General features: G+C 39.2%; 2 protein-coding genes and 1 pseudogene across 8 annotated transcripts; 1 reads left to right on the top strand and 2 right to left on the bottom strand.

The window, feature by feature from the left end:
* LOC100618137 (voltage-dependent anion-selective channel protein 3-like) overlaps positions 1 to 373 on the bottom strand; it is a 1,231-nt pseudogene extending 858 nt beyond the window's left edge.
* A 31,240-nt stretch (positions 374 to 31,613) lies between these two features.
* SPTY2D1 (SPT2 chromatin protein domain containing 1) lies at positions 31,614 to 62,488 on the top strand. 2 transcript variants are annotated; one of them, XM_007497000.3, is made up of 6 exons: positions 31,614 to 32,222; positions 44,589 to 44,703; positions 46,488 to 48,191; positions 48,668 to 48,833; positions 49,144 to 49,221; positions 58,925 to 62,488. In XM_007497000.3, exons 1-6 carry the CDS (start codon positions 32,163 to 32,165, stop codon positions 59,016 to 59,018), a joined length of 2,217 nt encoding a protein of 738 aa, XP_007497062.1. In that variant the 5' UTR covers positions 31,614 to 32,162; the 3' UTR covers positions 59,019 to 62,488. The 2 variants fall into 2 exon arrangements, with proteins under 2 accessions (XP_007497062.1, XP_007497063.1); XM_007497001.3 differs by lacking the exon at positions 31,614 to 32,222 and adding an exon at positions 32,407 to 33,066.
* Positions 48,224 to 68,139, bottom strand: MISFA (mitochondrial sheath formation associated). 6 transcript variants are annotated; one of them, XM_056802218.1, is made up of 5 exons: positions 65,927 to 65,992; positions 65,520 to 65,582; positions 65,282 to 65,319; positions 64,666 to 64,769; positions 48,224 to 48,404 (listed from the first exon to the last, which is right to left on the bottom strand). In XM_056802218.1, the coding sequence occupies exons 1-4, from the start codon at positions 65,981 to 65,983 to the stop codon at positions 64,673 to 64,675; spliced, it is 255 nt and encodes an 84-aa protein (XP_056658196.1). In that variant the 5' UTR covers positions 65,984 to 65,992; the 3' UTR covers positions 48,224 to 48,404; positions 64,666 to 64,672. The 6 variants fall into 6 exon arrangements, 5 of the variants coding, with proteins under 5 accessions (XP_056658196.1, XP_056658194.1, XP_056658193.1 ...); XM_056802216.1 differs by lacking the exons at positions 48,224 to 48,404; positions 65,927 to 65,992 and adding exons at positions 67,372 to 67,469; positions 67,898 to 68,139 and having other exon boundaries at positions 64,658 to 64,769; positions 65,520 to 65,561; XM_056802215.1 differs by lacking the exons at positions 48,224 to 48,404; positions 65,927 to 65,992 and adding exons at positions 67,372 to 67,469; positions 67,898 to 68,138 and having other exon boundaries at positions 64,658 to 64,769.
* Between the last annotated feature and the right edge of the window lie 3,699 nt (positions 68,140 to 71,838).

Here is a 71,838-nt window from a genome sequence, read left to right as displayed (position 1 = left end):
CAGCTCAGCCATAGATGGTCAGTCCAGAGAAATCAATGTCAATATTTCCACCAAGATTGAAACAGTATCATCTATAGGATGATACCACTCTTCTTGCCTGTGTTTGGTACAAATATAGTGTCAAGAGTCGGCTTCAAACCACCAGCCAATTTATTCTCCATGCTGATTTCTGTCCCCAGGGTATCGTCTGTGTTCCATTTTTGAATGAAGGTAAGCCCATAATCACAGATCTTGTACTTTGTTTCCAAGTTACCTGAAGCTTTCCCTGTATCAGTATGTGAATGACCAGATGTGGAAAATTATACTCCAATGGAAGATTTGGTTCTAAGATCTATTTTAACCATGCCAAATCCATATCCTTTGTTGAAGACATCCTTGGCCGCCTTTCCAAAGTCACAGTAAGTTGTTGTGGTACACACTTCTTCTAGTTAAAAGTAGTCCTTACTCCTTATCCTTCGTGGTATTCCACCCCAATCCTCAGCCCTGTTCCGCTATCCTCAGGCCGGCCTGCACTGCGCGGCCTCCTCACCTCTATGGCTCTGTCCCTTATTCAAACACTTTAAAACATTAAAAAAAAAAAAACCTCTTGCTTTATCTCATCTAGGAATTCTGGTTGAGTTTGTACCCAAACTGTTTTTTCTCTGAGACAATGCTTATATATATGGGATAGATAGCTTAAAATCAGTGACATAGACTTCCAGGTAAACATGACGGCAGTCTAGACGCAAGACTCATCCTCTCCTCAGCACCCAATATAGACTACCTCAAAGACCAAAAAAACCAAATTCATAAGAACGAAGGGACTCTACAGTAGGGCACAGCATTGAAGGTACGTGGGATTTGGGCACACTATAAGGGGATGAAAAAGCTCCCACCAAAACATGAGCTGATCTACCGTCCCCCACCCCACCTATGGAGCCAGAGTCAGAGCCAGCTAGCGCCAGAATCAGCGAGTGAGCAAGGGGCACCTCTAGGTCCTTGGGAGCTGACTGAGACCACCAAAGACATACCCCTGAGAGCAGATACACCTGAAACCCCAGAAGACTGGGGAGCTCAGACCTTGGGCGCTCTTGGGAAGGAGGTGCAGATAAGGGCAGTAAATAGCAGAAACTACACCTGAACCCCAATGGACTGGGGAGTGCAGACCATGGGAGCTCTCAGGAAGGTGGCACAGAGAAGGGCAGTGAACAGCAGAAGCTGTGAAGATTCAAGAGATTACCTCAGGCAAAATCCTTGATTCCTTAACTCCATACACAGAAAACCTGTGCATCTCACTTAAATTTCTGACTAAAAAGGGAAGGAAAAAAACTCCACAGTGATAGCAAATTGTTCCCAGGAGCTACAACCTCCCTCCAACAAAAAAATCAAAAAGAAGAAAGTGACCCTCGATATTTTTTATGGAGGAAAAACCCAGACTACAGAGGAAATACAGGAGGAAATTCAAACAAAACCAAAACCTTCCCAAAAAATGGAAATTGCCCACAACCTCTTGAAGAATTTAAATTTGAGCTTATCAAAAAGATGGAAGCCTTCTGGCAAGAAAAGTGGGAAATAGTTCAAAGAGAAAATAACAATCTAAAGGATAAGAACTCTCAATTGGAGAAACAGCTGGAAGCCACGAAAAGCAGGATAGACCAAACCAAAAAGGAAATTCAAAAGACTATATCTGAAAACCAAAAGATTATAACAGAAAACCAGGCCCTAAGGACTAGAATTGGGCAACTGGAAACCAATGATCTTGCAAAACGGTAAGAATTAATAAAGCAAAATCAAAATACTGATAAAATAGAAGAAAACATAAAATATCTCACTGAAAAGATCAGGAAAACAGATCATGATGAGACAATATGAGAATCAATGGTCTACCTGAAAAGCCAGAAATGAACAGAAATATTGACATCATACTATAAGAAATCATCCAAGAAAACTGCCCTGATGTTCTTGAACAGGGGGGCAAAATAGACATTGAAAGAGTTCATAGAACATCCTCTACACTAAGTCCTCAAAAGACAACTCCCAGGAATGTAATTGTCAAATTCCAGAGCTTTCAAGCTAAAGAGAAAATTCTACAAGAAGCCAAAAAGAGACAATTTAGATACCATGGAACACCGATCAGGATCACACAAGACCTGGAAGCTTCCACACTAAAGGACCGCAAGGCCTGGAACATGATATTCAGAAAGGCAAGAGAATTGGGTCTTCAACCAAGAATCACATATCCATCAAAACTGACTATATACTTCCAGGGGAAAGGATGGGCATTCAACAAAAAAGAAGATTCCCAAGTATTTGTAAAGAAATGACCAGAACTAAGTAGAAAGTTTGATATCCAAACACAAAGATCAAGAGAAACATGAAAGTGTAAATAAGAAAGACAGGGAAAAGGGGAAAATGTTTTTCTATTCAAACTTTTTTCTCTAAGGGCTACAATTCGATCAAATTATATATGTATTAATATATGGGGAAAATGTTATTTGTAACTCACAAAAATTATATTCACTATTAAAGTAATTAGAAGAATCATTCACAGGAAGAGATTGGGGTAATAAGTGCTATAAGATAATATGCAAAAAAAGGGAGGGGGGAATTGAAGATACTTGACCAAGTATCTGGTGACCAAGGCACCAAGAGATACTTGAAGAAATAAAATAAATAGGATAATCTTTATCACACAAAGATACACATGGGAAAGGGAGGAGGGAAATATTCTTATAAGAAGTAGAGGAAGAGGGTGCTAATAGGTAATACTTAAACCTTACTGTCAGTGAAATCAATTCTGAAAGGGAAGGGCATCTAGATTCATTGAGGTCTTGAATTCTATCTTATCCTTAAGGGAAAGTGAGAAGGGAAAACTAAGGGGGATTCGGGGAGGGAGTACAAAACGGGAGGGAAAGAGAGGGGAGAGGGAACTTAACAGACCCTAAAAAAAACAAGAAGGGAACAAAAAGGGAGGGGCCAGAAAGGGGAGCATATCAAGGGAGGGGATTAGTAGTATTGATTAAAAGTAAACCACTGGTTTAAAAGGATATAGGAAAAGAAGAACAGAGAGAATTAGGAGAGGATATCAAAATGCTAGGGAATATACAAGTGACAATCATAACTTTGAACGTGAATGGGATGAATTCACCCATAAAAGGAAAACAAATAGCAGACTGGATTAGAATCCAAAATCCTACCATATGTTGTCTACAAGAAACATACCTGAGGTGGGTAGATACTCACAAGGTTAGAATTAAAGGTTGGGGCAAAACCTATTGGGCCTCAACTGACAGAAAGAAGGCAGGAGTTGCAATCATGATATCTGACAAAGCCAAAATAAAAAGAAATGTGATTAAAATGGATAGGGAAGGTAAATACATCCTAGTAAAAGGGAGTATAGACAATGAGGAAATATCAGTAATCAACATGTATGCACCAAATGGTATAGCATCCAAATTTCTAAAGGAGAAACTAGTGGAATTGAAGGAGGACATAGATAGTAAAACTATACTAGTAAGAGACCTGAACCTATCACTATCAAATTTATATAAATCAAATAAAAAAGAAATAAGAAAGATGTAACAGATGTGAATGAAATGATATAAAAATTAGCATTAATAGATATTTGGAGAAAAATAAATAGAGACAAAAAGGAATACACCTTCTATTCAGAAGTACATGGTACATTCACAAAGACTGACCATGTACTAGGTCATAAAAACATGGCAAACAAATGCAGAAAAGCAGAAATAATAAATGCAAACTTTTCAGATCATAACACAATAAAAATAATGATCAGTAAGGGTACATGGAGAGCCAAATCAAAAATTAATTTGAAATTAAATAATATGATTTTCCAAAATCAGTTAGTTAGAGAACAAATCATAGAAACAATAATTTCATTGACGAAAACGACAATGATGAAACATCCTTTCAAAATCTATGGGATGGAGCCAAAGCAGTACTCGGGGAAATTTATATCCTTGAGTTCATATATTAACAAATTAGGGAGGGCAGAGGTCAATAAATTGGACATTCAAATCAAAAAACTTGAAAGTGAACAAATTAAAAATCCCCAGAAGAAAACTAAATTAGAGATCCTAAAAATTAAGGGAGAAATTAATAAAATCAAGAGTGAAAGAACTATTGAACTAATAAACAAGACTAGAAGCTGGTATTTTGAAAAAACAAACAAAATAGGCAAAGTACTGGTCATTCTAATAAAAAAAAAGGAGAGAAGAAAACCAAATTAACAGTATCATAGATGAAAAAGGTGACCTCACCTCCAATGAAGAGGAAATTAAGGGAATCATTAAAAACTATTATGCCCGGGGGCAGCTGAGTGGCTCAGTGGATTGAGAGTCAGGCCTAAAGATAGGAGGCCCTAGATTCAAATCTGACCTCGGGCACTTCCCAGCTGTGTGACCCTGGGCAAGTCACTTAACCTCGGCAAGTCAATACACAGTATTGACTCCAAGACAGAAGGTAAGGGTTTAAAAAAAAACAATTATGCCCAATTATATGGTAATAAATATGCCAATCTAGGTGATATGGATGAATATTAACAAAAATATAAATTGCCTAGATTAACAGAAAAAGAAAAAGAATCCTTAAATAATCCCATATCAGAAAAAGAAATTAAACAAGCCATCAAAGAACTCCCTAAGAAAAAATCCCTAGGGGCTGATAGATTCATAAGTGAATTCTATCAAACATTCAAAGAACAACTAATCCCAATAGTATACAAACTATTTGACATAATAAGCAAAGAGGGAGTTCTACCAAATTCCTTTTATGACACAAATATGGAACTGATTCCAAAGCCAGGCAGGTCAAAAATGGAGAAGGAAAACTACAGATCTATCTCCTTAATGAACATAGATGCAAAAATCTTAAATAGAATACTAGCAAAAAGAAATCAGCAAGTCATCACCAAGGTTATTCACTATGATCAGGTGGGATTTATACCAGGAATGCAAGGATGGTTCAATATTAAGAAAACCATCCACATAATTGACCATATCAACAAGCAAACCAACAAAAATCACATGATTATCTCAATAGATGCAGAAAAAGCCTTTGATAAAATACAATGCCCATTCCTATTAAAAACACTAGAAAGAATAGGAATAGAAGGGTCTTTCCGAAAAATAATAAACAATATTTATCTAAAACCATCAGCCAACAACAGCTGCAATGGGGATAAACTAGATGCATTCCCAATAAGATCAGGAGTGAAACAAGGATGCCTGTTATCACCACTTTTATTTAACATTGTACTAGAAACACTAGCAGTAGCAATTAGAGTAGAAAAAGAAATTGAAGGCATTAAAATAGGCAAGGAGGAGACCAAGTTATTGCTCTTTGCAGATGATATGATGGTCTACTTAAAGAATCCTAGAGAGTCAACCAAAAACCTAGTGGAAATAATCAACAACTTTAGCAAAGTTGCAGGATACAAAATAAACGCACATAAGTCATCAGCATTTCTATATATCTCCAACACATCTCAGCAGCAAGAATTAGTAAGAGAAATTCCATTTAAAATCACCCTAGATAATATAAAATACTTTGGAATCTATCTGCCGAGACAAACACAGGAACTATATGAACACAACTACAAAACACTCTCCACACAATTAAAACTAGACCTAAACAATTGGGTAGGATGAACTAACATGATAAAAATGACAATCCTACCGGAACTTATTTACTTATTTAGTGCCATATCCATCAAACTACCAAAAAACTTTCTTACTGAATTAAAAAAAAATCATAACAAAGTTCATTTGGAAGAACAAGATCAAGGATATCAAGGGAAATAATGGGGGGAAAATGCAAAGGAAGGTGGCCTTGAAGTACCAGATCTCAAACTATACTATAAAGCAGTGGTAATCAAAACAATATGGTACTGGCTAAGAGACAGAAAGGAGGATCAGTGGAATAGACTTGGGGTAAGTGACCTAACAAGACAGTCTATGACAAACCAAAATATCCCAGCTTTTGGGACAAAAATCCACTATAATAAAAACTGCTGGGAAAATTGGAAGACAGTGTGAGAGAGAGTAGGTTTTGTAAAAATTGTGACAAATATCCATCAGTTAATAGGGTTTTTTTGTCATATAGCAACTTATATGAAATATGATAGTGGGTTTGCTTGCTATTGTAATTAACTTGGCTACAGTGAATTTGGGGGATTTTGATACTTTTTGAATGTGCATTACCTGTTGTACTACTATTCTTTATAAAAAACTGTTACTTTGTGAAAATTAATTTGCCTTGAACTCACAGTGGATCATGGCCTGGTATGAAGAGTAAATAGATCTCATTTTTGGTGAGAAACCTTGTATTCTACATTTCCTTAGCTGACACAGTGTTTCAATGATCATAAGCTATGTTTTTTATTTTTAAAACTCTTTTATTATTATATTTTGCTTGCATGTGCAAGTATACCATTTCAGTTTTTTCATTTTTTCTCTCCCTTTTATATTTGAAGCACATGTCACCAATATTAAAATTTTATTTATCTTTTTTTGACTTTCTAGTAATATAAGTTTAAAATATATATGCTATAATGTCAATGAATACCCAAAAAGCTTTAAACTATAAAAAATGATGCCATTAATTGTTGAAAAACAAATTATGGGACTATGCTTAATGATTCTGTCTGATTCCAGGACAAGAGAAAACAAAAAGAGCCATTGCACAGTGGCAAAGAAGCACAAAGCTAAACTGTGTAGTGCCAGTCAAGCACAAGGTCAAAGAGACCAACCAATCCCAATGGGGTTGATGAAAATTTTGAGCCATGACAAGAGGACTTAAACATGTTTGGGGTTCAAGGTTGCAGCTGTTTAACATGTGTTAAAGGCAGGTCTTCCTTGTTCCACATTCTACCAAGTATCTCAAATTTGGCTCCTACCTGGCTCCTATAATCTAGTCCCTTTTCTGTCTTTCATAATGTGGCAACTTTCTGTAGTCCTGGCTACTGATTGGGTAAATGCTTATATCATTTTAATTAGGCCCTGTTTCAAGGACCTGTTATAGATTTATTTTTCCTTTACTTAGAATTTTTACAAATAAGACTTTGATAGTCTATATTTCATCCAAAAATTATCTTTTTTATTTTGGATTTTTTGGATGTTTTCAATTTCTCTTGCCAATTGATTCATATACCTCATAACTCAGCCATGCATCCCTAAGTGATCCTTGTGTTTTTCAATCACACTTTTCAGGGGTGTATAATTATTATCATTTTAATTTTACAAGGTTTAAATTCCTTTCGAGAGTAATTTTAGGATAAGAAACATGCTACCTCTCCGAATCCAGAAAGTGAACTGTTTGGAGAAGACACCATGAAGATGCCTCCACAGAACACAAACTACACCAGAAGATCCAGAGTGAATTTTCGGATGTGATGATTTGAACTGTGTGGGGTTTGAATGCATTTGTTTTGTATGTATGTTCTTATGCCAAAGGGGACTGCCCCCTAACTGGTTTTTTGTCAATGCAACTGGCAAATATGGTTTTGTTCTCTTTTTTCCTCTTATCCTTATATTATTGTAATTTCCTAGTAGGTATATTTACAAGACCCATTGGAGAGACTAGTCTTCCTCAGGCCAAAGGGGGAAATATACAAACGGAGATTTTGAACCCTAGATTTCAATCCCCAGAAGTCCTTGGTATTTCCCAGAATTCCCTATAATCTCACCTGAGTCCCCACACTGGCAAGATAACAATCTGTATTTAACTGGCAGTAACACCTCCCACTCTTCTCTTCCTTCCTTTGCAATGATGTAGCAAGTACAGTGGTAAGCTCAGTGCAGGGATTTTGAATGGGTTAATCAGCCATGGGCACATGGTTTTTATTTTGTATCTTCTTTATTCCTTGACTTTTAAAGATCCTTAATAAACCTCATAAAATATAATATTTTTATTATTAGTGATATAATTTAATTTTTACAATAGGAAACTAAATGGTATACGCCTTCTATTATTTCATAAAAGCAGGTGGACACTATTAATTAGTATCTCTCAGTTCTGAGAAAAGAAAGACCCCAAAACCTACTCATTCCCCTCCCAACTTGACTGAAACTCATTCACCCCTCCCACCCAACCTGGAAAGTCCCTAATCTTTCCTCCAATTAGAAATCAGGAATGGATTGTGAACTTTAAGATTACTCCACCCTACTTAGTCTAACAAAATCAGGAATGTCTACACACATACTTAAGTACTAAGTATTTAGGAGGATGCCCTTTAATAGACATGTGCTAGGAATGATGAATCAGAAACAGCTGACAGACCTCTGGGCTGTTCTAAGTCAAGCTTAAGCTACCATTGGTACAGGTGAGAGGCAGGAAAGCAATGTAAAACCTTCTATATATTTCACATCACTTCCTCTCTTCGGCCTCTTTCCCCAGAGAGGTGGCTCTTGTAAAGATTAAAATTTAGGGGAGACTGAGGCAGGTAGAAATTAGTTTCTCTCTGCAAGGAGTATTATATTTTTTAGAGGTTTATTAAGGATTAAGGATTAAAGAAAACGTGCCTAGGCCAGAGGCCTAGACAAGACCTCACCTACATTATGGAAAGAGTCACGTCTGCTCCAAAACGGAAGTCCAAAAGAGACCTCAAAAGCCTTTGTAATCAGCTTAAATACCTTCTAGATCTTGCCCACCTCAGAATTCCATGGGATTACAAAGCATTTTGGGGAAGTGGAGCAAGGACTTGTGGGGATTGAAGTCCAGAGTTCAAATCTCAATTTTACATTCCTCCGTTTTATCCTCTGGGAAGAAGTCCTTCCTCAAAGGATCATAAAAACATAATCAATTTAAAGATTACAATAATTTGAGGATAAGAAAAAAAAACAATAATTGCTGAACACATTGATAAAAAGCCAGTTAGGGGGCAGTCCCCTTTGGCATGAAAGTATACATACAAATAAATGTTCAATCAACCACACCCAAAGTTCAATTTTGTGCAACTTGTGGTCTGGAGGCATCTTCATTGTGGCTTCTCAACAGTTCAGTTCTGGATTCAGAGAGGTGTCGTGTTTCTTTACCTAAAATTCTTCTGAAAAGGAATTTAAACTTTGCAATTTAAATAATGATATTTTTACATTCCCCCTCTTAAGAGGGTGATTGACAAATACAGAATCACTTAGGGATGCATGGCTGAGGTATGAGTTATATGAATCAATTGGCAAGAGATATTAAAAAGACATCAGAAAATCGAAATAAAAAAGAGAAAACTCTGGATGAAAATATAGACTATCAAAGTCTTATGTGAAAAAATTCTAAGTAAAAAGAAAAATAAATCTACAACAGGTCCTTCAATCAGGGCCAAATTAAATGATCTAAGCAATGATGCATTTAATGATGCAGTCAGTAGCCAGGACTACAGAAAGGTACCACACTATGAGACGCAGAAAAGGGAACCAGATTATAGGAGCCAAGATTTGAGGATACTCGTCTGTATCTTCAGAGTGAGTGTGGACACAAGGAAAGCCTATGTCTAGCAATGATAAACACAGTAACCTCGAGTCTTCACACTAGTTTCAAGACCTTTGTATTGGCCTAGAAGTGCAAGTGTATCAATCCATCCTGGACTGGCTTTTCTTTGGTTTTGTGCGATGGCTCTTGTGTGTATATCTTGTCCTGGAATCATACAGAATCATTAAGCAAAGTCCCATTTTTTACATAATTAGTGGCATCATTTTTATAGTCACAAGGTTTTTAGGGCATGCATTAGCAAATGTATATTGAAAAGTCAAAAAGTTAAAGAAAATCTTAATGCTGGTGACATGTGCTTCAAATATAAAAAGGAGAGAAAAAATAAAGAATAAAAAAATACTGAAATAGTATATTGCACATGCAAGAAAAATATAATAATAAAAGAGCTTTTAAAATTCAAAAATATAGCTTATAATCATTGACACTCAGTGTCAGCTAATATAAAATGCAAGGATTTCTCACCAAAAATGAAATCCATTTCCTCTTAATATCTGGCCATGATCACTGTGAGTAGAAGGCAAATGAATTGAACAAGGTTAACAATTTTTTCATTTTTAAAAATACAGTAGTATAAATATGAAGTTATCAAAATCCCCAAAATTCTCAATAGCCCAATTAATTACAATAGCAAACACACTTTCATATTTCACATAAGTTGCTGTATGACATTTTTAAAACCTATGAATTGATGGATATTTGTCACAATTTTTACAAACATAGCAATCTTTCAACCTTGGTAATAAACATATTTTTAAAAACAAAGTAAAACTCATCTTGGGTTAAGAACATAATCAAGAAATCTATATATCATTCTGGTGGAAGTAGAGTAGTGAGCTGAAGAGTATAAATAAAGGATGTTCCTTTTTTGGAGGCTTTTTAGGGATACAAATGCCCTGAGATTAACTGCCCCAACTTCCATTCACATACTTAGAAATGTGGGAAGGTTGGGGGTTATAAAATGTATTTCACTTCAGCTATGGGCCTTACCTTGTGGTAGAGGCAGGCAAAATGACCAGAGATTGTTAAAAAAATTACAAAAATCATATTTAAACAACCCTTAAAATCATTTGAGGTATTTAGCATATTAAATTTTCCAAAGATTGTTATACAATTATAACCAGTTCTGAAGTCCATCCATCCTCTGTGACAATTTACAAAGTCAAAATAGAAAAAAGCTGGGTTTTTTTTTCTTTTATAGGCTTAATTACAATAATATTTGTTCAATAGTTATAGGGGGAAAACAACAGAATTTAATAGTAGTTAACTCAGTACATTTAAAATAAATTCAATCAACCTTCAGTGTAACAGAATAATATTCAATCTAGTAATATATGAACTTAAAATCACAAAGTTAAACCATAACAAAACAATCAGGAAAAATGCAATAGAATACAGAGATTATTTTTTATAAACCATTGGAGTCTGAAATGCCTTAAAATTTCCAGTCTTTAAGTTCCTTCAGTTCTTATCCATTTAGATGTCTATTGTCCGAAGGCAGAGTGGTAAGGGCTAGGCAATGGGGGTTAAGGGATCTGCTCAGGGACCCACAGCTGGGGAGTATCTGAGGCCAGATTTTAACCCAGGACCACATGTTTTTAGGCCTGGTTCTTAGTTCGCTGAGCCACCCATTTGCCTCCCCAAAGTTGAATCTTTGGGTTGAATCCTCTCCCTGACAGGCAGGTGAAGTCAATGCTATTACCAGAAGAGTCAAAAGGTACCCTTTTTAAAAGCCCATTGCTATTAAGTTTCTGTTTGAAAAGTCTGTTTCTTCTCTCTCCCCTGCTATGAACCCCCTGTGGTCAATACCCCCATCCATGTGGAGGCTTAGCCTAAGGGAAAATTACCCATTCTCCTTTCCCTCTCATCTCTCCCCTCCACCCATGTGGGCAATACTGTTACCAGCTGGTTGCAATGAGTCCTGAGCAATCTGCTCCAAGGATCTGGGTGATGAGCCAGCTGGGGTCGTGCTCGTGGGTCTGGGGCTGCAGAAACAGGCAGGCAGGGCCGGGAGAGTGGGCACCAGGTGATTGTAATCTTGGTTGAATCAGGTCTGGATTGGGGGCTGAACACCTGCAGGCAAAAGGGGCTGAGCCGGGGGCAGCCAGATGGCTCAGTGGATTGAGAGCCAGGCCTAGAGATGGGAGGTCCTGGGTTCAAATCTGGCCTCAGACACTTCCTAGCTGTGTGACCCTGGGCAAGTCACTTGACCCCCATTGCCTAGCCCTTATCGCTCTTCTGCCTTGGAGCCAATATACAGTATTGACTCCAAGATGGAAGGTAAGGGTTTAATAAAAAAAAAAGCGGCTGAGCCGGGTGGGGTGGGCAGCAAAAGCAACAGGTCTGGATCCAGCAGCAGCTTTGCGAGGGTAAAAAAAAAAAACTCGGCCAGAGTAATGTGGCTCAAAAAAATTTCTAGGTACTAGATATTAAAAGTTGAACTAAAGATCAGAAAAGAAATCAGAAGATTGAGAGTTTTTCTCCCGAAGTGGTTATGCCAACTGTAAAGATTAAAATTTAGGGGAGACTGAGGCAGGTAGAAGTTAGTTTCTCTCTGCAAGGAGTATTATATTTTTTAGAGGTTTATTAAGGATTAAGGATTAAAGAAAATACAGGATAAGGAAAGCGTGCCTAGGCCAGAGGCCTAGACAAGACCTCACCTACATTATGGAAAGAGCCACATCTGTTCCAAATGGAAGTCCAAAAAGAGAGAGAGCTCAAAAGCCTTCGCAATCAGCTTAAGTACCTTCTAGATCTCGCCCACCTCAGAATTCGGTGAGATTACAAAGCATTTTGGGGAAGTGGAGCAAGGACTTGTGGGGATTGAAGTCCAGAGTTCAAATCTCAATTTTACACTCTGCCTGCCAGTGTGCTGAGCATTTCCGGCATCTTAGCATGGCTGAAGCTATTGTCCGTTTTGGCGGTGAGTTTTCCCTTGATACTATACTAAGAGAAGCTGAGTAGCTAGTTCAGGTTGAGGCATCTGTGCTGAGCCCTCTTGGAGTTTTAGGCTGATTCCTTTCTCCTTTACCTTCCAAACACTATCCTCTTAAAAAGCCACTAATCTTTCCCCTGGCACAGGCCAGGTGGGAGAAATCCTACACCTTTCCCTTTCCCTTCTCCTTAATTTCTTTCCTCTAAATTAATTAAAATCATCATAAATTTCCAGCTGACTTGGGTATTTTATTTGGGATATCCCATGGTGACCAATAAACAATTTAGATTTAGGTAACAAACCCTAAAACTTTGAATCAACACCTCACACCCTACATCAAGATGAACTCAGAATGGGTGAATGACTTCAACATAAAGAAGGAAACTATAAGTAAATTATGTGAACACAGAATAGTATACATGTCAGAACTTTGGGAACAGAAAGATTTTAAAACCAAGCAAGACTTAGAAAAAGTCACAAAATGTAAAATAAATAATTTTGATTACTTCAAATTAAAAAGTTTTTGTACAAATAAAACCAATGTAACCAAACTTAGAAGGGAAGTAACAAACTGGGATACAATCTTCATAACAAAAACCTCTGACAAAATCTAATTACTAAAATTTACAAGTAGCTAAATCAATTGTATAAAAAATCAAACCATTCTCTAATTCATAAATGGAAAAGGGATGTGAATAGGCAATTTTCAGTTAAAGAAATCAAAACTATTAAAACGCACATGAAAAATTGTTCTAAATCTCTTATAATCCAGAGAGATGCAAATCAAAACAACTCTGAGATATCACCTCACACTTAGCAGATTGGCTAACATGACACAAAGGAAAGTAATCAATGCTGGAAGGGATGTGGCAAAGTTTGGACAGTAATTCATTGCTGGTGGAGTTGTGAATTAATCCAACCATTCTGGAGGTCACTTTGAAGCTATGCCCAAAGGGCACTAAAATACTGTCTGCCCTTTAATCTAGCCATAGCACTGCTGGGTTTATATCCCAAAGAGATAATAAGGAAAAATACACGTACAAGAATATTCATAGCTGCGCTCTTTGTGGTGGCCAAAAATTGGAAAATGAGGGGATGTCCTTCAATTGGGGAATGACTGAACAAATTGCGGTATATGTTGGTGATGGAATTCTATTGTGCTCAAAGGAATAATAAAGCGGTGTAACAGTTAAAATTTAGGGGAGACTGAGGCAGGTAGAAATTAGTTTCTCTCTGCAAGGAGTATTATATTTTTTAGAGGTTTATTGAAGATTAAAGATTAAAGAAAATACAGAATAAGAAAAAACATGTGCCTAGGCCAGAGGCCTAGGCAAGATAACCTCACATCATGGAAGAGATGCATCTGCTCCAAAACGGAAGTCCATAAGAGACCTCAAAAGCCTTTGTAATCAGCTTAAATACCTTCTAGATCTTGCCCACCTCAGAATTCCGTGGGATTACAAAGCATTTTGGGGAAGTAGAGCAAGGACTTGTGGGGATTGAAGTCCAGAGTTCAAATCTCAATTTTACATTCCCCTGTTTTATCCTCTGGGAAGAAGTCCTTCCCCAAAGGATCATAAAAACATAATCAATTTAAAGATTACAATAATTTGAGGATAAGAAAAAAAAACAATAATTGCTGAACACATTGACAAAAAGCCAGTTAGGGGGCAGTCCCCTTTGGCATGAAAGTATACATACAAATAAATGTTCAATCAACCACACCCAAAGTTTAATTTTGTGCAACTTGTGGTCTGGAGGCTTCTTCATGGTATCTTCAACAGTTCAATTTCTGGATTCAGAGAGGTAGCATCTTCTTTACCTAAAATTCTTCTGAAAAGGAATTTAAACTTTGCAATTTAAATAATGATATTTTTTACATTCCCCCTCTTAAGAGGGTGATTAAAAAAACAGGATCACTTAGGGATGCGTGGCTGACTTATGAGGTATATGAATCAATTGGCAAGAGATATTAAAAAGATATCAGAAAAATAAAAAAAAGAAAAAATTTCTGGATGAAAATATAGACTATGAAAGTCTTATGTGTAAAAATTCCAAGTAAAAGAAAAATAAATCTATAACAGGTCCTTCAATCAGGGCCCAATTAAAATGATCTAAGCAATGATGCATTTACCCAGTCAGTAGCCAGGACTACAGAAAGGTACCACACTATGAGACGCAGAAAGGGAAGGGACCAGATTATAGAAGCCAAGTAGGAGCCAAGTTTTGGGGATACTCCTCTGTGAGTATCTTCAGAGTGAGTGTAGACACAAGGAAAGCCTATGTCTAGCAATGATAAACACAATAACCTCGAGTCTTCACACTAGGTTCAAGACCTTTGTATTGGCCTAGAAGTGCATCAATCCATCCTGGACTGGCTTTTCTTTGGTTCTGTGCAATTGCTCTTGTGTGTATATCTTGTCCTGTGTGACAAGGAAACCACTTTAAAAGACTGATATATATTAATTTAAGGTCGCCAAGGAATTCAGCTATGTAATTCCTTAATGAAAACTCAAGTCAGCAGTCAACCTTTTATGGAGTTTAATTACAAACAGGAGGAAGAAAGGTATGAGAGAGAGAGAGAGAGAGAGAGAGAGAGAGAGAGAGAGAGAGAGAGAGAGAGAGAGAAGGGAATAGGGCTTAAATACACCCTCTGTTTAGGCTGGGCCAAAAGGCCCAAGCCCTTAGATAGCTGAGGCAAAGAAAAGAGATCAGTCCCTATCACTCACATGACCAAAATGGAGAAACAGTCTCAGGGGCCTCCACCTCCAGCTTCCTTCAGAGCAAGCTTCTCTGAGCACAACCTCTCAGAGCAAAACCTCTCCAACCTCCCTAGTCCTCAGACCCCGCTATCTTTAAGGAAACCATCCAAGTTCCCTCCCCTCAGTTCTCACATCTACCAATCACTGTCCATGTCTTCCCTGTGCCAATGGTGGCTCTAGCTTAACCCAGGACCGCCCAGAGGTCTGTGGCTTTGCACATGTCTGTTGAAGGTCATATTCTCAAATAATTAAATCTTGATCCTTTGATGCAGCCCTTCCTAAATCCTGTTACCCTGAGTAGGGTGGAGATTGTAATTTCCAAGGCCTGGTTCTGTCATTCCAAGTATCTCTATTGTATCAATTCTAAAATCAATCATGACTCAAAGAACTTCCTGTTCTATGCTTAAGCATAGGTCAAAGCCCTTTCCATTGTTCAGCAAAAGGTTTCTGTCCTAAAGTAATCTTAAGTAGGGAGGAGAAGGACCCTCCCATGCCAAGGGGGGGTTCACATTCCAATAGACTATCAGTAGGAAATTTTTCAAGTATGAAATTTCCCAATGGTGAAATTTCCAACATTTATAAGTCTAAGAAATTTTAAGGTTTACACCTGGAATCAGACAGAATCATTAAGCAAAGTCCCATAATTTATTTAAATAATTAGTGGCATCATTTTTATAGTCACAAGCTTTTTGGGCATTCTCTGACTAATGTATTTCAAACTTATAGTAATGAAAAGTCACAAAGTTAAAGAAAATCTTAATGCTGGTGACATGTGCTTGAAATATAAAAGGAGATAAAAATTTAAAAAAAAACCTGAAAAAGTGTATTGCACATGCAAGAAAAATATAATTTAAAAAAGAGCTTTTAAAATTCAAAAATATAACTTATAATCATTGACACACTATGTCAGCTAAGAAAATAAAGATTGCAAGACTTTCTCACCAAAAATGAGATCCATTCCTCTTAATATCTGGCCATGATTACTGTGAGTAGAAGGCAAGTGAATTAAACAAGGTAACAATTTTTCATTTTTAAAAATACAGTACAAATATGTAGTTATCAAAATCCCCAAAATTCTCAATAGCCCAATTAATTACAATAGCAAACACACTTTCACATTTCACATAAGTTGCTGTATGACATTTTTAAAACCTATGAATTGATGGATATTTGTCACAATTTTTACAAACATAGCAATCTTTCAACCTTGGTAATTAAACATATTTTAAAACAAAGTAAAACTCATCTTGGGTTAAGAACATAATCAAGAAATCTATATATCATTCTGGTGGAAGTAAAGTAGTGAGCTGAAGAGTATAAATAAAGGGATGCTCCTTTTTTTGGAGGCTTTTTTTAGGGATACAAATGCCCTGAGATTTACTGCCCAACTTCCATTCACATATTTAGAAATGTGGGAAGGTTGGGAATTATAAAATGTATTTCACTTCAGCTATGGGCCTTACCTTGTGGTAGGGGCAGGCAAAATGACCAGAGATTGTTAAAAAAATTACAAAAATCATATTTTAAAAACCCTTAAAATCAGTTGAGATATTTAGCACATTAAATTTCCAAAGGTTGTTATACAATTATAACCAGTTCTGAAGTCCATCTATGTGATAATTTACAAAGTCAAAATAGAAAGGCTGTTTTTTTTATATGGGCTTAATCAATAATATTTTTTCAGCACAGTTATAGGGGAAAAACAGAATTTCAAAACTCAGTACATTAAATGAACAGTGTAATATATGAACTTAAAATCACAAAGGTAAACCTTAAACAAAACAATCAGGAAAAATGCAATAGAATACAGAGATTTTTTATAAACCATTGGAGTCTGAAATGCCTTAGAATATAGCCTCTAGTCTCTTCTCTAAGTTCTTTGGAGTTGTTTTTGTTTTTGTTGTTGTTGTTGTTGTTGTTGTTGTTTGTTGTTTTTAATTATCCATTTAGATGTCTATTGTCCGAAGGCAGAGTGGTAAGGGCTAAGCAATGGGGTCTGAGTGATCTGCTCGGGGCCACACGGCCATGAAGTGTCTCAGGCCAGATTTTAACCCAGGACCACATGTCTTCAGGTCTGGCTCTCAGTTCGCTGAGCCATCCATTTGCCTCCCCAAAGTTGAATCTTTGGACTGAATCTTTCTTCTGGCACACAGGTGAAATCAATGAAATTACCAGAAGAGTCAAAAGGTATCCTTTTAAATAGCCCATTGCTTAAAAGTCTGTTTGAAAAGTCTGTTTTTTCTACTCTCCCTTTTTCTCTCTCCCCTGCTCTGATACCTCCTCCTGCCCCAGTCCACGTGGAGCCCAGGCCGCCCACGTGGAGCCAATACCCCCATCCACTCGGAGGCTTAACCTAAGGGGAAATTACCTGTACTCCTTTCCCTCTCATCTCTCCCCTCTGCCCACGTGGCCAATACCCTGAGTTTGTTTGTTACCAGCTGGTCGAAATGAGTCCTGAGTGGTGAGTGAATCTGCTCCGAGGATCTGGGTGATGAGCCGGCTGGGGTCGAGCTTGTGGGTCTGGGGTGCAGAAACAGGCAGGCAGAGCTGGGAGATCAGGTACCAGGTGATTGCAATCTTGGTTGAATCAGGTCTGGATCGGGGCTGAACTCCGCAGGCAAAAGTGGCTGAGCCAGGTGGGGTGGGCGGCAAACACAACAGGTATTATGGAAAAAGCAGCAGCTTTGCGAGGGTAAAAAAAATCACCTTGACCAGAGAGATGTGGCTCAAAAATAATTTTTCTAGGTACTAGATATTAAAAGCTGAACTAAAGATCAGAAAAGAAATCAGAAGATTGAGATTTTTTTTCCCATTAGGTCGCCAACTGTAACAGTTAAAATTTAGGGGAGACTGAGGCAGGTAGAAATTAGTTTCTCTCTGCAAGGAGTATTATATTTTTTAGAGGTTTGTTGAAGAGTAAAGATAAAGAAAATACAGAATAAGAAAAAACACGTGCCTAGGCAAGATAACCTCACATTGAGGAAGAGAAGAGTCTGCTCCAAAACAGAAGTCCAAAAGAGACCTCAAAAGCCTTTGTAATCAGCTTAAATAACTTCTAGATCTTGCCCACCTCAGAATTCCATGGGATTACAAAGCATTTTGGGGAAGTGGAGCAAGGACTTGTGGGGATTGAAGTCCAGAGTTCAAATCTCAATTTTACAGCGAAGGAATTCCATTAGAACTGGAACAACCTCCAGGAACTGATGCAGCGTGAAAGAAGCAGAATCAGGAGAACATTGTACACAGAGACTGATACACTGTGGTACAATCTAGTAATGGACATTTTCATTCGTGGTAATGCATTGATCATGAACAACCCAGAGGGATCTATGAGAAAGAACACTATCCACATTCAGAGGGAAACTGTGGGAGTAGAAACACCAAAGAAAAACAACTGCTTGATTACATGGGTCAAGGGGGATATGATTGGGGATATAAACCCTAAATGAACATCCTAGTGCAAACATCAACAGAATGGAAATAGGTTCTGATCAAGACACATGTAATAACCAGTGGAATTGAGCATCAGCTATGGGAAGGGTGGGCCCAGGGGAGGGAGGAATAGAATATGATTTTTGTAACCAAAGAATAATGTTTGAAAATGTTTGAAATTAACCAAATTTAAAAAATTAAAAATTAAAAAATAAAATAAAATAAAATCAGTGACACACTATGTCAGCCACGTGTGAGTATGATTTTCAGAGGGCAAATGGGGGGCTCAGTGGATAGAGAGCCAGGCCTAGAGGCAGAAGGTCCTAGGTTCAAATCTTGCCTTGGACACTTCCTAGCGGTGTGACCCTGGGCAAGTCATTTAACCCACACTGCCTAGCCCTTAACACTCTTCTGTCTTAGAGCCAATACACAGTATTGACTTCAAGATGGAAGGTAAGGGTTTATATTAAAAAAATTTTTTTAATTAAAAAAATTATTTTCAGAACAAAACAGTAACAGTAGATAACAAACATTCAAAGAAGTGCCAAAGTCCCCAGAATTCACAATAGCCCAGTTAATTACAATAGCAAACAAACCTACTATCATATTTCACATAAGTTGCTGTATGACAAAAACACCTACGAACTGATGGATATTTGTCACAATTTTTACAGATGTAGCAAATCTTTCAACCTTGGCAAACATATTTCTAAATAAAGTAAAACTGATTTGGGTCTAGAACATTATCAAGAAATCTAGATTGTTCTGCTGAAAGTAAATTAAAATGAAGGGTTGTGCAGGAGCTCCTTTTTCGGCTTCCTAATTCATAGAAACACCTTGGTAAGAATATTTCTTTATTTCTCTACCTTTAATACAACATTTTTTATTTTATATATATATATATATATATATATGTATATATGCATATATACATATATATATATATATAAATCATCCATTAAAAATCTTTTTAAAAAGATTTTTAAAAATAGTTACCAAAATTGTATCTGAAGACCCCTTAGAATTACCATTTAAATTCTTAGCTCATTAAATTCTCAAAAGGTTGCATACAATTTAACCAGTTTTGTTGAAATCCATCCATCATCATCTATGTGACAATTAACAAAGGCAACATGTGATCTTCAATGGATCTAGTGACAAAGGTTTTAGGCAAGATGTTCATGGGCTTAAATAGTGATATTTTGTTCTTCAGCAGAGGTAAAGGTACAAATTAAAGATCAATATAAGCAAAACATAGTCGCTTAAAATGATTCAGTATTACAGAAAGGTATTGACTAGGTTAATACAGATAAACTTTTAAAAAATTAAACCTTAAAGCAATCAGTAAATAAAATAATATAAACAATTGAGGTGTACAGTCAAAATCCTTTTTTAGCAATCCCAAAAGGCTTATTCTATATTACAGGAGGAGAATAAACTCAAAATTGTTAGCAATAAGCTTCCAGATGTCTTTTAAAGTCTCCTTCCCAAACTATAAGTAAATTAGGTGCACACAGAATAGTATACATGTCAGATCTTTGGGAAAGAAAAGATTTTAAGACCAAGCAAGAGTTAGAAAAAATCAGAAAATATAAAATTAACTATTTTGATTACATTAAATTAAAAAGTTGTTGTACAAATAAAACCAATGCAATCAAAATTAGAAGGAAAGTAATAAATTGGGAAAAAATCTTCATAACAAAAACCTCTATCAAAGTTATAATTACTCAAATTTACCATGAGCTAAACAAATTGTACAAAAAATCAAGCTATTCTCCCATTGATAAATGGGCAAGGGACATGAAGAGGCAATTTTCAATAAAAAAATCAAAACTATTAATAAGCACATGAAAAAATGTTCTAAATCTCTTATAATCAGAGAGATGCAAATCAAAGCAACTGTGAGATATCAACTCATACCTAGCAGATTGGCTAACATGACAGCAAAGGAAAGTAATGAATGCTGGAGGGGATGTGGCAAAGTCAGGACATTAATGCATTGCTGGTGGAGTTGTGAATTGATCCAAGTATTCTGGAGGGCAATTTGGAACTACGCTCAAAGGGCTCTAAAAGACTGTCTGCCTTTTGATCCAGCAAAAGCACTGCTGGGTTTATACCCCAAAGAGATAATAAAGAAAAAGACGTCTACAAGAATATTCATAACTGTGCTCCTTGTGGTGGCAAAAAAATGGAAAATGAGGGGATGCCCTTCAATTGGGGAATGGCTGAATAAATTGTGGTATGTGCTGGTGATGAAATACTGTTGTGCTCAATGAAACAATAAACTGGAGGAATTCCATTGAGAACTGGAACAACCTCCAGGAATTGATGCAGAGTGAAAGGAGCAGAACCAGGAGAACATTATACACAGAGACTGATACACTGTGATACAATCGAATGTCATAGACTTCTCCATTCGTGGCAATGCAGTGATCCTGAATAACTCGAAGGGATCTATGAGAAAGATCACTATCCACATTCAGAGGAAAAACTGTGGGAGTAGAAACACCAAAGAAAAACAACTGCTTGATTACATGGGTCGAGGGGGATATGACTCTAAATGATCATCCTAATGCAAACATCAACAACATGAAAATAGGTTCTGATCAAGGACACATGTAAAACCCAGTGGAATTGTGCATTGCTACAAGAAGGAGTGGGGGGGGGGGGGGGGGAGGGAGGGAAAGAATATAATTCTTGTAACCAAGGAATAATGTTCTAAATTGACTAAATAAAATTTTCAACAACAAAAAAAAAAAGAATATTGCATAAGGGAAAAAATAAAGTTTTCTTCCCTTCCTCCCATATTTATTATCCATTTAGATTTTGTTTGTCAGAGGTCTGAATTTCCTCATAGAAGCTTAGGGCAGAATCTCCACTCTGCATGTTGAGAGTATTTAAGACTTTTAGAACTTTTATTAAAATATTTCCGGTTGGTTTGTAGTTTAAGCAGGCTAGCTTGTGGCATATTCTTGAGGAGAGGGAAATGAAGTGGGAAATTTCCAATGAAAATAAAAATTCCAAGGAAAAGAATTAAGCAGATGTAAACTGCACTTTTTAGCTATACAAATTCAAACTGTTGTTTCAGTTTCAGCATGCTTTGCAATACCATTTTTCCTGAAAGATGCTGAATGGGGTTGTTTATAGAGTAAACAGAAAGAAGCAAAACTTCCAGGGAAAACAATAGCTTTTTTGCATATGAGAGAAAAAATACTTCTCCTTGTTGTTTTGGTTCAAGAGAAAGAAGGAAAAAGAAAAACAGGCTTATTCCCCAAAACTGACTTTAAATCTACTGATTTGGAACTACCTGCTCTCCTGTGAAAAACCTTTAGTAACAGCCTTCTAAATTAGGAGTCCAAGATCAGTTTAAGAAAAAAATCTGCTTGAATATTAGAAGGTGCGGGATTCTTTTTTCAATGCTGAAAAATGGCTATAGCAGACTAGAAAAATACATGTGAGGTGAGAAAAGTGATTGGGGGGAATGATTTTTATAAGTCACCCTCTGTGGAAAAAAACGGCTGGGATTGGCAGGCTCTTGTGGCAGGTCTGGTCTTGGCAAGAGGAGGCTCCAAGCTGTGTGGAGAGTGGTGAGGAATGCTGGCCAAGCAGATGGACAGGAGAAACAGCAGGCAGCAGCAGTGGCAGGATGGGGCAGGAGCACAGGTACACCCCACCACCAGACCCTCCTTGTAGGCAGTGACCAGCAAACTTACTGTCTTTACTGTAAGGCTATCTTTTTTTTTGAGAATTAGTAATTCCTTCATGGTAAGCCAAAATGTGAGTTTAAAAATTAATATTCAATAACTAATTATTGTATTTTAAAAGTTTTATTAATAATAACTAGGGTAAAAGAACTGCCTCAATTCAACCCGGTCACAGGTCCAAAAAGAGAGAGAAGAAGGAGTTACAGTCACTTAAATACAATCACACAAAACACAGGGACACAGGAAAATGGAATTTTGGAAAATACTAAGGGACTTCTCAGGGATGAAGTCCAAAGGCTCAACATCTCCATTTATACGGGTCTCTTGAAATAAGTAGAGTTTTACTTTCCCAGGGTCTGAGTCGCAGAGAAAAAGGAAAGGAGGCTTCAAATTATCACCAGACTGGGTGGTAACAAATAATCCCATCTTCTTCCCATCTAGAATCAATTATGTCCCTCATTCCATACCATTATCTCCTCCTGACTTCCTAAATCTATCCTAGATTGTCATATTTCTCTTTCCAGATTCCCCATTCTTTCTTCTTTCCCCTAATCTCCATATCTATACTACATACCCATGTTGTTCCTTTTAGATTTTTCTAAATGACCCTACCTAACCCCCTTCCAGAATATAGATACATATAGATATACACAATCCCCTACATAAACACTGTTGTTATTCAGTCATTTCAGTCATGTCCCAACTCTTGGAGACTCCATTTGTAGTTTTCTTGGCAAAAGAAAAACCTCTCCAGTTCATTTTACAGTTGAAGAAACTCAAAGCAAGCAGGGTTAATTGACTTTCCAAGGTCACACAACTAGGAAGTGGCAGAGGTCAGATTTAAAAGCAGGGAAATGAGTTCACTGTGTCACCTAGGTGACCTACGTAAACATATATTGTAATATTTATAGTGAAAATGGCAATATTCAAATAACAATAAATTTTAATAACAGGTTTGGATTGGGGAGATATCAGGGAAGAGGGAAGAGGGATTCCCTAGATGAGGTTTGAGTCTCTCTCAGCTTTTGAGATGAGGCTGGTGGAGGGTTTCTGTTATTCCTGTCTATGCTAATCTGTGCTAGTTTTCTTAAGTTCAAAGTCTTAGCAGTAGACAGCAAGAGGAAGAAAAGTTCTGATCTTCAGAGCTGGTTGGGCCTGTATCTTCAGGCTGATGCCCCTAAAGACCGGCCTTCCAGTCCAAACTGCTTCCTTTAAGTCCTTTAGTCTGATGAACATGATCACAGCGATCCAGGTAGAGCACACAGTTGGGTAATTCAGGCATAAAGACACTTCTATCCAGAGAAAGGGAGAGAGACCTCCTTCCAATTCTCGGGCCAGGAAGTGAGAACCACAAGACCAACTGCCACTCCCAGCTGCCCCTTCCCCCACCGTCAGTCGTCAATATCTTCTTTCAAACACTCCAAGAAGTATAAATACACACACCCATAATATCCTTTTGGACTCCTGTGTTCCCCTGGCACCAGCATCTCCCTTCTGATCCTTTATTTACTCCCTATTAGGCTGCCTCTTGTCACCCATATTCCTTTGCTCCTCCCCAAGGTCTCACATATTCAGGCAATTTGTATAGGGCCCTGATGGTGAAACTTTTAGAACTTTTTAGGGACCCTGTGCCACGCCCCACCCATCCCCAGACTGACTGCCCTTTGTGCCCATATCCTGCCTCCCCCACTGCATGCCCTGTGTTCCACACCCAACTGCACGCCCTGCCTTCTGACTGCATGCATGCCACCTATCCTGAGGTTGGGGCAGGGGCAGCGTTAGGATGCAGGCTGGCCAAGACAGAGCCAAGCTCTGTAGGGAGGCTCCAGTGCCCCCTTGCATTTGGGGGGCAGGGCTGGGATACCGATCCTGGGCTAGCTGTGGTCTGCTGATAGCATAGAGCAGCTCCCATCCCCCCCACACCTGAGTTCAGAGGTGGGGCTAGTCTTCAGGTGGGTCAAGCTAGGGCCAAACTCTGCCTGGAGAAAGGCTCAAGTGTCCTATCCTCTGTGCTTGGGGGTGGGGCCAGGCTCCTAGCCAGCCAAGCCAAGGGCCTGCAGGTGCCCACAGAGGTCTTTGCATGCCATCTTTGGCACACATGGCACAGTTTCATAATCATGGGTATAGGGTGAAAGGGGCAGGAAGCATCTGGCAAGGAGATTCCTTCCAGACACTTGGAAAAGGAACACTGAGACAGTAAAGCAGAGGGAAAGGGCAAAGGTCTCAGAACTTTACCCTACAACTATGCACACATCAAGTAGTCCTCATGTTTGCAAACATCTAAAATTTTTCTGTAATTTCAAAACTGTAACTAGACTTTCCTTCTCAATACAATCATTTCAACTCCACAAACATATACTGAGTGTTTATGTGTGGAGAGGAAGACAGATAATCAGGAGGAGAAAGGTGGTGGGTGTCAATTATAGAATCCAACAGAACTGGAACAAGAAAAGAATGGAACTAGACATTTTTCTTTCTCCATCTGACCATAATTGGTTACTCCTAGAAAAGCCCTGTACTAAAGGGCACGAGGGGAAGGCAGGGCAACTGTCACCCACTCAGAAATGGAATAAAATTCTAACTCTAAAGAGTAGGAAAATGGGCCCTCAATACCATCTGCCTCCATTCCCAATTTTATCTTTGCACTCCCTCTCCCCACTCTAGGTGCCACTCCATAGGTCTTTAAAGGACCTTCATAGGCAGATATGAGGGAATTTAGCCATTGGTTCCCAGTGAGGAAACAGGTTTATATCATTAAGGACAAAGGTTAGAGCACTCAAATATCATGTTCTACATGAACAAATGTCATGGTCTACGTGAAGGAAATGAGAGGTTGGCTGACTAGCAGTCATCTCTGTACCAAACCATGGACACTAAAAAGATTTCATTTGACTGAGATGATTTGGCCTTATCTGAAATTGATAGCACAGGAATTGATTCTTAGCTAAACCCCTCATCCTTCTTGTCTTATACTATTCTATAATAATAGACAAAGTAATAATTCACATTTATATAATGCTTTGGAGTTATGAGGCATTTTATAAATATCTCAGTTGATACAGCAACCCTGGGGAGTAGGAAGCATAAGTTATTGTGGAATTTATGGATTATGGAATTTAAGGAACCATGTTATTGTGGGTTCTTGGTTGAACGGAATTTTAGAGATTAGGAAATTGAAACTCACAAAAATGATTTGTCCAGAGTCTCCTAGCTGGTGAGGCTCTACATCCTTGTGTCATGGGCAGGGTCCAGCCTCACTCCCAACTCCAGGGGTTCCCGACAGGTGACGAACAATCAGTCAAGAAAATAACAAACAGAAGACAGCTTAATCATTACGGCCATGGGACTGCTTTGCATCTGATAGCTGCTCCACCATCCCCATGCCTGGTTTTTATTTTTATACCCATTTTCTTGGCACTCAAATACACATAATCAAAGAGAGATAAATGGAAAAGTGATACATTAACTTTTAACAAATACTTGATTAACATTCTATATTTTTATATTGTGATTACAGACAGTATACGAGATAAATGATTTCATCACAGGTGGCTTAATTTTCTCATTACCCTGTGAGAAGTTTTAAGCTTACAGACAATCAAGGAAAATTACTTATTGCTTTTAATAAAATGGAATAATTAATCAACAGTTCTTAAAAGATAATTCAACAATCATATCATCAAGGTTGAGGGATACTGGGAACACAATTCAAATTTAGTATTAGACTGGTCATTTCTCAGGGTTCACTAGTGTAAACCTTAAAATTTCACATACTTATGAATGTTAAAAATTTTACTCCACATTGAGGAATCCTCCAATTCCCTACTTGAAATAATTCCCTACCAGATAGTGAGAACTCTACTTGAATGTGAAACTCCTTGCTATGGGAGGATCTCTACCCCATCCCTACTTGGGACTGCTTTAGGGGAGAAAACTCCTTGCTATGGGAGGACCTCTATTCCACCCATACTTAAGAATGCTTTAGGGCAGAAAACTCCTTACTAAACAATGAAAGTACTTGAAAACCATACTCATAAAGGAGTTCTTTGAGCCATGCCTATTTTTGGAATTGATACAAATAGGATGCTAAATGCCTATAAAGGTGGGGCAACTTGTAAACTTCTTAGACCTAAAAGGTGAAAACTTACTCAGAGGTTTTCTCTTAATGAAATTAGTTGACACAGCAGCATTTTTTTCCGACTTACTAAAGAGATTAATCTACTCAGCTGTGAATTCAAAATGGGCTGTCTTTTGGAAAACATCTACAGTGATTGGTAGATGGAAGAACTTAGGGAGGTAACATAGGAGATTTTGCCCTTAAAAATAACAGCTCAGAGAAGAGCTGGAAGTCATTCTGAAACATTCAGATTGAGGAGGACTCATTCTGAAACATTCAGATTGAGGAAGGATTGATTCTGAAACATTCAGATGGAGGAGGGAGCTGGTGAAAGCAGCTAAAATGATGCTGGCCTAGTGTCACTAGAATCCTTGCTTAGGCAGACCTTGTGGTGAGTGTTAAAAGACTGACTGACTGATCTATCTCTCTTAAGACTCAGGTCTAGGCCATGTTGGCTTAAGGCCCTTCATACTTATTTCCTTTTTTCTCTCTTTCTCTCTTTTCTTTAATTCCACATTTGTATTAATTAAAATCTCTATAAACCCAGTTGACTTGGGTATTTGAATAATTGGGAATATTTCCCTGGCGACCACCTTATATTTGATTTAAAAACCAAGACACTGTAGTGAAACATATTTTCTGCGGTCAAAATTTACTCACCCTCTCTCATATCTATCATAATTTATATCTTCCACTATTTTAATCACTACAGTTTAAGACCTCAACCATTTTAAATCTTACACTAGGGAGTTTCTGAGTTACTGATTTGTGTAATCAAGTCACTGAGGCATATTGAAATTTGAGGTAGTTGTACTTATTGTATGGGCCTCTATGATTGATCTGTGTGCTGGCTTCATGAGAATAGGTTTCTGTAAGTGGGAAAGTTTTGGGCTTGGCTTACAGCTGCAGTTTTGCTGGGAATTATGTACCTAAGTAAAAGTTAACCCATGATAGTCTTTTGGGATAGGGTTTGAGGGTCTGATCTTTTGGTGATTTGGGGGGAAATTAGGGTACAGGTATTTTGCTCTTGCATTATTCCTTTTGAGACTAGGGGGAATAATAATCATGTCAATTCACTGGTAAGGGGCATTGATGAAAGAGGTCATGTAAAAAGGGGGCAATCACATTTTGCCAAGGACCACTCTGTGGTCTCCTCAGCTACCACGCATGACTCTGTCAAGGCATCGTGGCCTGATTGCTCTGTAAACCTTAAAATATCTTAGACTTATAAATGTTGGAAATTTCACCATTGGGAAATGTCATACTTGGAAAATTTCTTACTGATAGTCTATTGGAATGTGAACCCCATTGGCATGGGAGGTTCCTCCTCCTCCCTTCTTAAGATTACTTTAGGACAGAAACCTTTTGCTGAACAATGGAAAGGGCTTTGACCTATGCTTAAGCATAGAATAGGAAGTTCTTTGAGTCATGATTGATTTTAGAATTGATACAATAGAGATACTTGGAATGACAGAACCAGGTCTTGGAAATTACAATCTCCACCCTACTCAGTCCTAACAGGATTTAGGAAGGGCTGTAGCAATGGATCAAGATTTAATTATTTGAGAATATGACCTTCAACAGACATGTGCAAAGCCACAGACCTCTGGGCGGTCCTGGGTTAAGCTAGAGCCACCATTGGCACAGGGAAGACATGGACAGTGATTGGTAGATGTGAGAACTGAGGGGAGGGAACTTGGATGGTTTCCTTAAAGATAGAGGGGTCTGAGGACTGGGAAGGGGGGTTGGTTGGAGAGTTTTGGCTCTGAGTGGTTGGAGAGGTGCTCTGAGAAGCTTGCTCTGAAGGAAGCTGGAGGTGGAGGCCCCTGAGACTGTTTCTCCATTTTGGTCACGTGAGACTGATCTCCTTTCTTTGCCCCAGCTATCTAAGGGCTTGGGCCTTTTGGCCCAGCCTAAACAGAAGGGGTATTTAAGCCCTATTCCCTTCTCTCCCCTTTCTCTCTCTCTCTATCTCTAATACCTTTCTTCATCCTGTTTGTAATTAAACTTTATAAAAGGTTGACTGCTGATTTGAGTTTTCATTTAGGAATTACATAGCTGAATTCCTTGGCGACCTTAAATTAATATATATAAGTCTTTTAAAGTGATTTCCTTGTCACAGCTCCCAGCATCCTTGATCTTCTGATTAAAATCAAAGAATGTCAGAATTGGAAAAGCTATCTGAGGCCACCTACTCCACCCTGTTACCTCAACATAAGTGATTTATGATGACCCAGTAATGAAGAGGTTGTTCCCAAAAGGGGGAATGGGGTTCCTCTGCCCACCCTTCCTTTATCCCAATGGATTCACTGCTCCCTGCTTGTCCATTGGCTGTGCAGCAAAGTAAGTCTCAGCCTTGGTGCTTTGGATTAATAAGCTAAGGGAAGGGAACCCCAAGGGGGTTCCCACTGGGTCAGGGTAATCATGCCTAGTTTCTTTGTTATTGTTTAGGTGATTAATCATGTCCAACTTTTATCCTATTTGGGACTTTCAGCAGAGATACTGGAGTGGTTTGCCATTTTTTCATTTCATTCTGTAGCTCATTTGACAATTAAAGAAACTGAGGCAAACAAGGATTAAATGATTTGTCTAGTGTCACACAGCTAATAAATGTTGGAGGTCTAATTTTAACTCATGAAGAAGAATCTTCCTGACTCTAGGTCTAACACTCTGTCCACTGCACCACCTAGAGGAAGGATCTTGGGATATTCATCAGGAAAGACTACATTGGCAGCAGTTGGGGAATACTCCATCCATCAATCATACTTTAATAAGGAACAGAGAGTATGCAGGCAGGTAGTGCATGAATGGGGCAAGGAGTAGTGGAGAGGGTAGGCAACATGGAGAAAAACAGGGATAGCGGAAGAAGGGCACAGATACTTATGTAACTATGGATTGGAGTTAGGAGCACTCAAGTAGCATGAACCTTTACCAACTGGAAGGGCAAGGATTTGGGGTTTCATTTTTAAAGGGTTTTGATAGTGGGGAACAGTTACCCATTCCACTTTAGATATAGTTCATTAACATATCAAAATCACCTCAAAATTATCAATATCACTTAGGGATCCCTCATTTTCCTAACATATTGCTGGTTTTACTACATGTATCTGGAGGATATTTGCAGGTTATGAGACCAAAGGGTCATTACACTAGAGCCTCTCTGGCTTTCCTTAATTTAGCACATAGTCTCAGGATGAGGCCTAAGTTAGTTTATAGTCATTGTAAGTGACTTTTAGATTCCCTTAATTTATGAGACAGTTTTCACTGCACTGTTCTGTTCCCCTTTACATTTTTACTCCCTACTATTGTTACCTTATACTAATTACAAATATACTTACCATACTGAGTTGGAGGGTGATTGATTAGTGGGTTGGGACATGATACAATTTTAACCCTACAGTCTTCTCTATTGCATCTCCAAGTGGTCATTCAAACTCTACTTGATGCCCTTCAGCAAAGAAAAATCGAATTATCTCCTGAAGTGGTCTATTCCATAATTTCTGGCCAGCTCTAATTATTTGGAAGCCTTTTCATATGTTAGCCTCAAGCTTCTCTCCCCATATTTGACTCATTGCTCCTTGTTTTGCTTACTTTAGTTAAGTAGAGCAAGTCTAATTCATCTTCCATGTGCACTCCAAATATTAAAGATCTCTTAACCCTCCTCCATTCCCTTACCCTTTTCTTTTCCCCATCACCAAGTCCACACTTCACTAAATATCACTAAATATTTTTTTAAGTAGTCTTGTGAGTTCATCAGTATACAGAGCTCCTGGTGTGAAACTTCCTCTATCAACACAGATTAACACCTTCCCTGTAATTTTATTTTATTTGCCTACCAATTACATGTAAAAAAATTTACACCTTTGGGGGGCAGCTGGGTAGCTCAGTGGACTGAGAACCAGGCCTAGAGATGGGAGGTCCTAGGTTCAAATCTGGCCTCAGACACTTCCTAGCTGTGTGACCCTGGGCAAGTCACTTGACCCCCATTGCCTAGCCCTTACCACTCTTCTGCCTTGGAGCCAATACACAGTATTGACTCCAAGACGGAAGGTAAGGGTTTTAAAAAAAAAAAATTTACACCTTTGAAGGAATATTGAATTTTGGATTCTCTCTTTCCCTCTCCTATGACATGGTCATAGATTTTACATGTGCAAAAACATAAAATATTTTTCCATATTAATCCTTTTGTGGAAGGAAACATAAAAATTAAGAAAACGAAACCAGTTTGTGATAAGGTCAGAGATGTTAGGGTCTGACAGTGAGAAAAGAGCCATGAATAAATGTTAGGATCTGACCCAGGGAGAAAGCAGAAACAAATAATTTTCACAGATACCTGTGTTATGATGAAGGCAAGAGCAAGTTTACCCTAGCAGCAGGTGGGATATCTGGGAATGAACTATGGCCCCTGGGATTTTCTGGGTTTGTAGAGGAGCCCTAGAAATGTTTTGGGTAATGCTTTTACATGAACAATATTCTGTGGGAAAGAAACGCCTCCTAAATATGATGTAATGTTTACTCTCTATAAAAAATCTTTCTCATATCTTTAATAAACAGGGTTCATGCAAAACCTCCATCTGGTCCTACTTTGTCACTCAACTGACAACCATGGCAGTCACAAGTTTACTTTGGTTTGGATTCAGATTCTTATCAGTTCTATAGGAGCAGATGGCATTTTTTATCATGAGTCTTTTGGGATAGTTTTGGATCATTGTATTGCTGAGAATAGATTCATTAAGTATTCATTGTATAGTATTCCTGTCTTGTGGATAGTAATTAAGACTTCTCTCAGACATCTTGGTGCCACTGTACAAACTCTCCACCTCCCTCCTCCAAGGGCACCAAATTCACCAAATACTCTGTGCACTAGCTGCTTCACAGCCCTCCATAATTTTTTAAAGCCTCTTTCGAGGACCTTCTCTTTATTTGACAGCCTCAGGTCATTCTGAACTTCAGGTGGAAGCCTAGCAGATGTCTGGAACTCAGGTGCTCCTACCTTCAATGTACCAGATGAGCGGACTTTGGGGTAAATTTGAAAGAATTTTAAAATAGACAGGAAGACAAAGTGTGAAGTCAAAAAGGCTCGAGCACTACGAAGTGCGAAGCCAGTAGGGCTCTCGTGCGTAAACGACGTCACCCAAGATATTTAAATTAGGCTCGCTCCTTAGATACACTTCAGTTTAGCTCGTGAGAAGGGACCCGACCGCAGTCAATTTGGATCGGACCCCACTGAGACCACCACTGGACCTAATAGAACTTTGGAAACTACTATTCCACTGGGGGGAACCCCGAGTCTCAAGCCCGGAGAAACTGACAGACCTCCTACTTCCGCAAACCCTGGCGCCTGCGCACCCCACTCCTCAGCCGTAGCGGTTCTCATTGGTCCACCAAGGTTTAGTTCCGTCCCCCCTCCCCCCCCCCCCGGCGGTCGCCAAAGGCCGAAAGTCACCTGACCCTTTTTTAAACGTGTATCCGGTGGAGAGTACGGAAGCCCTCCCTAGTGACGCACGAAACGGGGTGACGCAACCGAAATATTATAGGTTGCCCCGGAACGGGGGAGGGCGGATTAGGGGCCTAGGGGGCCTTCCAAATTTGGAAGGCGCCGGAAGTAGACGTGGGGTGGAGGGCGCGGGTGGGGGAGCGCAGGGGGTAGCTGTAGCAGCCCGGGCGCCCGGCTGCGCCCGCGAGCCTCGGTGCTGCCCTGGCCCTGCCCGGCCACAAGATTTAGTACCATGGACTTCCGGGACATCCTGATGGTGGCGTCTGAGCAGCAGGGACTCAACATCATCCCGGTAAGTGAAGCTCTCCAAGGGAGTGGGGGGTGGGGGGGGATGGGGAAGCTCCGCAGCTGAGCTTGCTCAGGGACCGCCCTCTGTCGGAGCCCCGGGCGACCGTGGGCATGGAGCGCCCAGTGTAGGGGAAAGGGGAGACCTGGTTGCCGCCGCGCGCTCTCCCCGTTGCCAACGGCCGGGGACAGAGCTGGAACCGGCGTAAGGCAGTGGGTGTCCTGCGGGAGAAGCTTTTTGCCTGGCTAGGTCTTTTTCTTCGTGTGAGCTTGACTCCCACATTTTAGATGAAAGGGGCTCTATCTCCTAAGTTGCTTCCAGCTTGAAACTCCGGGCCCGTCTCAGGTTCGGAGGCTATTAGTGAAGTTCTAAAGGTTTCCCGAAGATAGAAAAGACAGACGGGAAGTTTGTTTCTTCTTTTCGCGTATGTCTCCAGCGCTCAGCACCGCCTGGCCCGTAACTAGAGCTCAGAAAATGCTTGTCCATCTATAGATGGGTAGCTTTGCCATCTCCCAGTTTGACACGCTTTTTTTTTTTGTCTCCATCTGGTCGCGTGATAACTGAGGCTTACTTAGTGTCAGACTCGGATGGCTTGGGTCTCACTTTTTGCGTTCCCTCCCACTCTGTTACAGCAGCCTATAAGATGATGAGCTTGCTTCCCTTCCCCCCCCCCCAAAAAAAAAAACCCTAGGCTTGTCACCTTTTCTGCTAAGCCTACTAAGGAAACGCAAATATGTTTAATCGAGTTAAACGTAGGGAAATCGTTGACAACTTAAGCAGATTTTTGGAGATCACACGGAACTAATGTGTACTGTGGACAGAGCACTGTGTTGAATATATGGCAAAAACTGTAAGTGAGGTGATCCTCAACTATTTTATCCAAATACAATTTATTACCCAGTGTTAGGGTAGGATGCATACACAATTAGCCATAATACAGAGTAATAGGTAAGCGAATAAAGGAGATGGAAGGGGAAGTGCTATGTGAGTTCCTAGGAGAGAAAGTAATTACTCATTTATTACTGTAGAATCAGGTGGGCTCAATTCGTGTCAGCCCTGAAAGGCTATGAGAAGTTGTCCTTCCCATGGGATTTTGCTGTCTGTAGGTAGAACACCTGCTCAACTTGCCGTAGCTAAAATGTTACTTGTTCCCAGAATGTGAGAAGGCAACTGCGTAGTGACAGTGGATAGAGCTCTGGAATCAGGAAGACCTGCGTTTTAAGTCCAGTTACTAGCTATGTGACAAGTCACTGTAAGAGAGAGAAATTTGGAAACTTTGGGAATAAGCCTGAGAACTGCAAGAATCCTGCAAGTAATGAATGGGGGGGATGGGCAGAAAGGAATTTGGAACCTTGGAGTGAGAGAAAAAGCTGATCCAGGCAGTTGAAACAGACCCCTGGCAGAGAGTCTTTGACTCTTGACTGAATCTCAAAGTCAATGATCTTTCTCTCCCTGAATTCCTGATCCCAGATCCTCCCAAACCCCAGCTAGTGGACAAGGGCTTTGAAAAGACAAGCAGTTCACAAAAAAGATCTCTACAACTCCCTTTGAACCTTGAACTTGGGGACACTTGCTGTGCCAGCCAAGAAACCAGAGTTTCTCTACTCAACCCCTCAGGGGTTCCGGTTATCACTCCTGAGCTACCTAACTTTGGGGGGAAGGGTGTTAATTAGATAGGGATCCTCTCCCTCTTTTCCCTCCTGAATCTCAGTCCTTACCCTTCATCAGCCCTGTCCCTTTACTGCTTCCCTTGAATAAAACTCAGTCATTGGGATCCCGAACTGACTGTCCAGCTTTATTAGAAGACAGCCTGAATTGAGTGGGGAGAGAAGTGGTCTCTCAGATGAAAGAGGCTTAACACCTGAAGCCTCTTTCAACAAATGATCCTAGAGAGCCTGGCAGTAGACTTCATTCCCTTCATCCTTTCTTCCTTTATTATAAGTCTCCCCCTTTTGTTTCCCTTTATTACAAGTGGCACCCCAAGGGTTAGAAGGATCCATCACTAACTGCCATTTTTTGACAGTTGGAACTTTCTGGGCAGGGCGGCCATCTTAAGGGACAGTACACTGGCAGTCATTACATAGGATCAGACATTTTTGATTTCTAAGTAAAGAAGAAGTGTGAACAACAAAGAGGGGTAGCCATAACAGGGAACCAAAATGGTCCAAAAAATATTTTGGACAATATTGGTAGGATCCATCTTAATGTATTGGGGGTACTGTTTTATTTACAATACCATCCCTGGTATGATAAATGATACAATTGGGGCAGTACTTAACATCTCTAAATACTGGAACAAACTGCCATTTGTGATACCAACATTATTATATCACTTAAACTCACTCAACTCAGTTTTCTCATCAATGAAATGGGGACAATAGCACCAACCTTCCAGGATTGTAATAAGTACCAAATAATATATTTTGTAGAGAGTCTGCTGGCTTTTCTCTTGCAGATGTTAGAATAAAGAATGCCTTGGTGAAGAAACATTGCTTCTCTCTTCTTGAGGAGGTAGCATTTGAATTCTATGCTTTTAAGCATATAAAGGAGTCCAGTAGGCAGAAGGGAAGGATATTCCAGGCACATGAGCAAAAACAATGAGATGATACTGGAAATATCTGGGGGATTGTGAAGAGTCAAGTTCTGGAGCATAGAAGGAGGTTGAAGCCAAATTATGAAAGGTCCTAAAAATTACCTGCTATCTTAACTGGGAATGGAAGTTTAAACTTTGCTATGTATGCATTAGAAAGCAAGGGAGTGACAAGCCCATGTCTGCATGAGTAAAGAAATTGTTTGGCACTGATGAGAAGAATATTTTTGGGAGGAGTCTGCAGTCAAAGACATCCTTAGAAGGGGACTTGCAGAACTGGGAATAGAGACAAAAGTATTAAAGACACTTTGGAATAGAATCCAAAGTGAGAATGGATGAATGGTGGTACTACAGTGAAATTAGTATAGTTTGGGGGAAATAAAATGTGGATCTGTGCTAAAAATAGTTAATATATTAATAGTAGCTAGGCTTTATATAGTGCTTTTAGGTTTGCAAAGTGCCTTTTGCAAATAATACTTCATTTTATTCTCATAACATCCTTGGGAGCTAGGTGTTATTCTCCCCACTTTTCAGATGAGGAAACTGAGGCAAGCAGCAGTTAAGTGACATTCTCAGGGTCATTCAACAAGCAAGAATCTGAGACTGGATTTGCACTTGGGTCTTCCTGACTCTAGGTCCAGCACTTTATTCACTGAACCATGGAGCTGCCTAAATAATTTATGTAGAGCATGGAAGTAAATAAGATTTCCCAAGGAGAGTATGTAAAGAAAAAGGTGGCGGAAAATGGACCCTTGGGTAATATATAATCATTTCAGGATTAGGAACCAGAGAAGGGTAGAGAGCTAAGAGATCCAACAGTGTGTGTGGCCTGTCTAAACCCAAAGGAGTAAAGATGCTTGACAGTCAAATACTACAGTGAAATCAGAGAGAAAGGAAAAAAAATCATTCATTGCAATATTTGGGTGAAGATAGCAGTGACAAGAAGCTTTGAAAATCTAGCCAGTTTTTGTCTTATTCCTTCAAGATTCACTGAATACATAGTTGTAGTCAATCAATGAAGAATAACACATGGGTCTCAGCTATTACCTTTTCACATAAATCAACCATTTCTATATCCTCTTGACAGTGCTCACAGCCCAGCTGCACAGTAGTGATTCCTGTGGTTTGAGTAGTCAAGAATAAAAAGCAAACATCTGTGCTAATTCAAACAACCTATATTTACCAAGCATCATCTATGTCTGTATCTCAAAGGTTATTTGTAATTTGCCGTTTTTGTCATGAATTTTTTTTTTTAACTTTGTGGTTCGTTTTTCAATTGGGTTTGACTCTTCATGACTTCTTTTGGGATTTTCTTGGCAAAGATATTGGGATGGTTTGCCATTTCCTTCTCCAGAAGGAGACACATAGCTGGGAAGTGTCTTGAGATCAGATTTGAACTCGGAAAGAAGAGTTTTCTTGACTCCAAACCTGATTCTCTATCCACTTCACCACCTATCTGCCCCTTTTTACTTTTGAGGCCATCCCAAATTTCTCTTGAGAATGGTACAATGGCCAAATAATTAAAAACACACACATACACATATATATACCTCCAAAAGCCTTATGTCTGGGGTTTGGGTTTTTTTTTTTCCCTAAAGTGCTGTGACTAACCATTTTCTTAAACCATGACTCATTAATTCTTCTGGTCTAAACTATACATCACAAACCTCTGAAACCGTAGGAAATAGGATTACTTTCAACTTGTATGAACTTCTCCAGTAGATCAACATTGAGTCCAATAAACATTTACTTCCTTTTTTAGCCGATACAAAGATTCAAGGAGTGAAATTTTATTTCTCTAAGCATTGTGTCTTCTGTATAAATCATTTCATTCAAAACTGTTGGTTTTGATACTGAAGAGTGCATTGGTCCTATTTTTGAATTAAATGTTATAGGTCTGTCTTCCTTAGTTGAACGAGTGACCAAATTGGTGATGATAGAAGTAGAAAAAGTACTGTAAAGAAATTCAAGACCTACTAACTTTGTTACTAACTAGTTGTGTGACCTATTCAACATTTAACCTCTCTGGGCCTTGGATTCCTCATCTGTAAAATCAGGAAGTTGAGTGAATGTTCTCAAAAGTCTCTTTCAGCTCTCATGTTCAGACTTTGTAATAACAACAATAGCTAACATTTATATAGTGCTTACTGTGTGCCAGGCACTGTGCTGAGAGCTTCATCTACAATTTTAATCCTCCATGGGTTTTTTTGACAGTTTAAACCTCCCATATACATACAGAGCTACAAAATTTGGAACCTACAGGTGTCTTGATTCCTAGGGTCCACTGTGGGAGAGTGCCTAGCTTCAGAGATAGTTAGAAAGGAACTGGTCGGGTACACTAAACCCAAGAAATGATAGTTTCATTTAAAGTTCAGAGTTGCCCAGCTACCTCAAACACCTGCACAGATTGTGCAGGGAGTGGTTCCTGTCACAGTTGACTTCAGAAACAAAACTTCCCAAAAGGAGATAACTCTGCTTTTTTTTTTCTTTTTAAAGAGAGAGAAAACCCTTATCCCAGAATATTCTTAGTTAAAACAAAAACAGGGTTGCATCATGCCTAAAAAAAAAAAATAGATATCCTGAATTACTTCCCAGTGGAAAACTAAGAAAATAGCAGGTGATTCTAAGATGATGTAACCAGTCAAATATTGTGTTAAGAAGAAAAACTATGACTTATGAAATTTCCCAATTCTGTTTTATGCTTGCTGGTGTCTTCTCTTCCCTTCCCTTTCCACCCCTCAACAAAAGACCTTAGTAACTATAAAGTAGTAGTTTAGGTCCCCTGAAAGAGAATCCATTTAGATTTCTTTTGCATAGCCCTAGAGATCAGAACTAAAACCATAGTTGGGGGAGTAAGGGTAAAAACTTCAGGGAAATAAGAGTTCAACTCAGTAAAAGGAAGAACTTTATAGTAGTTTGAGCAGTTCTTTTAAAGAAGTCCCACACTGTTGGTACCATTTCTTTCCTCTGCTTCTGACAGCTGTACAACAAACAGCCCTAAAAGTGTTTTAGAGTATTGCATTATGACTGTGGGGGACTAGCCAAGTACAAAGCCATGGAAGACAATGAAATGTCTTTCATTTATGGAACATGAAAAACAATGCAGTATGGCTAAATCACCTAGTACTGTAAGACTTAGAAAGGTATAGGAAGAGGCCAAATGTTTAAGAGATTTAAATTTCAAGGGGGGGGGGGGGAAGCTGGATGGGTAATAGGGGAGGGAATGGTCACAGGTAAAAGAAAGTTTCTGATCCTGAAGAGATTAAAAGGGGTGGAAAAGAAAAATACTAGGCAAGGAGGTGATTTAAATCTTCCCCCCAGACAATTGGAAAATGACCAAACCAATGGCCAAATCAATAAAGGGAATATTATAGCTCTGGAAGAAATAACAAAAACTATTTCCGAGAATCCTGAGTGGTATGTCCTTACACAGTAAAGCAAACAGAACAAAGATAGAAATTTATACCAAAAAACAGTAGTAAAGAAAAACAACATTTAAAGGCTTAAGAATTCTGATCAAAGCAGCCACCAGCAATATTTCTGGAAGACCTATAATGCAGCATGGTACAGAGTAGTAATGAACACAAGGTATAATGACCTACATTTTTTTGTAGGTCCCAATTTGTTTTGTTTAACTATGCTTGTTTAAGAGGTCCCCCCCTTAACTGTCAGTTAATTGTGGGGGGTAAGGAATAAGGGAGGGCAGGTTAGCAATAATGATGCCCTTCCCCAAAAAAAGAGGACCATTTTTTTAAAATGCACAGAAAGAGATTTTGGGATTTATCATGTAGAATTATATACTTTTATAAAAAGCAGCAATGGAGATGTATGGTTTCATAGAGACTCTTCTTTGTGTATGGAAATTTTTTTTTTAAGTTCACTTTTTTAAATAAAATTTTTCAAAGAAAAAAAGACCTCCAGAAATTGATGCAGAGTGAAAGGAGCAGAACCAGTAGAACATTATACACTGAGACTGATACACTGTGATACAATCAAATGTAATGGGCTTCTCCTAGTGGCAGTGCAGTGTTCCTGAACAACCCGGAGGGATCTATGAGAAAGAACACTATCCACATCCAGAGAAAAAACTGTGGGAGTAGAAACACAGAAGAAAAACAACTGCTTGATTACATGGGTCTAATGGGATATGATTGGGGGTGTAGACCCTAAATGATCATCCTAGTGCAAACATCAACAACATGGTAATAGGTTCTGATCAAGGACACATGTAAAACCCTTGCAATTGCACTTTGGCTGCTGGAAGGGGTGGAGGGAGGGTAAGGAAGGAAAGAATATGATTCTTGTAACCAAGGAATAATGTTGTAAATTGACTAAATAAAAAAAATAATAGAAAGGTATAAAAAAGTTTCTATTTTGTTCTAGAGACAACAAGGGACCCTCTGGAGTTGAAGGGAGTGGAATGTAACATGATGAGACCTGCACTTTTGTAGCTATGAAAAGAGGCTTGAGGCAGAGAGACTAGTAGTCCTGGGAGAGGTTTTGAGGACCTGAACCTAATAGTGACAATGTAGAGGGGAAGAATTTATGCTTAAGAGGTTGCAGGAGATAAAAATGAAAGAATTGGCGATATGGATTTGATATGTGAGATGAGATCAAGGAGGATGACTAAGGTTGCAAACCTGAGTGTGACTATGGAAAGGCAATGTCACTCCCAACAGTAATAAAGAAATTCAAAAGAGGGGGGTGAGTTTGGGGAAAAAGAGAACGAACAAGTTCTGTTTTCATTCTGTTGACTTCACAGTGACATCAAATCACAGTGACATTTCAGTGAATGATAAGAGATGCTAGGGCCAGATAGGTAGATCAATCTAGGTGTCATCTGCCTAGAAATAATAATTGGACCCATGGAAATTGATGAGGTCACCCAGAGAGAGTTTAGAGAGGAAAAAAAAGAAAAGAGCCCATGACAAAAACCTTTGGGTGTACTCAGTTAGTGGGAGTGACACTGATGACTCAGCACATCAGGCTTCAGAGAAAGCTGAGTCATGAAAACCCAAAAAAGAGGAGTATCCAAAGAAAGAAAAAATTAGCAGCAGCACTCGAACACTGCAGTCAAGTACAAAAGGATGAAGTTTGAGATTCATTGGCAACTCTAGAGAGTGAAGTTTCCATTAAGTGATAAGGAAGGACATTATTAGAAGGCTAAGAAAATAGAAGAGGAAGTAGAGGACAGGTATAGTGACTTAAAAGCATTTGCCTGGAAAAGAGGTGAGATATAGGAAAATAGTGGATATGGTTGGGTTTAGGGAGACTTTTTGTTTTTAAACCATTAGCAACTATTTAGCTTTGCCACCCTATTCTTAAAACTGTGGTCCCACTTATCCCTGAGCCCTTCAGTACCAAAGTGCCCCTATCCCTGGCCTTCGCTTCTTGTGGATTGCTTGCCCATGTTAGAATTTCAGCCCTTTGAGGGTTGTGACTGCCTTTGCTTCTGTATCTCCAGAGCTTAGCCTAGTTTCTTGGGGCATAGCACATTTTTTCATTCATTTGGAGGGCATACTGACTATATAAGAAGAAAAGTGAATAGGATGGAACGAACTTAGAGGAAGTGACTGAAAAGTTATTACAATTTGTGTTGACATGGTAAGGATTCAGAAGTTTATTAACAGTGATAAATGCTTCAGAGAGATAAAGAAGGGTAAAGACTGAGAAAAAGCCATCTGGTATATATAGTAAGACTTCATTGGTAACTTTGAAGAGTGCATTTTTAGTTGAGGGAAGAGCCTGGGATAAGAGTAAGGTTGAAAACCTGTGAAACTTTGATGGTGATGCCTTAAGAGAAAAAAAGGAAGTTCAAAAGAGAGGGATAGGTTTGAGTGGACAGATTGTGTAAATCATAGCCCACTCAAAACTTCATCCTGAGCTCTTTCACATCAAAAAATGAAAATGTCTCTTTTGAAGGCATGGAGACCATTGATCTGTTAAACTGAGCCACCAGTATAATGGAGTGTAGGGGGAAAGAGAGAACAGGAATAAGACAGGGAAATTTGCTGCTTTATCTATGTGGATCAGGTTTACAGTCTGTCTTCTTGAGAACCCCTGTTTCTGGGCTGGGAATAAAAGTTAGAGAATTTTGAAAGGGTTGGTATAGGTGTGTTGGAGACAAACTTATGTCTGAGTGGCTTTCAGGAAGGAGAATTGAATTGGTCTCCTACCTTCTGATTCTTTAATCAGTTGAAATTAAGACTCAAGACCCTTTTTGGAGACAAAATCATTCTAAAGGCTTAAAAGCTCCTTATGTTTTAGGAATGGGAAACTACCAGTGTCATATCCTCCAGATTAGCAGAAGGGATATGCAGTATATCCTGATCTCATTTTAGGTACAAATAGAATGTCTTCACCTTCATCCTTCCTTCCCCCTATAATAATCTCTTAAATTCCTTGTGAACTGGACTTTACATTCCATATTAACTAGTACATGGATAGGCCAAATAAATACAGACTCGTTGATCATTGCTTTACTACCATGCCCATGACTGCGTTTTGTTATGAACTTGGGGAATCTGTCAGAACCCAAAGTGCAAGATGACTACAGATAAAAATTTGGATACTTCGTAGTTAGAGTTCTGTCGGTAGATGCATTTGATGTTGGTAGTATTCTTGTCATTGCATAGGATATACTGGTTAGATTAGATCTGGCTTCATGAGTAAACTCATGAAACACTTCTTAAGATATTTCGAAATGTTCTCTGTCCTTTGTACCTTGTGCTTTTGTATATGGATCCTTAGATTTTCTTCTCCAGACATATTCTAGACACTGCAACTTGAGATTGTTTGTTAATTTAATATTTTTCATTTCCCAAAAGACAAACTTATGAGAGGCCTCTTTCTCTCATCTGATATGGTTTCTGAATGAAATCTGGGATAATCCTGGAGCTAATCTAAACCCATGCCTACATAGTGATTAAATGGATACTTAACATAGGTCTTCAATAAAAGTGCCACATTTTGTTTTCATTTCAGTAATTCAAATAAACATTATCTTAGTTTTAGTCATTTTATGACTATATTGCATAAGAATCAAAACCCAAAGAAATACCATCTGTGCTAAACTGGTGAGGCATTCAGCAGAAAGGATAGTAGCCATTTGGAAGTAAAATATAAACTCAGCTAAGATAAGGCATCTGACTGCAAATTAATATTTCAGCACAAACTCTGCACATGGGTGCTTTAGAAGTATTTTTAAAATTTAAATGGAATCTATCAGAACTGTAGAAAACTCAGTTTGCAAAGAGTTGCAGCCATCATCCTAAAAACCTGAAGATAATCATTATGAGTTTAGAAATATCCATCTAATTTTTTTTCTAAGTATTCTTTCTTATCTTAAGCCAAGGACAAATTTGAATGTCTCTATTCAACTCAGGCTGGCCGCTTTTTTTTTTTTCAGTTATACTGTGCACATTTATCCAAGGTTAGAGCAAAATAACAGGGAAATACTTAATTTTGCAACTTAATCTTATTCTGGAAAGGTAGAATCTTAATTACTGAAAACTCTGGAGGATGAGCGCTAGAATACATAGTATCTCTTAAGCCAAAACTTCTTCACAGAATCTAATAATGTAGGGGTTCCCAAGATGTTTTCAGTACTCATACCTCTTTGCCTTTCAATAAACTTCCATAACACTCTTTTCAATATGAAAGGAAATAAATTCTGGGGTTTATTGTGCATGTACATATAATGAAAGAGGTTAAGTTTGATAAGATAATTTAATTGTTTGCTAAATAGTCCCAGTATGCTCTAAGTTTCTCCTTACCCCTTGGATGCATATAATAAGTTGGAAACCCCTGGTTTAGTGAATTGTTAGCTTTCATCAGTTGCTACTTAAGGTCTTCAAGTATGTCTAAAAATGCATCCTTTATCCAGTCAGGGAAGATTTGTAAAATTTGTGGGTTTTTAAAAATATTATTTTAAGATCTTAGACATATCAAAGTGTGCTTTTTAAGATAGCTTTAATAAGGGGGCAGCTGGGTAGCTCAGTGGATTGAGAGCCAGGCCTACAGACAGGAGGTCCTAGGAGGTCCTGGCCTCAGACATGTGACAAGGAAATCACTTTAAAAGACTGATATATATTAATTTAAGGTTGCCAAGGAATTCAGCTATGTAATTCCTAAATGAAAACTCAAATCAGCAGTCAACCTTTTATAAAGTTTAATTACAAACAGGATGAAGAAAGGTATTAGAGATAGAGAGAGAAAGGGAGAGAGAAAGGGGAGAGAAGGGAATAGGGCTTAAATACCCCTTCTGTTTAGGCTGGGCCAAAAGGCCCAAGCCCTTAGATAACTGAGGCAAAGAAAAGAGATCAGTCCCTATCACTCACGTGACCAAAATGGAGAACCAGTCTCAGGGGCCTCCACCTCCAGCTTCCTTCAGAGCACAACCTCACAGAGCAAAACCTCTCCAACCACCTCCCAGTCCTCAGACCCTGCTATCTTTAAGGAAACCATCCAAGTTCCCTCCCCTCAGTTCTCACATCTACCAATCACTGTCCATGTCTTCCCTGTGCCAATGGTGGCTCTAGCTTAACCCAGGACCGCCCAGAGGTCTGTGGCTTTGCACATGTCTGTTGAAGGTCATATTCTCAAATAATTAAATCTTGATCCATTGCTACAGCCCTTCCTAAATCCTGTTACCCTGAGTAGGGTAGAGATTGGAATAATTAAATTTTGATCTATGCTGCAGCCCTTCCTAAATCCTGTTAGGACTGAGTAGGGTGGAGATTGTAATTTCCAAGACCTGGTTCTGTCATTCCAAGTATCTCTATTGTATCAATTCTAAAATCAATCATGACTCAAAGAACTTCCTGTTCTATGCTTAAGCATAGGTCAAAGCCCTTTCCATTGTTCAGCAAAAGGTTTCTGTCCTAAAGTAATCTTAAGTAGGGAGGAGAAGGAACCTCCCATGCCAATGGGGTTCACATTCCAATAGACTATCAGTAAGAAATTTTCAAAGTATGAAATTTCCCAATGGTGAAATTTCCAACATTTATAAGTCTTAAGAAATTTTAAGGTTTACAGACACATCCCAGCTGTGTGACCCTGGGCAAGTCACTTGACCCCCATTGCCTAGCCCTTACTTACCACTCTTCTGCCTTGGAACCAATACCCAGTATTGATTCTAAGACAGAAGGTAAGGATTAAAAAAAAAAAGATAGCTTAATAAATATATATACAGCAGAACTTCACATATCTTGCCCTTGCCTATCCCTGTCTCCAACATACTGACTCTTTGGGGGAATGAGAAGAGGAGAAAGGCCTGGAAGTGGAGTTGAAGTGAATCCCACAAGGAAGCTATAGATGGATGTGCGTGTGCGCATGTGTGTGCACGTGTGTGTGTGTGTGTGTAGGGGGGCAGAGCAGACAGATTACCAGGAATATGGTGGGGTGTGGAGGAATGTCAGAAAATAGAGATGAATCAAATAAGTTACTACAAACCCCAAAATGTCCATATTTCCCTAGTTTGAATCATTATTGTTAGCCAGGAATGATCCAAATATGAAATTCCCCCCCCTCTTTTTTTTTTGTTTTTGTCTTAAGGAACACCCAGGTGTGGGACTGAACCCATTTATTTTAAGCACAGATTCTCATTTAGCTCAGGCATGGCATATCTCCTATTATGTCAAACATCATAAATATATGTATGTATATTTGGAAATAAATGGACCAAGGAATGTTTCGGAGGCAGCATACTAGTTATTCATGTTCAAAATCTTCTGCAGCTTAAAAAATCAAACACTCAAACTTGCAACTTTTTTTCCTTTCAGAAAAGATACAGTTTGGCAGTAGGTCCTCCTAAAAGAGATCCCAAAGTCAAGGGTGTCCAGTCAGCAGCAGTGCAGGCTTTCCTCAAGCGGAAAGAAGAAGAGTTAAGGAAAAAAGGTACTTCCCATTTTGCTTTCTTCTATCCCATCATCATTGGATACAGTTTGTGAATGTATTTGTTTGTTCTTGTCTTTCTTATTTATAGTATGGAGGATTTTAGTCTTTGGGCTCTTATTAGATTGTATAAATTCCTTGAAGCTAGAGACTATGCTCGGGATCCATGACTCTCAGCTTAATGTGCTTTTTTTTCCCCCCCTAAACCCTTACCTTCTGACTTAGAACCAATACTATGTTTTGGTTCCAAGGCAGAAGAATGGTAAGCAATGTTAAGTGACTTGCCCAGGGTCACACAGCTAGGAAGGGTCAGAGGTCAGATTTGAACCCAGGGCCTCTCATCTCTGGGCCTGCCTCTCAATCCACTGAGCTACCAGCTGCCCCCTTAATATACTTTTTTGGTGCAAAGAACAACCTTCTTTTGAGATTAAGCTATGAGCATGATATATACTTTGTGTTCTTAAGATATACAACTAAATGAGATATGCTCTGCATCATTTTTATAATTGATCCTATTTTAGATATTGAGTGATAATGCATGTATAACCTAGTGGAATTGCTTGTCAGCTCTGGGATAAGGGAGGGAAGAGGGGAGGAAGAGAATATGAATCATGTAACTATGGGGAAATATTTTTAAATAAATTTTTTAAAATTATAATAAAAAAAGAAAAATTATCCTATTTTATAACTATTCTGTATTTTGTATAACAAGCCCTTTCTCATTGTCTCTTAAGTGAAGAAGCTCATATGTTCAGAAGTTTAGGTTTCCTCCATTAAATGCAAAAGTTCCGTTTTCCTGTCAGTCACTTTTAATTAAAGGAAAACTGAGTAATATTTAAAAATCAATCATTTTTAATTGAAGGAAAACTAAGCTAAGTTTAAAAATTCAGTGCTTTCATAAAACTTGAATTCAAAAGGAATCATTATCTCATTACCACCAATAAGTCACTCCATGTCAAGGAAACTTTTTTTTACCATAGTTTATGCTGGTTCAATTCCAGGATGTCTGTTATTTGTATTAGCAAGCATAATGCCATTTCTAAGAAATATATCAACTCTAAGCTATTTCTATAAAATTAGAGGAAATTTGTTATCCATCATTAGTTATTCCTGCAAGCACAAGATGGATAATATTGGTCAACACTGTCAAGATGGAAGGAGGAGTTGTTACCTGCCCACATTTCAGGCTTTTAGCCAGTCACATTATCCCTGCCCCCATGATGTCAGTCCTTTGATGACTTCTGTTCTTCTCTGCTTATAAAAAAAAAAAAGGTCTATCTGTCCTCTCAAGTCTTTGGGCTCACCAGGGAGGCTATTTGACCCTCTTTATTAGTAAATTCACACTTTACTAATAAACTGGTAGTACCTAGAGCCTTGTAACCCAATCTTCCTAATTTTACTTACAGCATAAAATATATAGTAACATAAAGGCAATGATGCAATTAATACAAAAGCTAAATCTTATTAACTGCAAAAGTCCAAGAAATAATAATGGTTCCTTCATAAGGTAAATGATCAATTTGAAGATTCTTAGAGACTACTGAGTTAATTTATTTAAATTAGCTTGCTAAGCCATTTTGTTTTGAGTATTTCATGTGCTTAGTCATATAGAAAAACATGTATAACCCACTCATGTGAATATGACTGAACTGATACTTATAATAACTTCCCTATTCAATTCCTAGATGTCTGCAAAGTTATAGCTTTGAATGCCATATTTCTTTAGTTTCAGAATGGCAAGCTGTTATCTTATGGTCTATTAACATATTCCTACTTACCATTTTTAGCCTTAGAGGAAAAGAGGAAAAAAGAAGAGTTGGTGAAGAAACGCATAGAGCTAAAACATGACAAGAAAGCAAGAGCCATGGCAAAGCGGACAAAAGACAACTTCTATGGTTATGATGGGATTCCTCTTGAAGAGAAAGCAAAGAAAAAACATGGAATTGAGGGACCCACAGGACAAGAAGCAGACCAAGAATGTTCCAATGAGGAGGACACAGAGCCACCTTTGGAATATTGTCAGACAGAGTCAGAGAATGAGGAGTTTGAGGAGTATGAGGAGCAGGAAGCACCCCTGAAGACTATACCAAAACCAAAGGCCCCCCTCAGAAGTGCCCCTCCACCCATGAACTTCACGGACTTACTCAGGCTGGCTGAGAAGAAGCAGTATGAACCTGTGGAGATTAAGGTAGTAAAGAAAATAGAAGAGCGGCCCAGAACTGCAGAAGAACTGAGAGAAAAAGAATTCTTAGAACGGAAACACAAAAATATAGATAGAGGAAAAGAGAAAAAGATGCTTGAAAGAGAGAAAAGGCTAGTTCCTCCAACTATGTCTAAAAAGGTCCCTTCTTCAAAAGAGAGTGTTAGTGAAAGACACAGAGGTCCTGGGGACAAGCATTCCTCTTCCAGGGGGAGTCACCTTCCCCATATAGGTGCTGAGAAAAAATCTAGATCTTCTGCAACTACTGAGAAAACTATGAGACTGCCATCCAGTAAGTCCCAGCCAGGAGAGAGGACCAAAGCAAGCTCTGGAGATACCTTCCAGCACTCACCAAGTGAAAGTCACAGCCTCTTACTCAATGGGTCAGGGAAGTCCCGCTCTAGCTCCCATTCTATGGGCACAGGGATCTCAAAGACTATGGTTCATGGGACTCAAAAATCTAATGAGCATAGGCCCTCCAAATCTCCTTCTTCCCATCCCAGCCATTCCAAGTCTGGGGTTGTCTCTACTCCACATGAGAAGACAAGAAATTCAGGTGCCAAGCACCCAGGGAACAATTCTAACTCAACCTCAGGCCGGCCAGGTGTAGGGACTGCTCGGCCAGTCCAAAGCCCAAGCCCTAGGAAGCACGGTGGCAGCTCCAGCTCAGGACCCGAACAGCAAACCAGTGGATCCAAACGTTTGGTTGGTGGCTCAGGCCCTAGTGGGCGACTTGTGAGTGGATCAAGTGGCCGTGGGCATCCTACAAGCAATTTAGGAAGCTCTGGTAGGCCACTCAGTGGCACAAGTTCTACAGGACGGACAGTGACCCCAGTCGGACGACCTGTTAGTGGGTTGAATGGCCCTGGGCGACCTAGTTCAGGTGGCCCTGGGAGACCCATCAGCAATGCAGGTGGCCCTGGGAGACCCTCCAGCAACTCAGGTGGCTCTGGGAGACTCTCTAGCAACTCAGGTGGCCCTGGGAGACCCACCAGTGGCTCAGGTGGCCCTGGGAGACCCACCAGCAGCTCAGGTGGTCCTGGGCAGACAGTCAGTGGCTCAGGAGGTCCTGGGCGGACAGTCAGCGGCTCGGGAGGTCCTGGGCGGACAGCCAGCAGCTCAGGTGGCCCTGGGCGGACAGTCGGTGGCTCAGGCCCCTCTGTGAAGCCCCGATGCACAGTTGTTTCAGAAACTATCTCTTCCAAGAATATCATCAGCCGACCTAGCAATGGAATGGTGAATGGAATGAGACCCCCTCCACCTGGCTACAGACCTGCAGTATATCCACAAGGTAAGACTTGAACCCTAAGGAAATGTTGCCCATTGTGGAAGAATTAAAAAATCTACTTTTACTTCTATAGCTAGAAATCTTTTTTCAGTGTGTTTGTATGCTGGTGAAGGACAGGGGCATCATCTTGCTTATTCATCAGAGTTGCTTCAAACCTCACGGAGAGCAGAATAGTAGAGTCCAAGATGAAGTAGTAAAATATATATCACAAGTGAGCTGCAGAAGAAAGAAAAGAAAAATTGTGGGCTGGCAATTGCTGAAACATGCCAATACATAACTTGATCACTGAATAATGGCTATTTTACACTGAGGCTGACTTGGTAGAGTTCATCTCATCTGTTAAGGTCACCTGTCATTCTACTGAGCAGAGTGGAATCTTTTATTTTTAAGCAAATTAATGCATTATCAAACATATTCAAAATGTCTGCCTTGTAAACATTTACCATCCCTTTAACAGTGTAATGATTTTCTATGCCTAGGTGCCCAGAGGCCCCCTTTTCCCCCTATGGCCAGGAAACGCTATCTTGAGGAAGATGAGGATGAGGAGTATGATTCTGAAATGGAGGACTTCATTGATGATGAAGGAGAGCCTCAAGAAGAAATATCAAAACATATCCGGGAAATCTTTGGATATGACCGTAATAAGTAAGTTTAGTGAAATCACAGTTTTCTGTCATGTTTGTTAATTATGAATAATCATAGAAAAATAGAATTTAATAGACATTGAACAACCTAAATGTTTTATTTACTGCTTGAGAAATGGATGAACACAATGTGGTATATCAATGTGTTTGGTTTTTTCCTCATTCACCTTCAAGAGACCAATGGTACTAAGTATCAAACTAAACGTATATTTATTTAGTCAACTAATTGACATGATTTGATTTTTCAAATAGGATTATGAAATTTTGTTAAATCTTTAGTTACTTTTATAACATTAATTTCTGATTTTCAGATACAAAGATGAGAGTGATTATGCCTTACGTTACATGGAAAGCAGTTGGAAAGAGCAACAGAAAGAGGAAGCCAAGAGGTATGTATCTGACAACACAATTGTGCTAATATTCTGTGGAAGTCCTTTTCTGCTTGATGTTCATACTTTGTCAAATTAGGGACTTTACATTTCAAGAGAAATTGCTGACAATCAACAAATACTTATTGAGCTCCTTTTCCATACATGAGACTATGAGGACATGGATGGAAAAGAAACATAAATAGGGTTTTTTCCCTCAAGAGGGCAAGCTTTTATTCATAAAATAACTAAAAACACAAGGCAGTTTGTGAGCAAGAACCCCAACAATGAAGTCTTGGAAGTTTTAGGAAAGAGTGATAGATCATTATGGGCTGAGGTAGTGTGGGGAGACACTGAGGAAGAAGTCTGACTTGACCTGTTCTGTAAGTGGGCTGGGGGTTGCTGGAGAGTTCAGAAGAATAGAGTACTGGATTTGGAATCAAAGAACCCCAGTTTGAGTCTTGACACTGCCACTTACCAAAGAACCTTGGGAAGTCCCTTTTCTTCCCTGGGTCTCAGTTTCCTTATCTATGAAATGAGGAGGTTAGAATAGATGGCCTGTAAGGTCTCTTCCAGCTCTTAAATTGTTTTTATAAAGATCCTATGATAGATGGGATTCCAATAGACAGAATATGGATGTGATTACAGGTCCTTGGGGAATAGTGTGAGGGATGCAGGAATCTGTAAAGTATTCTTTTCCCCCAAAACCAGTGGCTGTTGTGCTTCTGTAGTATGTAACTATTACTGGACTTATTGCTGGTACTACACATAGGCCTGGTCTTTATAGTTCAGCTTTCACCAATAAGTGATATCAACCAACTTAAATCTCACTACTCTCTAATAAGAAACCCTGGGTAGGATAATATAGGATACTAAAGCTTTGAAGTTGAAAACCTGAGAATCAAGCTTCTGTTCCTTATTCTTTGGGTAAGCGGGGCATAGCTTGGTTTCTGGACTTAGTTTGGCCACATAAGTGAGCCTATATTTTCACTTCATATTCCCTAGGCTGTCAGTAATGAGGTTAGAAAATCTGAGTGATCTAGTGTGTTACCCTATTCTGTCAGCCTATTATAGTTAAATTATGTTAGTTGTGACCTCTATTAAATTCTGCATAGTGTGTAATCCGTATCTCTTCTCTCCTTTTAAGCCACTTACCCTCCCTCTCAAGGCATTCACTGTAAACTCCTCTCCATTTGCCTACCTCATATACCCCCTTAATTCCCTCTTCTCTCCTCCTTTGTTCCAGTTTCAGTGGAAGAAGTAACCCTTCTTGGAATTTCTAACCCCTCTCTTTGTAACCTTGATCCCATTTTCTAGCAACCTGCCTCTTCTCTTCTCTCTCCATATTCACAGATTTCTTTTCCCTGCTGCATACAAACATATCTTGATTTCCCATTATCCTTAAAAACAAACAAACAAAATCACCTTCATTTGATCTTAATATCGTCATGTTAGTGTTCTATATCCCTTGCTTTCACAGTCAAGTTCTTAGAAAAAGCCATTTCTATATCATTGTCTCCGTTTTGTTACCTTCTACTACTCACTTCTCAACTCCTTGCATAGCCTAGCTTCCAGCCCACTCAACTCCATTCTTCATAATCAGCAGTGCTGTCTCTATTGACAAATGCTATGATCCTTTTTCAGTCTTCATTCTTCTTGAATTCTGCTGGGTTAATACTGGCTAGCCCCTCTGTCTATAGACAGTCTCTCCCCCTCACCCTTATTATTACCCTCCCCTCTGTCCCCCTCTTTTCCCCTTCTCCCCTCTCACCTCTCTCCCTCAACACTACTACTGCTACAACAAAGGAGTCAGGGGGACATATCTTCTGATCTCTTCTTTGGGGCCAACTTTGATCATAACTCCTTAGCATTGTTTTGGTTTTATGATGGTTATTCTTTTTTTTTTTTTTTTTTTTTCTTTTTTAAAATAATATTTTATTTTCCCCTATTACAGGTAAAAACATTGTTTTAACATTCATTTTTTTTTTTTTAAGTTTTAATATTATTTTATTTGGTCGTTTTCATACATTATTCACTGGAAACAAAGATCGTTTTCTTTTCCTCCCCTCCCCCCCCCCCCCCCCCCCCCACCTTTCCCTCTCCCATAGCCGACGCATGATTCCACTGGTTATCACATGTGTTCTTGACTCGAACCCTTTTCCCTGTTGTTGGAGTTTGCATTATAGTGTTCATTTAGAGTCTCTCCTCAGTCTTATCTCCTCCAACCCTGTGGTCGAGCAGTTGCTTTTCAGCGGTGTTTTTACTCCCACAGTTTATCCTCTGCTTGTGGGTAGTATTTTTTTTTTTTAGATCCCTGCAGATTGTTCAGGGAAATTGCATTGATACTTATGGAGAAGTCCATCACCTTCGATTGTACCACAATGTATCAGTCTCTGTGTATAATGTTTTCCTGGTTCTGCTCCTTTCGCTCTGCATCACTTCCTGGAGGTTGTTCCAGTTCACATGGAATTCCTCCACTTTATTATTCCTTTTAGCACAATAATATTCCATCACCAACATATACCACAATTTGTTTAGCCATTCCCCAATTGAGGGGCATCCCCTCATTTTCCAATTTTTGGCCACCACAAAGAGCGCAGCTATGAATATTTTTGTACAAGTCTTTTTGTCCATTATCTCTTTGGGGTACAAGCCCAGCAGTGCTATGGCTGGATCAAAGGGCAGACAGTCTTTTATCGCCCTTTGGGCATAGTTCCAAATTGCCCTCCAGAATGGTTGGATCAATTCACAACTCCACCAGCAATGAATTAATGTCCCCACTTTGCCACATCCCCTCCAGCATTCATTACTTTGCATAGCTGTCATGTTAGCCAATCTGCTAGGTGTGAGATGATACCTCAGAGTTGTTTTGATTTGCATCTCTCTGATTATAAGAGATGTAGAGCACTTTTTCATGTGCTTATTAATAGTTTTGATTTCTTTGGCTGAGAATTGCCTGTTCATGTCCCTTGCCCATTTGTCAATTGGAGAATGGCTTGATTTTTTGTACAATTGATTTAGTTCTTTATAAATTTTAGTAATTAAACCCTTGTCAGAGGTTTTTATGAAGATTGTTTCCCAATTTGTTGCTACCCTTCTGATTTTGGTTACATTGGTTTTGTTTGTACAAAAACTTTTTAATTTGATGTAATCCAGATTATTTATTTTGCATTTTGTAATTCTTTCTAATTCTTGCTTGGTTTTGAAGTATTTCCCTTCCCAAAGGTCTGACATGTATACTATTCTGTGTTCGCCTAATTTTCTTATAGTTTCTTTCTTTATGTTCAAGTCATTCATCCATTTTGAATTTATCTTGGTGTAGGGTGTGAGGTGTTGATCTAAGCCTAATCTTTCCCACACTGTCCTCCAATTTTCCCAACAGTTTTTATGAAATAGTGGGTTTTTGTCCCAAAAGCTGGGATCTTTGGGTTTGTCATATACTGTCTTGCTGAGGTTGCTTGCCCCCAGTCTATTCCACTGATCCTCCTTTCTGTCTCTTAGCCAGTACCAAATTGTTTTGATGACCGCTGCTTTATAATATAGTCTGATATCTGGGACTGCAAGACCCCCTTCCTTTGTATTTTTTTTCATTAATTCCCTGGGTATCCTTGATCTTTTGTTTTTCCAAATGAACTTTGTTATGTTTTTTTCTAAATCAGTAAAAAAAATTTTTGGGAGTTCCATGGGTATGGCACTAAATAGATAGATGAGTTTGGGTAGGATGGTCATTTTTATTATATTGGCTCGTCCTACCCATGAGCAGTTAATGTTCTTCCAATTGTTCAAGTCTAGTTTTAGTTGTGTGGAAAGTGTTTTGTAGTTGTGTTCATATAGATCCTGTGTTTGTCTCGGGAGATAGATTCCTAAGTATTTTATTTTGTCTTGGGTAATTTTGAATGGGATTTCTCTTTCTAGTTCTTGCTGCTGAGCTGTGTTGGAATTATATAGAAATGCTGATGACTTATGTGGGTTTATTTTGTATCCTGCAACTTTGCTAAAGTTGTTGATTATTTCAATTAGCTTTTTGGTTGAATCTCTAGGATTCTTTAAGTAGACCATCATGTCATCTGCAAAGAGTGATAATTTGGTCTCCTCCTTGCCTATTTTGATGCCTTCAATTTCTTTTTCTTCTCTAATTGCTACTGCTAGTGTTTCTAATACAATGTCAAATAATAGAGGTGATAATGGGCATCCTTGTTTCACTCCTGATCTTAATGGGAATGGATTTAGTTTATCCCCATTGCAGATGATATTAGCTGATGGTTTTAGATATATACTGTTTATTATTTTTAGGAATGACCCTTCTATTCCTATGCTCTCTAGTGTTTTTAGTAGGAATGGGTGTTGTATTTTATCAAAGGCTTTTTCTGCATCTATTGAGATAATCATGTGATTCTTGTTGGTTTGTTTGTTGATGTGGTCAATTATGTGGATAGTTTTCCTAATGTTGAACCAGCCCTGCATCCCTGGTATGAATCCTACTTGATCATGGTGGATGACCCTTCTAATCACTTGCTGGAGTCTTTTTGCTAGTATCCTATTTAAGATTTTTGCATCTATATTCATTAGGGAGATTGGCCTATAGTTTTCTTTCTCTGTTTTTGGCCTGCCTGGCTTTGGAATTAGTACCATGCTTGTGTCATAAAAGGAGTTTGGTAGGACTCCCTCTTTGCTTATTATGTCGAATAGTTTGTGTAATATTGGGGTTAACTGTTCTCTGAATGTTTGATAGAATTCACTGGTGAATCCATCAGGCCCTGGGGATTTTTTCTTAGGCAGTTCTTTGATGGCTTGATGGATTTCAATTTCTGATATGGGATTATTTAAGAAAACTATTTCTTCTTCTGTTAGTCTAGGCAGTTTGTATTTTTGTAAATATTCATCCATATCACCTAGATTGGTAAATTTATTGCCATATAGTTGGGCAAAGTAGTTTTTAATGATTGCCTTAATTTCCTCTTCATTTGAGGTGAGATCCCCCTTTTCATCCTTGATGCTATTAATTTGCCTTTCTTCTTTCCTTTTTTTAATTAAATTAACCAGTACTTTGTCTATTTTGTCTGTTTTTTCAAAGTACCAGCTTCTAGTCTTGTTTATTAGCTCAATAGTTCTGTCACTTTCTATTTTATTAATTTCTCCCTTAATTTTTAGGATCTCTAGTATGGTTTTCTTCTGGGGGTTTTTAATTTGTTCATTCTCAAGTTTTTTGATTTGCATTTCCAATTCCTTGGTCTCTGTCCTTCCTAATTTGTTAATATATGCACTCAGGGATATGAATTTTCCTCTAAGTACTGCCTTGGCTGCATCCCATAAGGTTTGAAAGGATGTTTCGCCGTTATCATTTTCTTCAACGAAATTGTTAATTGTTTCTATGATTTCTTCTCTAACTAAATGATTTTGGAGTATCATGTTATTTAATTTCCAATTAATTTTTGATTTGGGTCTCCATGTACCCTTGCCGATCAATATTTTAATTGCCTTGTGATCTGAAAAGGCTGCAGTTAATATTTCTGCTTTTCTGCATTTAAGTGCCATGTTTCTATGACCTAGTGTATGATCTATTTTTGTGAATGTGCCATGTGGTGCTGAAAAGAAGGTGTATTCTTTTTTGTCCCTATTTATTTTTCTCCATATGTCTATTAATTCTAATTTTTCTAAGATTTCATTCACCTCTTTTACCTCTTTCTTATTTATTTTTTGATTTGATTTATCTAAATTTGATAGTGGTTGGTTCAAGTCTCCCACTAATATGGTTTTACTGTCTAATTCCTCCTTCAATTCTCCTAGTTTCTCTATTAAAAATTTGGATGCTATACCATTTGGTGCATACATGTTGATTAGTGATATTTCCTCATTGTCTATACTTCCTTTTAGCAGAATATATTTACCTTCCCTGTCCCTTTTGATCAGGTCTATTTGTACTTTGGCTTTGTCAGATATCATGATTGCAACTCCTGCCTTCTTTCTATCGGTTGAGGCCCAAAAGGTCTTACTCCAACCTTTAATTCTAACCTTGTGAGTGTCAACCCGTCTCATATGTGTTTCTTGAAGGCAACATATGGTAGGGTTTTGTGTTCTAATCCAGTCTGCTATTTGTCTGCGTTTTATGGGTGAGTTCATCCCATTCACGTTCAAAGTTATGATTGTTATTTGTGGATTCGCTGGCATTTTGATGTCTTCCCCTAGTTCTGACCTTTCTTCTTTAGCTTTCTCCTTTTGAACCAGTGATTTACTTTAGGTCGGTCCCCCTAGTCCCCTCCCTTGAGATGCTTCCCTTACTAGCCCGTCCCTTTTTATGCTCCCTTCCCCTCCCCCCTCTCCTTCCCTCCCTTTTTGTGCTCCCTCCCCCCTCCCCCTCCTTAATTTTCCTTTCTTTCTTGCCCTAATGGATAAGATAGAAATCAGGATCCCACTGGATCTAGATGTTCTTCCCTCTCAGATTTGATTTCACTGAGAGTAAGGTTTAAGTACTTTCACTTCACGCTCTCTTCCTCTCCTTCTCATATGAGAGTTCTTCCCCTCCCCTTCCCATGTGTATCTTTATATGGGAAAGTTTATTCTATTGATTCCCCCCCTATTTCTTGAAGTTAATCTTAGTATTATCACGGTTCCCCCCTCCCTTTTCCTTTTTTTGCCCCAACTTTCCCCAAATCTTCTTGATTCCCCAATCTTTCCCTATGCATGTTTCTTCTAACTACTCTTATGATGATACAATTTATGAGAGTTACACAAAACATTTTCCCCACATATTAATATATATAATTAGATGTAAATGTAGTCCTTATAGAAGAGAGTTTGACTTAAAGAGAAAGATAAGATTTATCTCCTTTTCCCTTTCTTTCATATTTACCTTTTCATGTTTCTCTTGCTTTCTGTGCTTGGATATCGAACTTTCCACAGAGCTCTGGTCTTTTCTTAGCAAATGCTTGGAAATCTTCTATTTTGTTGAATGCCCATACTTTCCCCTGGAAGTATATAGTCAGTTTTGCTGGGTAGTTGATTCTTGGTTGGAGACCCAGCTCTCTTGCCTTTCTAAATATCGTGTTCCATGCTTTGCGGTCTCTTAGTGTGTTAGCCGCTAAGTCATGTGTGATCCTTATGGGAGCCCCCTTATATCTGAAGCTCTTCTTCTTGGCTTCTTGTAGGATTTTCTCCTTTACTTGGAAACTCTTGAATTTGGCAATTACATTCCTAGGCGTTGTCTTTTGGGGATTTAGTATAGAAGGTGTTCTATGAATCCTCTCTATTTCTATTTTGCCCCCTTGCTCCAGAACGTGGGGGCAATTTTCTTTTATAATCTCCTCTAGAATAAAATCCAATTTGTTGTTTACCTCTGGTTTTTCTGGGAGACCGATGATACGGAGATTTTCTCGTCTTCCTCTGTTCTCCAGGTCCGTGACCTTCTCAGTGAGATATTTTCTGTTTTCTTCCAATTCATTAATTGTTTGGGTTTGCTTTATTGATTCTTGCTGTTTTATCATCTCACTTTCTTCGAGGTCCTTAATTCTGGTCATTAGGGACTGGATTTGCTTTTCAGCCTTGTCTGCCCTTGTATTGGCTGCTTCGAGTTCTTTTTCCAATTGAGCAGTCTTATCTGTCAGACAGCTGATCTCTTTCTCCCATTTTTCTTTCCAGAAGGTTTCCATCTTTTGGATAAGTTCCAGTTTGAGATCTTCCAGAGCTTGTTGATAGTTTCCATTTTGGGAGGCGTGTTCTGAATTTTTTTGGATTTCCTCTTCATTCTCCTCTTTCCCTTGGGTACTTCCACCATAAAAGTTTTCAATAGTCACTTTTTTCCCTTTCTTCCTGGAGGCTTGATTTTGGGCCATGTGAGCCATCCCTTTGGTGGTTTTATTTCCCTTTCCTTTTTGGTCTGGGGTCTGGGTTATAAGAGTGGTTTTTCTGTGAATTTAGGTTGCTTCAGACTAGTTCTTCCCAGCCTCCGAGCCCAGGTATTCAGCTCCGCCCAGATAATCCGTGCGCCTTGTTCAGCGCAGCCCGCCCCAAGTCCAGGTCCGCTGGCTTCTCCAGTGAAAGCGCCCTGAGACGTTTTTTCCTGGCAGTCCCCAGATCCCAAGGACCCTGGAGTGCCCCCCCAGACAGAGACGCTCCCCACTCACTCGCTGTCCCGGTGAGCGCTCAGGTAGCTCACTCTGGTTTAGTGGGGGAGGTGGGGTGGGGGAAGGGCGGCTCAGTTCACTTTTCTGTGCAAGCTTTTCCTTCTTATTTTAGTGTGGAAATGTTCAAGCCCCACGTACCTTTGCCTCTGTGGGGTACTGGGGAGTCCTTCTGTTCCTCCAAAGGTGATTTTATGCTCCTTTGATGTAGTCTATTTCGTTCGGTGCTGGGGAGAGGAAACGTGCGGCGTCTAGATTGCAGCCATGATTACCCGGAAGTCATGATGGTTATTCTTAACATGAGAAAATCAAATTGATTTTTATTCCATTTTTTAATTGATTCTGTTCCATATCACCACTACTATTTTTTGCAACTTCCTAAAGTCACATTCTTTTGTTTTTATGTTCAGAATTAAAGTTTAACTTCATAAGTTCAACTGCCCTATAAATCACTTTCAAATAAAAGAAACCATTACCTCTTGTATTTCCACACGTTATCTCCTGCCCTCCTCCCCACTCTACATCCCAACCAACACACACACACACACACACACACACACACACACACACACACGTGTCTCCCAGATAAGTCTTTGCACAAATTATCTCCCAGTCCCAAAATACCCTCCCTTCTCACCTCTCCCTCTGGTACCCAGTCCTACTATAACCCTTCAAATCTTTTCTGATTCCCCCAGTTGTTATCGCTCCTCCATGCACTCCTCCAAAATAATGTTATTATCTATGAAGCTATGTCCTCATTCCCATAGGAGAATATAGGCTCTTTGAAGTTCATACTTGTCTTTCCAATGCCTAGCACAATACCTGGACATGTTATTCTATCATTTTTCAGTCCTGTCCAGTTCTTTGTGACTCCTTTAGGGTTTTCTCAGGAAAGATTCTGTAATGGTGTTCCATTTTTTTCTCCTGCTCATTTTATTTGAAGAAACTGGGGCAAATAAGGTTCAGTGACTTTTCCAGGGTGATACAGCTATAGTAAGTGTCTGAGGCCAGATTTGAATTCAGGAAGATGAGTGTTCCTAACTCCAAGCAGCATTCTATCCACTGTGCCACCTAGGTACACCTGGAACATAGAAGATGCTTAATGCTTGAATTTAATTGTATTCATCCTCCCAGTAGGAAAATACTGAGAAATACTTTCTTCTCCCTCTCCTATATCCCATGGGCTTCCACGACAGGAAAAAGCCTCTACTCTATGTATGACAGCTGATAGCTAATGACCACTTCTAAGAGCATCAGAATAAGCAATATGGAATATTAGAGGAGCGTCTTTAATAAAAGTTTGTGATACTTTCCTTAATTGTAAATGCTATAATGTGATTTATTCTCTCGAGAGTAATAAGTTTTTTTTTACTTCTACATTTTCTTCAATTATGTTTACCTCCCCCTACTATTGACCCTTGACCACAAAATGGTTCTCTACCATTCCTTAGGTGGTTTGATGTGTTTGAGTTATGCTGCCCATAGAAGTTTCCATTTAACATTCTTGAGTGTGGTTTGTTACTTTTATTCTACTCCAGCCTTTTGAAGAGGATATTTGTCTTGTATAATAGCATAATAAAAGAGTATTTATTTCTATTTTTTTCCAGCTTGAGACTTGGAATGCAAGAAGACCTCGAAGAAATGAGACGTGAAGAGGAGGAGCTCAAACGCCGGAAAGCCAAGAAAATGAAACTGCGTTAGCAACAGTTTTTTTACCATTGGGAGAAAACACTTTCTCGAGAACTCTCTACAGACTGGAAAAAAAACCCTTTCTCTCTTTGGATTTTATTTGGGGACTAGAGAAGGAGATATGTAAAGGAAGCACTGGAAAACAAGGCTGTGGTTTGAACAGAAAGTATTTATTTTTAATACTTGCCAGGGTTAAATCTGTAATGCAGATGAGATGTAATATTCATTTGAATGTTTATATGAAAATAGCTGTTCAAAGATGCCAGCAATGATACTGATGAGCTATGCACACTGATTGGGGGGGGGGGGGTCCACTCACCAGTTATTAGCTAGTCACTTGTTATTTATTTGACACTTAAAAATCAAGTGAGGATTATTGTTCTATTTCCATAGTTACTGCCCAGATAGATGGTAGGACACTTCCCTGCACCAATAAGATCATGTCATAGGCTTCTCTTAAGAATAATAACCTGTAACGTCAGTCTTTTTCACAAATGTTGCCAGCAATAAAGGAATCTGCCCTGGCCTATGTATTTGAGAATCCTGAGGTCTTAAAATAATAATTTGACAATATAGAGTAGGCTTCATAATTTCAGAATGGCTGCTATTCCTATGAATTTGAAATAAAAATGTAATAAATTATCTTGGACTCCATATTGTCCAAGGATTGGATGCTGAGCATTTTCAATCACAAAATGTATGTGTTAATATTGGAGTTATATAAGCTATGCCTCTTGATATAAGACTATTCTTTACCCAGTTTTCTTTACAGTTTTCTTATGATTACCCTGGTTCTAAGCCAAGGTAAAGTAGAAAAGGTCACTGTGTAGACTAATTTTATTTTTAAAAATCCACTTTTATATTGAAGGAAAGAGTATTCCTAAATAAAGGAGTTCCTTTATTCCAACGTTAGATTTGGGAGCATTATATCTAAAATAGAAGCTAAATATGGCTTGGTTTTCCCCTCAGAGTTCCTCTAAGGTGCACTTTTAGTGCCTCTCAGTATTAAGGATTTGCATGAAATATCTTAGTACTAATCATTTAATGGCAAAAAAAAAATGTAACATATATCAAAAACCACCTCTTTTGCCGGCATTGCACCTTTATTTCAAGCTATGCACTATAAAGAAAGCCCACAAAGCCTTTCCCTCGGCATTGTTTTCTTATTAAGCTGAGTGGTGATTTAACTCATTTTTGTCCACCTCACCCTCCATCCCTCAGTCTATTTGTTGTGTGCTTTTGAGCCACCTTTCAATGTATTTCCAGCAAGAAAACTTGGCTTCCAAAGAATAACTTTAAAAGTCTACAAGAGAGTGGAACCATGAAATAACATTATAGAGGGAAAAGCCTGTACCTTAACCTATTAACTGAAAACATTCAAACGTTGGTGGTGCATCTGCTTGTGGAATACATTCTCCATTAACATTTATTATCACTTGGGGGGAAGGGGTGGGGGAGGTATCCTGTAAGGGTTCTTAGTCATCATTATATTTGTTTCTTTGAACAAATTTCTATGTACATCCTTTGATCCCCACACCTTCCTTTTAGTCTTCCCACTAAGCAAAGAGAATAAAAAAAAAACCTGTGTGAGTTTTCTCTCCTATCCAGTAGATTGTGGTCATATATATTAGCATTACTAAATGGGGCCAGATGATCTTGTTTACAAATTAGTTTGCCCAAGGTGAGTTCTTTCAGAACTATGAATACACTGATATTCAGTTTGCTGTGGTTTTAAGTTATAAAGTCAGGCAGAAAAGTGCCTGAGCAGCCAGGGACTGCATAATTAAAACTTTGAAAGATCGTGTCTTATTTGGAACTGATGAAAACTATGCATTTTTTTTTGGTCACTAGAAAAGCATCCATCATCCATTTAAAGCATACGTGAGACACCGATGGCATAGTGTCCTGGTGCCTCCTTTTCACTGTCCTCCATACAAGAGCCACAAAGAAAGACCAGCAGCAGCTGGTTCAAAAGACATTTGAGGTTCTTCTTGTTAAACTGAGATTGGGATGTTGTTTCCCTTAGCATCCCCCTCTGTACTCACATTTATGTTTTGTCTTTTCTTTTTCCCTCTTAGTCAGCAGATTGTTTATTTTCCATGTAGACTTGTCAAATATTGAGATTGGGATAGTATACTACAATACTTTGTGAATTAACTGACAAATTGTTTGTGGCTTTTCATTTTGTCTAGATTGTGAACTTTTATTACTTAGTGTTTTCTGTGCAGTTATTACATATACAGTAGAAAAGAAGTCCATCAGTTCTTGGATTTGGTTCGATTGAGTCAAGTTACTATTCTTCCTTGTATATATGAATGGGCAAAGCTCTCATTGTAACATGGTAAGCTTGTGAGGCAGATTTCAGTCTTGCCCCCCTCAACACCAGCATTACAATAGGGTGCTTCAGCTACCATCTCATGTGGCTGTGAGGAGGCCCTTGGGGTTTGTATTCATCTTGACTTTATTTCTTTCTAAGTCTTGTCTGCTGCTCACCAGAAAATCCATTTTAAAGTCAAGTCTGCGACCTGTCAAACTGGGCAAAAGCTCCTGCACCTTGAGAAGCTAAGAAACAAGAATAGGCTATTATTCATAAAGGATCACACATCATGTTTGATTTTCATGTATATTCTACTTTTTTTGATTGGGGGATATTTTTATTCAATATTTGAAGATGTGCCTTTTTATTAGTAAGGTTAATTTGTGAATGTAGTAAGTACTAAAATTATAATGGGTGCAGCATTTCTTAAATTAATAATGTGAAAGTAGTTTTCATAAAACCCCAATGTGGCTTTGATTGCACAATTACTGTCTATGCTGTTGCTAAGTCAAAGTAAGGGCACTTTCTATTTAAAATTACTTCCAGAAATTATCTTTGTCTTTATACTGTAAATGTTATGTAATGTCCGCTGGGAGGCCAGGGTACTGCATATCACAGGCAGCCTTAGATAAAGAAGACTGTATGCTGTGAAGGAGTGGGAATGGGAGTTGGAGGAGTATATCAGATTACCTGTCTATGAGAAGCTGTTAAATTTTTTATGTAAATCTGAAGATTTTCTCTGAGAAAAATTATTTTTATTCTGTTTTGCATTTTGTAATTTAAAAGTGGCTGCAGAACATTTCTGAAGTATAGTAGGAGACCAAAACACACTTGGAAAGAGAATAAATATATGAAGAGAGACTGCTTGTTTTATTTTTGATGTTTGAATGTATCAGACTAACATTTGGTGAGTGGATGTGATGCAATATGTTCAAAGTGTTTGTATATTGAGGGTAGCCCTAGATTTTCTTTGAGGTTATTGTTCAGATCGTTGTGTCTTTAACACAATGTGACAAATCAGGTTAAAAAAAAAACCTTTTTACATAGTTCTTTTTCTGGTGCTGTTGAAGTGCGAGAGTACTTTTGCACACGCAGAAATATAGATGAAAGTTTTTCAATTGATGTATAAAAGAAATAGGTATTAAAAAATTCATTTATACTTTCACTGGTTTGCTTTTATTTACCTAAAATTTAAGGTTTTCCATAGACTACTCTTGATCCCAGACATTTTGCCAAGTAAATGTCCCAAAGATGCCAGATCTGATATATTCTGCATGAGAAGTCAAGTATAACTTGTCTCTAGCCCTCTCGTTTCTTCCCTCTTTCAGTCACTCCTACTCTTAACTTGACTCAGTGCTACTGCTGCTACCCAGCAGAGAGCATGGTCTTTTGATCAAGTTTGGAAGTTGTACTAAGAACAATTGAGGAAGAGAGGCAGAGCTAACCTTAAGCAAAGCAGTGGGGTAGGGATTGATGGTCCATGAGAGGAAAGTAAGGGATCTTTAAACGAGCCTAAAATTTGATTTCACAAAGAATGAGAGTTGGGTTTAGTAATGGACAAGTGTTCTATTCGTTGCATAAAATCACTTACCTTTGGAATGTGAGGTTTAGGTATATGTACACTCATGAGTTGCATGAAGCCTTTTAAAAGGTGAATTCTAGAGTCAACATATGAGCTTGGAAACAGATCTCAGAGATCACCTAGTCCAACCATCCTCCTTCTGTAGAGAAAGCTGCCCAGAGAGCTGAAGGAAACATTCCTTGAATGCTTGGAATTTTGCCACGTACTGTATATAATCCATAATTTTCAGTTCTAATACCTCCCCCTCTACTTCTTCTGTTAAAAAGTGGGAATGGGGAGTTGGGGAGTGATGTTCTTTGGGTGCAATGGGGTTATTTGTAGATATGTTAAGCTTAAGTATTGGTCACGTTTTAATATATTTCAGTACAGACAAAATTTTCCAAGTCTCTTCTTAGAGCAATGGTGTTTGGTCAAAATACAACGTGCCTCTGCAACTGAGGAACTCATAGTGGAGTCTAACTCGCATTAATGTATAGGGTTTGTAGTCCACAAACTACCTCTGTACTGATGACAGCTGAGTGGTACAGTGGATAGCGCCTAGGACACAAGTCAAGTCAGGCTGACCTAAGTGTGCATCTTTGCCTTAATCCTGGGCAAATCACAACCTTTGTGTTAATTCCTTTATTTGTAAAATGGGGATAAGTAATATCTACCTGATTACCTCATTTAAGATGGTTGTGAGAATCAAATGAGTTTAATTTTGTAAACCTTAGAAGGACTATTCTGTTTTTTTATGTGGGATACTTTTTTAGAAAAAGCCAAATGATACTGGCCCAATCTGTGGTTTCCCTTGGCCTACTCCATATCAGTCTACACTAGTATCCAGTCTGACTCCTTGTCATAAAGACTGTATTCCTAGTTAAAGGAGTTTCTCTCCTCAGTTCTAACTCGAGATACAGATCAGACACAATTGAGCAACAGTGGGTGGTGCCTCCAAAACACCTTACTTGTTCCTAAGATGTATGGGGTGGTCCTGAGGGCACCTTTAAAAAATTGCTGGGGCAGCTAGGTGACTCAGTGGATAGATTGCCAGGTCTAGAGATGGAAGGTCCTAGATTCAGATCTAGCCTCAGACATTTCCTAGCGAGGTGACCCTGGGCAAGTCACTTAACCCCAATTGCCAAACCCCTTACTGCTCACTCAGGAACCAATATTTAGTCGATTCTAATACAGCAGGTAAGGGTTGTTTTTTTAATTGCCATTTCTGTGGCTGTCAGAGATACCACTGACTTATGCAAACAGTTCCAGCCAGCAAGTTGAAAATGGTCCTGGGTCCTTTGTTTTCCTCCACACCTTGATTATGCCTCAACCTCTGCATGTCAAGGATTATTGAACATTTCCACCACCACCACCCCACCACCCACCACAGAAAAAGCATGGTTGCCATGGGTTTAAATGGCATCTCGAATACTCCTGGGAAGCACATGCCAGGTTCATAAAAAAATATGGGCAGAAATTACCATGATTCAACAACAGATTTATTTATTTGATATAACCTAAAGTGGGGATAAGACAGAAGAAGAAAACGAGATCATGATTCCTGTCCCATAATACCCTCTACCAGATGCTTCCATGGGGGTTGAGTAGACAGAGGTTCGGAAACCTATAATTTTGCTTCCTGAGGGGAGAGAATCAATGTAGGAACTTTCCCCACCCTCCCCACCACCACCATCACCAGGTTCGGGCTAACAGAATACCAAGTCCTCATTCATCTCAAAAAGTACGGTAACTTTTACATAAAATATGACAAAATCACTTGCAATTGCTTTATGCGAAACCAACAACGGGAACTGTACAGCTGGCCAGGTTTAGCTTAGAGTTGCATTGGTTCACCCGGATCTTCCTTGCCCGCTTCCAGCTGGGTCTGGAAAAAGGAAGTTGTGAGATCAGAACTGGTTTGGGGCTACTACATGCACAGCAGTAGGACTTTGAAGTGATCCCCTTTAAGCTTAGTTCCTTTGGAAGGGAAAGGGCACCATATCCACATCCCCCCTTCCCTAACCCAGTGGTTCTGAGAAGGGAAGGACAACAAATCCCTTAGAAAAGTGTTGTAAGGAGTGGATTTTCTTTCAGGATAAGGTTAGTCCCAAGAAATTGGATGGTGATGTGGGTTTGGGTATAGACACAGACAGTAAGGCAATTTTTTTTAGCCTCACACAGAAAGGACCTTAAAGAAATTCTGTGACTTTCTGGTCAAAAATAGAAGGAGAGTTTAGGAAATGTGCTTTTCAATTTGTTTGGGTCAAGCATGGTCCGTCCACGTTTGGGTTATCCTTTTAAGCAAGGTATTTTCTCCTCTATCATTGGAACTCCTTTACTTTGAGGGCCACTCACTCGGAACAGAGGGAAAAAGAATAAAGTATAATTTGCACTTACCCCTCCCGGGGGATACTTATACCCCTTCCACATCGTCCCTGCAATGAGAATCATCCAGAAAACCACAATCATTGTGGAATTCCTTGAAGGGAGGGGAGGTGCTGTGAGATGAGTGGCTTGTGGAAGGTCAGATGTGAGTCCCAGGACCCTGGAGCTGAGAAGTCCTCATCACAGAGGGGAGGGGAGGAAGCTTGGCATGGTGATTTCTGTTCCTGACCAGGCAGGCTGTGATTTTCACCTGAACTGAAGGAGTCCCTGAAGCATCACTGGGAGCATATAGCTGGGATACCAATTGTGACATCTAACGTGAGGCACAGAGACCATGACTTCAGCATCTCCCCCAGGGATACCAAGCTAATGACAAAGGGTCATCAAAAAGATACCTTAGCCTGCCTGGGGAAAGGTCTGCTTTCCCACAGATCAGTGAAATAGTCAAGAAATCCTGTATATATTTCAGGATATAGTCAAAGCACCCCTTAGCCCATTCATTCACCTGCCAAAATTTATTTTTGCCTTCTGTATGAACTTAGATGTCTAAGCATTCTTATATGAGTGATTTAAATAGGCCAAAAATAGGCACCCCACAAAAAATCTAGGGGAAGAAACTAGGTACATTGGAGGCCTGCAAGAAGTAATTCTACCTACTTCTGTGAGGCTTGGCCAAAGGGGGAATAAAAATCTTGCGTTTCTGAAGATACACATCTTAGGAGTTCAAATCTCACCACACAAAGTAACAGCCCTGTAGGAAGGGAAGGAAAGAAAACTGTTCTCTAGCCGTAAAATGAGGATAAAGTGGCAACCAGCGAGGCACCTGATGCCCAGAGTTCATTCTTCTCCCTCCCCCATGCAGAGTTGATTTCTCAGAGGTTACACTACTCTCCCATCACTCTCTGATCTAGTTTAATCAGTTAAAGTATAGGGTAATGAGGTCTTGGGACAAGGAGTTTAAAACCACCAGCTGCCCTTTTGAGGATGCCATGCTTCTTGGGAAGAGGGAGCTCTGGAATCTGGCAGATTATTAAAACCCAGAAATCACCCACACCTGAAGTAGCAGTTATGAATTCATCAGGATGGGATGGAAAGAAACTCTGGGCCAAAACGTATAAGAAAATACTCTACAGACCATGATATGATGGAAAACGTCTCTCAGATTAGCCATCTAGGAGCCTCTTTTCTAGAATCAAGTGTGCCTGCAACTTGCTTCATCACCTTGGATAAGTCATCCAGACTGGAATGTCTTTCTGACTCAAGTTTCTCCATCTCTGAAATGATGATATTAATATTTGGCCTCACAGTTTTGGGGAGGCCTACGGGCAGTAAACAGAGGGGATAAAAATGATAATTATTGCTTCATATCACAGATATCCCTTCTATGTCCTGACTTTCCTCATTGCAGGACAGCATAAGAAATCAAATGGGAAATTTGGGCAAGTTTTTCAAAAGCTGCAGACAATACATGAAGGCCAAGCAGATGACACAGAAAAAGCTTAGAAACTCAGAATGACATAAAATATGTGTATAATGTTATATAATATCAACATATTTTTACTTAACATTGGATCTACATATAGTCTTTGACCAAATACTTAACCCAAATTTTATAGTAAGGTACTTATTTGAATTGTTATAAGGAAACACTCCATGAAAGAAAAAAAGGAAAAATTCAGACTTCTTCTCCGGTTTGAAGAGAGAAATAACAAATTTTATGTGAGGGCACCACACCCTTAACTCTGGGAGGTGGAAGGGATACTTATATATAATTTAAAACTAGGGCCAGCCTCCTCAAAGGCCTCCCACCAAACTGATACATCACTATATTTTTCTTTTTTCTAGTTTGGAAAAAAAATCACTTTGCATTTACCCTTCATGGGGGATAAGTATATACCTCTTCCACATCTTTCCTTCAATGAGAACCATCCAAAAAACCAGTCGTGGTGGAAATGCAGGGGAGGAGAATGGTATTCTCCACCAGAAAGTGATGATGCAACCAAGCTTCTCCAGAAAATATCTTTGTGTAGCCATGTTGGAGGTAGGTAATGATAAGAGGTTGAGGGGTTGTAAGTGGGAAGAAGGCCTGAGTCAATACTCACACTTTATTGTCCTTATTCAAAACCACAGTCCTTGATCGACCTTTTCGACCACGAATAGGTGGGACCGGCTGTTTCTCATTCCATTTTAGAGCGGGATTCTGATTTAAAAGAACCAAACAAGAGACAAGATCTGCTCTACCCAGAGCCAGAGGGTGCTGCCTTCTATGATGAATAGTTGGGGTCAGGGAGAATGGGACAAAAAGACCTTCCTTGCCTAACCCAAACTCTTCTTCCACTAGCTCTTGATGATGGGGCTGACCCACCTTTCTCTCTCAACCCTGGGCCTAAAGTTCCCACCATTAAAGTCACCAAAAAGGTCAGTTTAGGAAGTCAAGGCATTCATTGACCTCCTTCTACCTCCCTGTAAAAAAAAAAAAAGGTTACCTGGGGACCAATGGTCTGCTTTGGGAAGATGGGGTAAAGGCTGAAGATTCAGGAAGAGCATGCCTTGCCCTTCCGTGAGGTAGGCAAGTGTGCCCCTGCCCTCCTCCAAGGACCTTCATGGACTTGTCTGGCAGCTACTTACCACTACTTCAGGAAAGGCCCCTAGGAAACTTGCAAGTCCAACAAAAAGCATCCAGCCAAGCACAATCATGATAAAGGAGTTATTCGTTGGAGTTTTTGCACTCCAAACATTCCAGTGCAGGTAGAGATTACTGAGACCTTGTTCCTGAAGTGTTCTCATCAAATCCTTGGGTGCTGGAGATCTCACATGTTAGTTCCAGTCCCTGGCCCAAAGGCCCCTAAGCTCACATGTACAGAGGCCAGGCTGGAGGGCATTGTGATGCCATGGGTCACACAACCTGGTTCATGACCTCATCCCACCCCAATGCTGGGAAAGAAGAAAGAGCTACCTTTGTGGGGTCCTGAATTCAAATCAGCTCTACCATGTCCCTGTGTGAGACCTTGGACAAAGCCCTTACCCTTCATTAGGGGAGTGAGTGTAGTGTACTTTGGAGTCATGGAACCCTGATGGCTCTACTGAAGTGGGGCACTTCATAAAGGGAGTCCAGACACACAGAAATTCAGTTCTTGGAACCGTTATTTATTGATTGATAAAGAATAAAGAATCTACCAGCTGGGACAGACTTCCCTAGTGGAAGCTGCGTCAGACTGACATTATTGGATAGTTTATATAGGTTACAAGATACAGAGTTATTTCCTTTCACATACAGGTTCTTATTTGACAATCAAACCAACCTTATCACATACACAGGTATGTGTGGTCAGTGATAAATGGACAATCCTCAGGTCATTCAGGGGTGGTTAACTTTCACTTGTACTTAATTCACTCATCCCTAGTTAGCTAAGTGTTACTTGCATTCCATCCTGACCTCTTTGATATTCCTGATGTTCCTTTGTTTCCTGATTCTCATCCTTAGGTCAATTAGATTCTAGCCTGCCACCTGTATAAGCTGCTTGTCCTCCTGGGGGGACTGGGTGAGTTTCCTAAAAAATGCAGGAAAGGATTGATCTGCTTTATCTACTTCAATTTTATTATCTAACCTACTTCCCTTATTCAGACTACTTCACTACCACTTGAACAAATCTCAGGGTCAAATTGACTTGGACTAAATAGTGGAAAAGGGAAGAGGAAGAAGCACTTAAACAGCATCTACTGAGAAATTAATTATAATTGGATTACATTTGTGAACCAGTTATTGTTCCCCATTTTGTGCTAAGTTTCATGTGCATTCTGGTAAACTAGGGGGCATAAAGCATGGAATTCTCTATTCCCCAAATGTACCTATCACAAGTTTGAGACTGGAGGCTTGTAGGCAGAACATTCCAGGCAAAGCAGCCACTGGGTTCCTTATTCCAACTACAACTTCCCTGCCCTCAAATGTTCTGATGTCAATTTGTTAAACTATGTTCCAATCTTAGTTACCTGTTCTGATTGGTCAGCCAATAAGAAAGAAGCATCCCCTATGTTACCTAAGATTATGTAAACTTGCTATGTTCTTCATTAATGATTATCAAGATGTTCTGTTAGCCTTCAATGGATGTCCTTGGCTGCTAAGGAGCCTTGGATCCTATTTATTGGCAACTGTAAGCTTTGCTAATAAATTGATTATACTCAGAACTTTTTTGCCTCAGTTTATCTATATTGAAGATTTTTATCTTGATACCACTATGTGCCAGTCACTAGACTAAGCACTTTACAAATATGATTTCATTTGATCCTCACAACAACCCAAGTAGTTATTAGCCTAATTTTACAGATGAAGGAACTGAGGTAGGCTGAGATTAAGTGATGTATGTAGAGTCACATAGCTAGTGTCTAAGGCTGAATTTGAACTTAGTTCTTTCTGACTCTAGAGCTATCTATCTGTAAAGATTAAAATTAAAATTCAATATTCCAAGTATTATTATTATTATTTTAAAACCCTTACCTTCTGTCTTGGAGTCAATACTGTATATTGGCTCCAAGGCAGAAGAGTGGTAAGGGCTAGGCAATGGGGGTCAAGTGACTTGCCCAGGGTCACACAGCTGGGAAGTGTCTGAGGCCAGATTTGAACCTAGGACCTCCCGTCTCGAGGCCTGACTCTCAATCCACTGAGCTACCCAGCTGCCCCCCCAAGTATTATTTTAATACTATATATTAAAATCCACTTAGAGCAGAGAGAAATTAAAAGCAACCAGAGAAATTTTTAAAAAATAGAGAAAAGACAAAAAAACTGCTTCCTCCTCCATGCTGATACCAGCCAGAGAAATCATATGGGCAGAAATGGAAACTCAAAACCCCAATTCTTGTAAGAAGATGCACAAACAGGAAAAGGGAAAGAGGATAATGGGAAATGTAGTCTCTAGGGTTCAAGATTTTAAATCAATACATTCTCTTCCCCCTAGGATCCTTTGGGAGACCAGTCTCTCCAATGGATCATGAAAACCTAACTAACATATAACTTGAACTAGAGGTATATACAAATATTACAGTTTTTAAAGGGAAATTACAATAATTTGGGGTTAAGAGGAAAAGAAAAGGGAAAAAGCCAATTAGGGGGCAGTCCCCTTTGGCATAAGAGTATGCATTCAAAACAAAAGCATTCAACCCTCCCAAAGTTCAAATTCACCATATCTCAAAGTTCAATCTGGATCTTTTGGTGCAGCATGTGGTCTCTGCAGACATCTTCATAGCACCTTCTAGATTTTGGAAGGTAGCTTCTTGTTCTAAACTAGGCTCAAATTCAAGTTAAAGTTCACAGTAATAACATAGCCTCCCCCCCCTCCCCCCGGAAAATAATAATACATTCTCCCCCTGAGGAGGATATAGGGATACATGTAGGAATTATACAGGGATACATGGTCAACTCATAAGGCATATGAATCAAGTATCAAAAAATATCAAAGAAGTCAAAGAAATTAAAAAAAAAACCTCTGGGTTAGATAAAAAACATAAAAAGAAAACTTGAAAAAAATTCTGGGAAGAAGGAAAAAAAGAAAAAATATCACAAGTCACAACAGGTTCTTGTAGCGATCCATGTCCCATGAGCATACAACAACAATCAGTTACTAACTCAATTTAGCAGTCTGGACTACAGTAAGCTGTCACATCATGAGAGAAAATAGAAAAAGAGACTAGATCTGGAGATAAATGGGAAAGATAATTCCCCAATTCAACCCTTCACTTTTTTGGGATAATGGAGCCAGGACAAAAGATGTTATATGCTTGATAATAGAGTGTGGTACAAGGAAGTCCTGTATTTAACACATATTAAATAGCTAGAACCTCTAGTCTCACACATGATCAAGTCATTTTGCTTTTTGTGCAGAATGTCATCAATCTCCATAGGATTGGTTTAATGTCTTTTACCTTTTTGTGCTCATTTGGCAATTTGCAGGTCAAGTTCTTTGCACCTTTGTGGTCTGTTTCTCCTTGGATTTGACATAGTCATTGAGCAAAAGTCTCATAATATTTAAATAACTAAGGGCAGGTTGCCATAGTCAAAAGCCTTTTTGGGTATGTTTTATATGTTGGGTAAATGGACATCTTAGTTTATTCTATTGCAAAAAGTAAAAATAGTTTAAAAAAACCTTTTCAATACTAGTGACAGAGGCAGTGGGGGAGGAGTGAACCTGCCATTTAGCCGGAGTTTGGCCAAGTTGTAGGCAGGAATGGCCGATCAGGTTGATGGTGCTGCTCTCCAGGCCATGGGCAGGGAATGGCTTCTCCACTAAGTCTCCCAAATTAAGGCAGTTGGGCTAGTAGGAGAGTGGCAAGCAGGCTGGGGTGGAAAATATTCACAGCTGTTGGAGGCTCAGAAGGCAGAAGGAGAGCTAAAGGAATGAACCACAACTAGGAGGCTGGAGCCAGGATTTAAGCAAGCTTTAGGTGCTTTAACACTGATTGTAGCAGCTGTGCTCTGGTAGAGGCGCCGGGGAAGAACTTGCTTTGAACATTGATGTTCCACTGGGCTCTTTTCTCTCAAACAGAGCCAGCATTGATTATTTTTGCTTTGTTCTAGA

This window comes from Monodelphis domestica, chromosome 6 (genome assembly GCF_027887165.1).
Source record: "Monodelphis domestica isolate mMonDom1 chromosome 6, mMonDom1.pri, whole genome shotgun sequence".
Lineage (NCBI taxonomy): Eukaryota > Metazoa > Chordata > Mammalia > Didelphimorphia > Didelphidae > Monodelphis > Monodelphis domestica.
This window is presented reverse-complemented; position numbering and strand designations above follow the sequence as displayed.

Coding starts and splice junctions, on each gene's coding strand:
- SPTY2D1 (XM_007497000.3), top strand. CDS start 32,163: ATGGACTTCCGGGACATCCTGATGGTGGCGTCTGAGCAGCAGGGACTC. Junction 32,223..44,588: donor AGGGACTCAACATCATCCCG/GTAAGTGAAGCT, acceptor TTTTCCTTTCAG/AAAAGATACAGTTTGGCAGT. Junction 44,704..46,487: donor AGAAGAGTTAAGGAAAAAAG/GTACTTCCCATT, acceptor TACCATTTTTAG/CCTTAGAGGAAAAGAGGAAA.
- MISFA (XM_056802215.1), bottom strand. CDS start 68,056: ATGAGAACACTTCAGGAACAAGGTCTCAGTAATCTCTACCTGCACTGG. Junction 67,470..67,897: donor GGGCCTTTCCTGAAGTAGTG/GTAAGTAGCTGC, acceptor CTTTTAAATCAG/AATCCCGCTCTAAAATGGAA. Junction 65,320..65,519: donor CAGGGACTCCTTCAGTTCAG/GTGAAAATCACA, acceptor TTCTCATTGCAG/GGACGATGTGGAAGGGGTAT.